We start from the raw sequence: 72,089 nt of genomic DNA on the forward strand, positions 1-72,089 counted from the left end.
TTGCCCGGTCGCGCTGGCTTTTGGTACTCTTCTTCTTTAAGTAGCCTCATTCCTTCCTACTGCATCTTCAGAAGTATAGGAGCTAGTGCTTCAATCTATTCCACTGCAACTTCAGGGAGATAAGACTTACAATCTTCAACCTATCCCACTGCTGTCCAGGGAGATATGATTACTGGCTTCAATGTACTCCACTGTAACCACAGGGAGGTAAAATCCACCATCTTCGATCTACTCCACTACTGCTTAGGGAGATAAGATCTGAAATCTTCAATCTATTCCACTGTTGTCCAGGGAAGTAGAATTACTGGCTTCAATGTACTCCACTGTAACCACAGGGAGGTAAAATCCGCCATCTTCGATCGGCTCCCCTGTCGGCGCAGGAAGGCAATATCTGCTATTTTTTAACCTACTCTGCTGCAACCCAGGGAGGAAAGGCTGGTGTCTTCGATCTGTTTTGCTGTCGGCGCAGGAAGGCAAGATCTGCTATTTTTAACCTACTCCGCTGCAACCCAAGGAGGCAAGGCTGGTGTCTTCGATCTGCTTCGCTGTCGGTGCAGGAAGGCAAGATCTTCTATTTTCATTGATCTGTTCTCTGGGGAACATGACCTGTATAATGAACCTAATTATGCCTAATGATTAGGATGGCATAATCAAAATGCATCAAATGCTCCTAACTAGACATGTGTGAATGGTGTTTACATGAATGCAAAATTTTATTTTTCCGAGAATGATCCCGCTTAGGTTGTCATTACTCGAAGTTTATTAAGGCTTTGTGACTGATGTGCTACAACGCTTTCTTGCTTGACTGGATTTTCTGAAGAAACATTTAGCCAGGTTACCCCCACTGTAAACCTTAAAGTTTAATCCATTAGGGCGCAAAAATCCATACCATTGTTCTCCCACTGTAACCCAAGGGTATATAGCTTTTTCAATCCTCTCCTATCACAATTCAAGGATACAGGATCTAAATTTTTCTGGTCTCTTACACCATTCCCAGGGCATCGTACCAAAGGCTCATGCGCAAATGAAAGCTCTCTTCTCTGAAGTAACCTCTTCCTATTGTCTGGTGATTTAAGCTTTGTCACCAAATTGACATCTTGTTATGTTGTTCAATCAATGCTTTTTGACAACAAAATCCAAAGAGAAAGTCTTAATTTAGACTCTTCCTTCTCAGATTTCCAGCCTTTAAACTTGGTGTTTTCTAAACAATAGTCCTGTTTCAGGTTCCTGTATTATTTAGAAATTTCTAGAGTATTATGCAAAACCTCCCTTGTGAAAGTTTTATTAGTCCATTAATCATTATTTCAATGCAGCATGCTTGCAAAAAGGTCATAACAATGGATAAGAATAAAGTTAGTTCTGAGCATATCTCGAAAGGAATAAATTATCAAAAATAGTAAAGAAGGATAACAAAGAAATTGATTGGGAATGTGTATCTTGGAAAAGAATAAAGTATTCCAAGAACAAAAATTCAATAGTATAAAAATTGGGTGCCCCAAATATCGCAGCTTGAGCTTCTCTATACAAACTTTCTGAAGACCATTCTGATTTTGACATGAGTTTAGGAGATCTACAGCGCTTTGTCGATGCCCTAAGATGTCGCCTACCCTTTCCTATTGGTTCAAGTATAGCAATATCATCATATGCCCCAATCTGATCAAAATTTAAGTTGCTCTGATCACCTCATGCCCCCATTCTGATCAATATTTGAGCCGCCCTTTTTGGGTTTTCAACTAAATCCATCTTTGGTCTCAAGGCGTCCTTTGCGGATTTTCACCTTGACCTCTCCTTTTTTTTTTTTTTGCTATTGTTTTGAAATATTTTTTGATTGAATCTGAACTCATAGGATTAGACATGCCCTTGTTATCCCTTCTAATCAAAATTGACACTTTTCTAAATAAGGCCTTCTATATAAGGTCCTTCCCAGCTTGGGATAAAGTTCTTTTTGCATGGGTAGGGTCTTCTTCAATACCAGGTCCCTCTCGAGGAATTCTCTAAAGCGGACCTTTTTGTGAGCATGCATCATTTGCTTTTGGCGCATTTGACCATGATGGATAACTTTAAACATTCCTCTTTAATCAGAATTAGATCCAAAAACTCAGAGAGAAAGAATCTTGTCTTCAATAGGCAAAACCGCGATGGACCCAAGAGAAAGACATTGCCCCGGTAGATTTTTTTTTGTCATCCCCTTTTTGGCGATATGGCATGAATCATGAACAAACTGCAAACTTTTGATATTGTGCTGTTGTTCAAATTTAGTACATTGTCAGATATGATCCTTTTGGCGTTCCATACTGATTCTTCACGAATTTGCTGACTGTCGACTTTGTGTCATTGACATATGAAGCAGCTTCCACCCTTTTAGTAAAGTAATTGACGACCATAAAGATGAATCGATGATCGTCAGACTCTTTTGGCTAGATTGGCCAAATGACCTTCATGCCCCACATAAGGAGAAGTCATGTATCCCAATGATTCTTTGTAGGGTAAAATCCGTTTCTCGACTTGTTCTACCATCCTTAATAGGTCCGGAAATAGGCTACAATCTATGTCATCTTTAAAGTCATGAGATCCCTCTAAACACATGTCTCGCTCAAAAGGAGATTCTGAGTCTGTAGCAACGTCACTCATGTCGTTGATATCTAGGGACCTATAGTAACTACAAAAGAATATACAAAGAATGTACGAATTTAAGGATGATTATTTGTACAATATAATTATGAATGTGGAAGAAAATCCAAAAGAATGAAAGAATAATTATTTAAAAAGAATAAAATATATTGGCTCAAAAAATGAATGCAAAGATGTATTTTATTAGAATAATGACGTTCAGACATGAGCCTATTTCGCAAAGGCATTTTTATCATTTTTAGGCTAAAAACAACAAAATTGTTCTGAACATTACTCTAAATAAGCTCTAAAAAACTACAGAAATTTCTTCTGCAGTTCAATCACTTAGAATACTTCTAAGTTGATAAGGGCGAATATCTTCAAGGACCCTTGTAAATTGTCTTCAAAAATGGCATTGATGTGAACGCCTCTCAACATTTCTTCATACATCCCATTCACCCCTATTATTAAATGTGATTGGGTAGCGGATTTTCTGCACTAGATGAATCGCCAAATTTGACGACGCCCATACTGATAAGCCTTTCAACCGGTTTTTTAAAGGTAATGAAGTTTTCTATAAAATGCCCCGTAATTCCTGCATGATAATCACATTGTGCACTTGCATCATACCATTTGGGATACGGGGGCTGTTGAGGATTCACATGTAAAGGAGAAACAACATGTGCATTGAATAACCTTTGATACAGCTCTTTGTACGACATTGGAATTGGCGTGAACTGGAGCTTTTCAGTACTTGGCTTCACACCTAATTCTTGTCTTGATGAACTTTATTGATTAGCAATCGATTTGACGTACGTATTCACGCTGTTCACCTCATTTTCCTTCTCTTTTGAGGCTTGCCTTCTGTTATTTCCTCCAGCATCAATCTTTCCGCTCTTTATGGCGCTTTCAATCATTTCACCATTCATGATTATGTCAGAAAAGATTTTTGTTGCACTCCCTAACATATGTGTGATGAATGGGGCCTTCAATGTATTAACGAAAAGCATCGTCATCTCTCTTTCTAGAAGAGATGGCTGAACTTAGACGGTAACCTCCCTCCATCTCTGTGCGTATTTCCTGAAACTTTCACCAGGCTTTGTCTCCATGTTCTGCAGAGTAATTCTATCAGGTACCATGTCAGTCACATGGCTGTACTGTTTTAAGAACGTCTGTTCTAGATCTCTCCATGAATTAATCTGGGTACGGCTCAATTGATTGTACCACTTGGATGTTGCCCCTGCGAGGCTATCCTGGAAACAATGTATCAGCAGTTGGTCATTATTAACATACCCAGTCATTCGCCTACAAAACATGGTAACATGAGCTTCGGGGCTACTAGTTCCATTATACTTCTCAAACTCAGGCATTTTGAATTTATAAGGGAGTACTAAATCCGGAACCAAGCTCAATTCTTTAGCGTCAATTCCATGGTAGCCCTCAGTACTTTCCATCGCTCTAAGTTTTTCCTCCAGCCATTTGTACTTTTCTTCGAGCTGTTTCGGCAATTCACCATTCATTTTCTCAACTGTCTCATCGAAGTCAGGGATAGCGGGATTAGCAAGGTTGTCTCCAGAGTTAAAGCCTGATCTAGCTTGAAAGTTCATTGGTGTTACAGCACCGCCCTGAGGGTTGATGGTAATGGAGGATTTGCGCGGATATACCTCCACTTGTTGAGAGGTAAGTTCTGGGGAATAAACAGGTCCCTCATTGTCTCCTTCTTCAATATTGAGCACAGAGCCTTTTCCTTTATCAGTTCCTTTGTTGAACCATTGAGTTAACTAAGCCATCATACTCCCTTGAGATTCTATCATTTTGTCTATCATTTTTTGCTACTCATTCATTTGCTTTTGAAGCTGCTCCTGTATTTCCTTTTGGGATTGTTCTAGTCTTTCCATCCTTTGATCCATATCCTTAGTTTTCGATCGAGTACCGTAGCGGTGTTTAGTAGGCTGGTTGGTTTCCAGATTAACTGAGCAGTGATTTAAATTAATTAGAATTTTTGAAAAATTTTAATGCTATGATATCATGTAATGCGAATGCATGAAATGAATGCATAAAGAGACGTTGATTCTGATTCAATTCCATTTAGAAAACTTTACTAGAAAACAAATCTCTTTACATAAAATGGATATTTATATGGCCTTGCCCTCATAGGTGGAGATATTCGATCCTCTTCTTCATTCGAGCATTAAGATAAATCTCACGAACTCTTTAAAAAACGTCTCTTCTATCTATCTTTTTGCTTGATCCAGGTCGTAACTTATTGCTCACTCATCTTCGTGATGCTCGTTGGCTTCTCTTTAAGAAGGTTCAGCAGCTCTCAAATAATCTTTGTCATCTTGAATCCTTGGGCAACGGAGCCATAGTCGTGTAGTCTTCCATTAAATTATCATCCTTCTCTTATCACGTGTTCTTGGACCATATTCAGACAACCATATTGTCATCCACTTTATCAAGAAACCCATTTCCTTATGGCAAGCTCTCTATTTAGCAACTGAACGTGAATCAACACCTCATTTTTTATGATGAAATGAAATGTCATGTCATGCAATCAAAATAAAACACAAAAAGTCAGTATCGAATATAAACATAGAATATAATCAAGAAAGAGTAAAACACCTACTAGGATATCTACTAGGGTTTAGTATAGTTCTACCTAAGGTGGATTCCTAAAGTTCACTATATGAAGTTCGGCTTCTAGGGCAAAGGTACCCGAACTAGCAGATTCCTCGATCTTCACCCATTATAGGCTCATATGGACCGAGTTTAGTTCAGGGGAATACATTTCCCTATGACTGCACGGAGATGAAAATCTCACGAAGACATAGGTACGGATGTATCCCGGAAGCAATCCACTACCCTACACGGAGGTGAAAACCTCACGAAGGCATAGCTTCTCACTCCTACTTAAAAGGGTAAAATTGTTCAGCTCATAGAATGTATAATGCAAACAATATTTAAACAAGAAGATAATGAAGGATGTCATGGGTTTTTTTATAAAAAATATTTTCTCGACTATAAGACAAGAATTAATCAACTTTGTGACTCGACTCTCTTAAGTTCCCCAGTGGAGTCGCCAAGCTGTCGAAACCATTTTTTCAAAAACAAAATTTTTAGGTTGTCGACTTTAAAAAATGAAAATTGAGAGTCACCACCAATCTTTTATTGAGGTGTGATTGGATCACCTGAAAAATGGCTTTGGTCTACGAGTTTTTAGAAAAACGGATCCGGGAGTCGGTTACATACGAGGAAGGATTAGCACCCTCGTAACGCCCAAAATTGGTACCTAGTTAATTAATTAATGTCTTAATGTCGAAAATTTGAAAAATATAATCCTTAGCATAAAACTCTTAAACGTTACGTATTAAGACCCTTATCATTTCAGAGAAAGAAAATGCCACACCCAATGCGTTAGGGCACGACATTCTAATTTCCTCAAAAATGAATTAGGCCAGAATACTCGTGTAATAAAAATTTAAAAGAATATCCATTTATTCAAGATTTAAGAAATCGCGGCCCAATACGTTAGGGCACAATTCCTCTAAAATCCCAAACTCGGAATATTTCCTTTATTATTTTTTAGAAAAAATCTTCATTTCGAGAAATCAAAGCGTCACATCCAATACGTTAGGACACAACGTGTTGAATTCCCAATAATGAGGTCTTATTTTTGATTAAAGAGAAATGCTCGATTGTTAGATTTAACGAAGAAAATCGGAACCCAATACGCTAGAGCTCAATTTCCTTGAAAATCCTAAATATGAGCATTATCTCAATTTTGAAAATTTTCTATTTTTAAATTTGAGTAAAAGATGATGTAACGTTATATTATACATACAAATGCTATAATAATAAATACAACAATAATAAATACATCAATGACATAAAAATAATATAAACAAATGAATAAACGAAATAAAAACAATAATCCATGACATGCAAAATATTAAATGTAAATGAATTATACAATGAATGGGGAAAGCAAACAAAATAAATAAAGATCGAAGACATATAATATACACATGAAAATTATGAAGATTAAAATATACATATAATTTACAAATAAATTTTAGGTTATAGAATTTATATATATATATATATATATATATATATATATATATACAATACATAATATATTTATGAAAATAAACAAAAATATATAATTATACGTACATATATAATAATAATAAAATAGGTGTGTTTTAAAAAATAAGTGAGTATTTAATCATTTTAAAAAACATAAATATATACATATAAATATGAAAATATTCATAAAAAATAGGAAAATATTAATTAATATATATATATATATATATATATATACATGTACATATATAAAAATAATAATTATATACATATATATATAGATTATAAGAAAAGATAATTACATATATATATATATATATAAATAATTACATATATTGAAATTAATTAATTAAAAGAATATAACACAAAAAATGAAGAATAATATAAAAAACATACGTATATACATATTTATCAAAGTAAAAAAATTGAAACTAGAATATAAAAGTATATATATATGTACATAAAAGTTAGGAAATAAAAAAAAACCTATGTATAAAATATATACAGGGATTTATAAAAGTTTAAATATATATATTATATAAGAAGGCATATATATATATATATATATATATATATATATATATATATTATATCAAGAAAATGCACGTGTATGAATATAGAAATAATAATAATGATGATAAATATAGTATTAATAGCAATAATCACAGTGATAATATTAACAATAATAATAATAACAATACTAATAATTATATTAAACTAATTAAAATAAATAAATAAATTGTAAAACAAATGAGAAAAAAAAGGATCAAAATGCGAAAATGCGGATTTCATGGGGGTCAAGTAAAGAATACTCCTTCCCCTCAAAACGCAACACTTTTGCAAAGACCAAATTGAATCAAAAAGAAAAATATGCGATTAAATGTGAAAGAAAATAAAACGACAAAAAAAAAAAACCAAATTGTAAAGCGCATGGAAGGAAGAGGGGCTGCATGCGAAATAAACCAAAATACCCAAAACGCGCGGATCCTTCCCCGGGTCGGGTCACCGCGCGGGTCAAGGGCCATAGGGATCAAAACGACGCCGTTTTAAAGCCGTAGAGACCCCCCTAAACGATGTCGTTTCATTTACTTATAAAAACCAAAATTTTCCCTAAAAATTCATTCTTTCCCCCCTTTTGAAACTAAATAGCAGAGAATCCCTCTGCTAGGGTTTCATGTTCATATACCGCCGCCGTTCAAGCCATTCCCATGGCCTCCATCGATGCCTCGATCTCCAATCGCGACGGAGAGGGCACCAACTCGGCAATTCCGACGAAAAGGTAAGTTTTCTCTTACTTTTCTTCTTTTTATTTAGGCAAAAATAAATAAATAAATAAATAAATAGAGAAAATAAAAAAATAATATATATATAAATGAAAAATAAAAGAACGATAATCAACAAGGTAAAACAGAGAGAAAAAAAACACCTTTTCTGTCAAAAAGAAAATTTTGTATTTGTATTTAGTTTTTCTTTCGGTCTCCCCCCCTTTTACAGTATATTCAATGACTCTTATAGCCATAATGAGAAAAATATAAAGAAATAAATTTGTTCTTATTGATTTGATTTTGCAAATCTCTGATTTTGTTTCCTTTTTTGCGTTTGTTCCTTGCAGGTGAAGATCGCGTGGAGATGATTGCGGCGGCTGAAGATTAGAAAACCCTAGGGTTTCTGTCACTATTTTGGGCCACCGGATTTGGGCCTTTGTTTTATTTCAATTTGGGCCTTGTATTTGTAGGCCGGGTAAAATTTCGGTATTACAAATAGCATCAACAATATGCACAACATTGGGTTTTTTCATGACATCATAAAATATTAAATTTAGTATTACTATCAAATTTTTAAGTAAGTGTACCATCGTGCATTATCAATTTTAAGAAAAAAAATCATCTTTCATGCAAGTACATAAAAATTGGTGGGAAAGACCAATCCATTGCTTGCACGACCTATCAATTAATTAAAATATCATACATGCGTTTTAATTATTCAATATTCAAATATGAATAATTATTTTATAAGGATAGCGAACAAATTTGGATCTTCTCTTATGCTTATAATTTCATTCCAACTTTTTCTACTTTTTAAGAAATTTATTATATCGATGTATTTGCTTAATTGCACCAAGTAGAGAAATATTTACCTCATTTTGCAAGAAGTCTCAAGAATTTTCTATTCTTCTTTCTCATTCCTAGGGTATGTTTGTTTCACCAAAACTGATTTCTAAAAATATTTTTTGCATTTTTCTATATTTTATTTCATGGAAAATAACTTGGTTAATATATATATATATATATATATATATATATATATTTTGTAACTTGACTTCCTTTTGAGGAGAGTACATCATTTTTACAAAAGAGTTCCTTTATGAGTAATTTATTTTTATACAAAAATTAATTTGAATCAAGCTCAATATTATTATAGTAAAATGATTTTTAATTTTTAGAACTATTTAAAATATTATATCTAATATTATAATTTTTAATATTATTAAACATACATATTTAATAATTATATTTCTTAATATAATTAATATAATTCAAGGTTCAAAGCTCAAGACTCAAGGTTCATGGTTTAAGATTTCAATTTTTATGATTTTAGGGTTTCAATGTTAAGGGCCCAAAACTTAGGATTCAAATTTCAAGATTTTAAGGTATTATAGTTCAAGGTCTAAGATCTAAGGTTTAAGGCTTAGAGGTTGAGATCAAAATATGAATGTTGTCACATCGAGTTCAACAAGACTAAATTTTAAGGGACAATTTGAAGGCAACGTTGCTCAAACTTTCCATATTTAAGTATATAAAAAAGAATATTTTTGTAATTGAGGATTTATTAAGATTTTGCTTATAAATACTGTAATAAGTCAATTTAGCCTGGGCTCACAAAAAAATAATAAACCCAAAATAATAAAACAAAGTCCAAGTCCAGTCCAAAATTATATCATTTGGCCCGATCGGAATGACTCATTACTTGAAAAGGTTGAAGGTCCATCTACAAGCTTGACACATATGGAAACATAATCTTCAAGGATATGCAATCTTTGATATGATATGCAATCTTAGATAAGATATGCAATCTTAGAAGATAAGACTTTGTAATCTTAGAGATTTAATTTGTAGATACCCTTTAATCTTAGCCGTTGATGTAATTGATCTATACCGTTGGATTTGGGAAGGCTCAACTATAAATAGAGGCATCTTCCTTCATTGTAAAACACTGGAGTTTGAAGCAATAATAATTCTTAAGAGTATTCACTTAAATTTCTCCCTCTCTTGTGTACTTATTTTATGTAGCTTGTTCTTATTTTGTTTTTCGTTCATCTTCGTTTCTTTTTAAGTTGCTTTCATTTGAGTTGGATTTTGGTGGAGGAATTTCGTTGAATCTTCATATTGTGAGAGTTAGGCTGACTTAAGCGTTTTTTTTAACCTTTTTTATTTATCCATTTAATTGTTTAATCATTAATTATTCTTTTACTTTTATTCGTTTATTTATCCATCAACTTTCTTATTTACATATTGTTCATTCATTTAACCATTCTTATCATTCTTTATTTTTTCCATTAATTATATATTTTATTTGTTTTTAATATTATGTCACACATGTTGTTTATTTTTAAAACTCGTGTTATAAATCATCCATTTTAAATTGTTTGATTATTTACTTTAAATTTTTTTCATATATTATCAATTGCAATTTATTTTTATACTATCTATTTTTCCATATTCGACCCTCGGTTTTGTTTTATTCTCATTTTTCCTTTTAATTACATTTTAAATTCAATTTAATCCTCACTAGTTTGATTTAATTTGCTTGTGTTTTATTTATTTAAGTATTGATTATTATGTTTTTTAAATTTTAAATTGCATAAGATTTGAATGTTTAAACTTATTATTATTAAATTTATCATTAATATTATCTAAGATAATTTATTATATATTATTATTTTAGATTTATCACGTTTTATTATTTGTAATTTATCAATATCATTATTTTAAATTCATCGTAACATTATTTTAAATTTATCATGTATATTTATTTTAAAATTTATCATTAATATTTAAAATTTATTATGTACTATTATTTTGGATTTATCACGTATGATTATTCTAGAATTATCATCAAAATTTTTAAATTTTATATGTATTATTATTTCAAATTTATTATATTTTGTAAATTATCCAATTCATTTCAAATTGTAGATATTATTTGTATTAAATTGTACATTCATATATATATTATTTGTTTTAATTCATGTATTGCTTTAAACTTCATCCATATACATACTATTTATTTTGAATTATACACGTTACTTTTTTAATTTTTATTATTTTTCTATATAATGTATATTCTAATTTTTCTTCATACTTTATTTGCTTAAATATTTTTGTATATCGTGTTTTATTAGTTGTTTTAAACAATTTACTAAATGATTTATTTCAATTCATTTCATGTCTTTGTTTTACCTTAAATTGATTTGCATAATAATTTTTAGCCTATTACTTACTTCATGTTGTTTTATTTATGTACCTTTTCTTTGGAATTAAGTTTATTTTATATATTATTTGAGTTCGATAATTATTATGTGTGTTTGGGGTTTGTACGCTTTATATTGTTTAGTACTCTGCCCATGTATATTATTCCATGTTCATACATTTGCTTTTCGATTCTGAACATTACATCATAGTTAAAATTTCCGATTTATTTGCCAAAAGTTGATTATTTCATTTCTTTTCATTTCGAATAAATTGAATTTATATCATTGTTAATATTGCATTAAACCTTCGCTTTGATCCAATTTTGTAAAAAAAGGAAAATGAAGTTTGCAATATGTCGTCTCTGGAACAATGAGAAATCGTGCTCTAACTTACTGGGTTTCAATTTCCTCATCTCATTGAAGCAAGACATTCGACCCAATCTTTTGAAAATAATAAATTTCAATAAAAATTTTTAAAAAGGGGAATCACTTTTCAATCTTTTTTCGTCATTCAACTTTAAGATATTAAACAAATAACCGAATATCCTTTTTAAACTTTAATGCATGAGACAAGTTTAGTTTCGAGGGTTAAAATCTCGTATCCTAACTTACTGGATGTGACATCTTTTTACTTCAGGACAAGGAGGTCTTAACATCAAATTCGATTTATTCAGGTTTTTAAAGAGGATCGTATTTTAAAATCTTTTCAAATTTTCGACATTAGGACGTTAATTAATCAATTAGGTACCATTTTTTGGGCGTTACGAGAGTGGTAATCATTCCTCGTGCGTAACCAACTCCCGAGCCCGTTTTCTCGAATTTTGTAGACCAAAATCATTATTTTAATAAATCAAAATGTTTTATTAAAATGATTAATCTCAAGGTGACCCGATCACACCTCGAAAAAAGATTGGTGGCGACTCTATTTTCGTTTTAAAAGTCGACCCTGTTTTTCAAAATAAAAATGGTTTGGACAAATACCATCTTATGTCAAATATTTAGGTGGCTAGGCTAGAGTAGAAAACTTAAGGTAGATGATTTTTATGTTTTTTTTCTTATTGTTAGAATAGGGTGTTCTTTTTTTTTTTTAATTTAGATTTTTATTTTCATGGTGCGAATCCTTCTTATCTTTTTGCTGAACTTTATACTGGAGATTGCTTGAACCTATATGCTTTATCCGATTTATATATGAGCATTTATTTCCTTATTCTTATTTTTATATATTGTTTATCAAGTGTTTGATAAAATGTGTGTTTGAGAATTTGAATGGGTCATGTGCTAATATTATTCTTATTCCTCTGATTAATTATTTGATTGCTCGATTAAGTTGTTGACTATACCCGATTAGTTTTTTTTTATTCGATTATACCAAATTGTCCAATATACTAAAATTGACGCTTCTAGTAGAACACTTAGGCAAATGAGACCAAATAGGGAGTTTTCCGTGTAATATTTTGGTATAGTTTTGCCGAGCAGAGAGATTGAAAGGAGAACCGCTTGCCTTAGTGAAACCGAGAAGAGTGCTTGGGTGGTAACTTTTAATTAGGTGGAGGCCGAAAGGGTGATCCGAGGTAAGAGTGATAATTATTTATTTTAGCTCGATTAATTAAAAAAATTTTGCCAAGATTGGGGGTGAATTGGCTTTTAAAAAAAACTTGGTGGAAGCAAGGAAACAATATTAAACAATGAACACAAAGATTTAGAGTGGTTCGACTCCAATTGCCTACTCCATTACCTTACCTTTCCACAACCAAGGATTTCCCCAAATTCACTAATTTGTTCAACCTTTGAGGACAATGTTTAACCTTACGACTCTCTTAAGATTTCTACTCCAAATCTTAAGATAAACCCTCTCAAAGAATTACAAAGAAGCAAACTAAGAAATAATCCTAACAAGATCAGAATATTTACAAATTAAGCACAAATCGTCAAGAATACATTTGAGCAAAAGAAAGACAATAAGAGCTCACAAGTGTGTATAAGAGAATTTTGGAAGTATTGAGTACAAAGGTGGTTTGATTGATGATTTTTGCTTGAAAATATTTTCTTGTTCTTGTAGGAACTTTAGAAACTGGTATTTATACCCCTAATTGATTTCTAACCGTTGAGGTTGTTGTGGTAATTAATAGAGCCGTTGGGGATGTGAAAACCAGAGCATTTAATACACCTGCAACAGTGAGTATCGATACCAGATAAAAAAGTATCGATAATTTTTGTAATAAATGCTAAATTCAGTGACCGTTGGATTTTAACTATCGGTACTAAAATAATTTTTATTGATACTTTATGAAAATGTATCGATACCGTATCAATACTTTGTAGGTTTTGTGAAAAATAAAATGTCATTTTGGTATCAATTTTCCAAGGGGTATCGATATTTTCAAAATTATCGATACTTGGCCAAAAAGGTATCGATACTTTTTGGCATGGAGCAATTCTGACTTGTTTGAAAAGTATGTTGACTTGATAAAATGATAAAAGACTTTCTTACTAAGTTAAAATCATTTTAACTTGATTTTAAAACTGTTATAAAATTTTTCTAAGAATTCAAAATAGATATTCAAAATTTTATATCTTAGATTTCAAATTGAAAAATCATTTTGTCAATTTTGTTCAATTTTAACTTTTATTCAAAAATATTTCAATTTGTTATATCAAAATCTTTTATCAAAAAGCTTGGTTTAACAATTTCAATAAAAATAATTGCAATAACTTAATTAACAATTAGCAAGTTAATCGACTTTTAATTTTAGAGCTTGCATCTTTTTAGCAAAAAGTAGAAAGTTAGTTTTATGTTGATTAGTTGTTACTTTAGTAGTAGTTTATTTTGATATTATATTTGGATGCAGCAATAGTTTATAAATTGATTAGACTATTAATTATGTTGTAATAGTTAATAATAATATTTATCAATTAACAATCTCTTGAGTTTGATCTTCGAAATACTTTTATATTACAACTCGACATTGTATGCTTGCAATTAAAAATTGCTTTTATATTGTTTTGTAAAATTGTTTATATTTTGCGCATGCACCATGTGGTCAATAACTTTTCAAGATGATAAAAAATCACAAAACTTCTAGTAAGCAAAAGGGCCAATTATACATGCAAGTAGCCACAACTTGCAAATTAGAGCATTGGGGTTTATTATTTATGTTTCTTCCAACAAGTAAAACAAAATAGGGAGAAAAGGAATGAACCACTATGGTGGCATCATGTAAAACTAAAGTAATTATCCATTCAACTTTGTCCTGCAAAAGGACTACAAATTAATAAAAGAAAAACATAATTCAATAGTCAAAGTCTCGAGAAAAAGAAGAAAAATGAAGAATAGAGATGAAGGAATCATGGTTTAAAAGAGAGAGAGGTAACGAAGGCAACGAGCGAAACTTAAGTTAGAGTTGATGGTTGGATCATGGTAAATATTTTCATTCCTTAGCTTTTCCTTGTATATTTCTCTTGTCCTCATTCTTCCAATCTACAAAACCCTCTTCTTTTCCACTCCCATAATTTGATTTCTTCTCCGAATGAACACAAAATTCAAGAACCCCACAACGTAACAACACTCTTTCAATCTTTCTTTTTTTTTTTTTTTTTGCATCTTAAAACAAGATTTGGGCCAAACCTATTTATGTAGAGTAGTGTTTTGGGCCAAACCTATTTATGTAGAGTAGTGTTTTTTTGGGTTCCTTGGGCTAGTTACTTTATCATCAAATCGGGTTAAAATTTTGAAAAAGAAAAAATTATCCTACTTGATTCTATTACTACTACTTCCTTGAAGAATAAACTAGAGAAAGCGTGGAAGAAGGGAATAGTAAACTAGATTCAAGTTTTGGAGGCAACATTGTTGGGGAGCCACTACGAACTTCGAAAATAATAGCCTCTATAGCCCATAAAATGGATATAGAAAATACTTTTGTTTTTTTTTTTAAAAAAAAGAAGGGAAATGGCTATATGGTTTTAGGGCAAATTAGAATAACATAAATTGATTAATGTCAATCTTCCATTTCAACTCAAAAGAGGGTTAGTTTAGTGCAATTTGTAGGGAAAAAAGGTTTAAATATGTGCATTTCCTTGTATTATTTGAACTTTTTAATTTAGTCTTGTTACTTTTATTTTGAAAATTTAATCTTTTTACTTGTCTAATTTAAAACTAAAGTCTAATAATATTGTTGGTATATTTTCATAAAATTTGAATATATGACATTTTAATATTCTAAGTTTTGATTTAGAAAATAAAATTCAATCAACAACACATTCAAATTTAACATAACCCAATAATAGAACTCTATTAATTGAACATTAATTTTATATCAAATAAGTAAAGAGACTAAATTCCTACAATTAAAAGGAAAAATTAGACTCAAAAGTTTAAAGAGTATAGGAACTAGGAGTATGATTGGATAGAAAATATATTAGGAAAGCATAATTGAAAAAAAAAAAGAGGTGAAAATGTGATCTAATAAATTACTCGTCTAAATGACAACAATGTTATAAATATTTTATTATTATAAAGTGAATGTCCGTTAGGATAAGAACTTTGATGTATTTTAGGACTCTAATGTCCATTAGTAGTAGAATTTTATATAATTTATACTTCTTCTTGTTATAAATATAGATTTTGGAGAAATATTGTAATTTTATTGATGAATAAAATACATTTTTTATTTTGTTCTCCTATTTCTCTTTTCTTTACTCTCTTTATTCTTTATTTTTATAACATGTTATCAGCATGATACTTGATTTTCGATAACTCCTTCTAAATTTTTCGCCTAAACTTTTTTAAGCTTTCTATTAAACAAGATTACATTAGGTAAGGTTGAAAACAAAAATTTTGAAAAAAAAATCTCAAAAGAAGAAAAAGACGATACCCCTCTAAACCTAAGGTTTGAACTAGTGCCTCCATTATTCTTTCAAAATTCCTTATCCGCTCACATAATTTTAGAAGCTAGTGGATTGATTCAAACCTACACCTCATGCATTTCCAGCATTGAGTTTAACCGCTCGACTACTCTAAGATTTCTAAGTCTCAAACACAACGAAATATATAAAATTGATCGCCGCTAGAGAGAAGAAAATAAATCCCAAATTGCCAGAAGAAAATAAAGGGTTTCCACGTAAAAATCTATGTGTTCTTTATTTTTATTTCTCTTTTCTTTGCGATATATTATTTTTACCGGCGTTCTATTTTTACAAATTGGTATCCAATCTTCCGAGTTGTTCATCTCGATCACGGTAATGACATCTTTGAAGTATGAAATTCCGCTGTTGGATCGCAACACCAAATTTACGTTGTGGCAGATTAAGATGCAAGCAGTTCTTGCGTAGAAGGATCTGGAGGATGCCTTGCTAGGGATACATAAGATGCCTTCGACATTAATAGATGAAGATAAAAAGCGTAAGGATCGAAAGGCGTTAACTCAATTACATCTGTATTTTTCTAACGAAGTTTTACAGGATATAATGAAGGAGAAGACCGTCGTTGCATTATGGAAGAGGCTGGAACAAATATGTAGGTCGAAAACTCTAACCAGCAAGTTGCATATAAAACAACGTTTTTATGCTCATCGTTTGGAGGAAGGTGCGTCTGTGCACGAACACTTAACAGTGTTTAAAGAAATTTTCTCAAACTTGGAGGCCATGGAGGTTCAGTATGATAAGGAAGATCTAGGGTTGATTCTACTTTATTCATTGCCTCCATTTTGTATAGTTGCGAGTCTCTCATAATTGATGAGGTTTATGATTCTTTAACCTCGTATGATAAGATAAAGCATCTTGTGGTTAAACCCGACTCTAAGGGAGAGAGTCTCATCGTTTGTGGGAGACAAGAACGGAATGCTGATGATGATCGTGGAAGGACACAGGAACAAAATTCTCACGGTAAATCTAAGGGTAGATCGAAGTCTTCAAACAGAGGTAAAACTTGTAACTTCTGCAAGAAGAAAGGGCACATTAAATCTGAGTGCTATAAGCTACAAAACAAGATCAAAAGGGAGGATACAAACCAAAAGGGAAAATAACCAGAAAATTTCGGTGAGGCTGAAGTTGTAGAAGACTACAGTGATGGTGAACTTCTAGTCACTTCTGTCAACAATTCTAAAGTGAGCGAGGAGTGGATCCTTCATTCGGGCTGCACCTTCCACATGAGTCCCAATTGAGATTGGTTTACAACTTACGAAATAGTGTATGAAGGTATTTTTTTATGAGAAATAATGCTTCGTGTAAAATTGCAAGTATTGGAACGATTAAAGTTAAGATGTTTGACGGAGTTGTCAGAACACTTAATGACGTGCGACATGTTCCAGAATTGAAGAGAAATTTAATTTCATTGAGTACTCTTGATTCAAAAGGGTACAGATACACAACTGAAAATGGGGTTGGAAGATTTCCAAAGGTTCCCTCGTTGTGATGAAAGGGCAGAGAAAGACTACCAAGTTATATGTTTTGTAGGGTTCTATTGTTACTGGTGATGCAGCTGTCACTTCCTCTTCCTTGTCAGATGATGATATTACTAAACTTTGGCATATGCGCTTAGGGCATATGAGTGAGAATGGCATGGCAGAATTGATCAAAAGAGGACTTCTTGATGGGCAATGAATTTGCAAACTAAAGTTCTGTGAACACTGCGTTTTTGGGAAGAAAAAGAGAGTTCGATTCACTAAAGAAATCCATAACATGAAAGGAACGTTGGAATATATTCATTCTGATTTGTGGGGGCCATCCAGAGTGCCTTCGAGAGGTGGAGCTAATTATATGCTAACTTTTATTAATGATTTTTCTAGAAAAGTTTAGGCGTTCTTCCTGAAGTAGAAAAATGATGTGTTTTTCATATTTAAGTCTTGAAAAACTATGATTGAAAAACAGACGGGAAAGTAAATAAAATACCTCCGCACAGACAATGGCTTAGAGTTCTGTTCTGATGAGTTTAATAAACTGTGCAAGTTAGAAGGGATCGTGAGACACTTGATAGTTCGTTATACTCCACAGCAAAACGGCGTTGCAGAACGAATGAATAGAACGATCATGGAGAAGGCTCGATGTATGTTGTTAATGCCAATTTACCAAAGTCGTTTTGGGCCAAAGCAGCCTCTACTGCATGTTTTTTGATCAACTGATCTCTATCCGTTGTCATTGAGAAAAAAGCTCCACAAGAGGTATGGTCCGGTAATCCTGTTGACTATTCTGATTTAAAGATATTTGGGTGTCCTGCTTATGCTCATGTTGATAATGGAAAATGGAACCGAGATCCATTAAATGCGTTTTTCTTGGTTATAAAGCTGGTGTAAAAGGGTATAAGTTATGGTGTCCTAAAAATAGAAAAATTGTGATTAACAAAGATGTTATTTTTTTATGAAACTGCTATGCTACCTAACTTATCTCTTAAAGACTCTTCCAATAAAGAAAATCAAAAGCATGTGGAGTATCAGAATAGAGTTGCTTCTTTACCACAATACTCTATCGCCAAAAGTAGAACTAGAAGAGAAATTAAACCTCCAAAGAAGTATGTCGAGGCTGATTTAGTTGTTTATGCTTTAAATGTGGCTGAAGATATAGATACAAACCAAAAGCCATCTAATTATTCTGAGGCGGTTAGCTGTGAAGACTCAGAAAAATGGATGTTTGCTATGCAAGAGGAGATGAAATCACTATACAAAAGCAGAACACGGGATCTTGTGAAACTTCCTAAAGGTAAAAAGGTTGTCCATTGTAAATGGGTGTTTAAAAAGAAAGAAAAGACTCCAAGAGTTGAAGAACTCAAATATAAAGCAAGGCTTGTTGCAAAGGGTTACAGTCAAATTCCAAGAGTAGACTTCACATATGTGTTCTCTTCAGTTGTGAAGCATAGTTTGATTCGAGCTTTGCTTGGTATTGTAGCCATGCATGATTTGGAGCTTGAGCAGTTAGATGTAAAAATTTCATTTTTTCATGGAGAACTTGAGAAAGATATTTACAGGCAATAACCAGAGGGTTTACAATCTCAGAAAAAGAGGATTCTGTTTGCTTGCTGAAAAAGTCCATTTACGGTTTGAAATAGTCACCAAGACAATGGTACAAAAGGTTTGATTCATTTATGAATTCTCATAATTTCAAAAGAAATAGTTTTGACAGTTGTGTTTACTTTAAGAAACACAGTGATGGTTTTTTTGTGTATCTACTCATTTGTGTTGATGACGTGTTGATAGTAACAAAAGATACAAGAGAGATAAGAAAGGTCAAAGCCCAACTAAGTGAAGAATTTGAGATAAAAGATTTGGGACCAGCAAAGAAGATACTTGGTATAGAGATTTTCAAAGATGGAAAAACAAGTAAATTGTACCTAAGTCAGAAGGGGTACATTGAGAAAGTTCTTTGTAGGTTCAATATGCATAGTGTTAAGCCTGTTAGTACTCCTTTAGTAGCCCATTTCAGACTTTCATCGGTTTTGTCTCCACAATCAGACGATGAGATTGAGTACATGTCACATGTTCCATACTCTAGTGCAGTGGGATCTCTCATGTATGCTATGGTTTGTTCACGTCTAGATTTATCATATGCAGTTAATGCAGTTAGCAGATACATAGTGAATCCCGGTAAAGAACATTAAAAAGCAATTCAGTAGATTTTAAGATACTTACGAGGTATTACTGATGTTTGCTTACAGTTTGAAAAAACTAGAGATAGAGTCATTGGGTACGTTGATGCTGATTTTACTGGAGACCTTGATTGAAGAAGATCTCTCACAGGTTATATCTTTACAATCGGAGGTTGTGCAATCAGTTGAAAAGTCACTTTGTAAACTATAGTCTCTTTGTCTACCACTGAAGCTGAGTACATGGCGATTACTGAGGCTTGTAAAAAAGGTATTTGGTTGAAGGGACTCTTTAGTGAACTCAATGAAGACCTTAAAATTAGTACAGTATTTTGTGACAGTCAGAGCGTCATCTTCTTTACAAAAGATCAAATGTTTCATGAGAGAACAAAACACATTGATGTTCGGTATCATTTTGTTCGTGATATTATTGCTCGTGGTGATATTGTTGTGAGCAAAATTAGTACTCATGAAAATCCTACAGATATGATGACTATGTCACTTCCTATAACCAAGTTTGAGCATTGCTTAGACTTAGTTGGTGTTCATTGTTGAAGTTAAACCCTTAAGGGGTTTTATGGAAGAGGTGAAAAACTTGTTCATTGAGAATTCATGTCAAAGTGGAGATTGTTAGAGTTGTGTGACCCAAATTCTAAGAGATTGCTTGTAAGTCAAGTTAAACAAAATATATCTTCTTTCAAGAAGATTTAATATTTATGAGTATAATATATTTAGCATTTATTAGCATAATATATTTGACTTTGATTTGAATTAAGTTTTTTCAACCTATAAATAGATGTAGTTGAAACTTCTCTTGTCATAATTTGAGTTTGACATAGTGAATTTTCTTCTCTTCTGCCCGTGGTTTTTTTCTCGAAAGAGTTTCCACGTAAAAATCTGTGTGTTCTTTATTTTTATTTCTCTTTTCTTTGCGATATATTATTATTATTGACATTCTATTTTTGCAGTAGAAAAATGGCATGCGTACCTTGTGGGAAGGAGGTTCCATATTCGAACAGACCATCAAAGTCTGAAGTTTTTGACTGAACAACAGGCTATTACACCATTTCAGCAAAAATGGGTAGCGAAGATGCTCGATTACGACTTTGTGGTCAACTACAAGAAAGGGGCTCACAACATTGTGGTCGATGCTTTGTCTCGAAGGCTATAATCAGATGAAGGCTAGCTACAGCAAATTACAGTAAGCACCCATAGGTCGGATTTGTGGGTTCGATTTGTTGATTCTTGAAAAATTGATTCCATGTGAGGCAGCTATGTGAGAAAGTGCTACAGCAACCACAAGCACATTCCAAGTATGGATGGGATGGCAAGATCTTGAGTAGAAAAGGAAAGGTGGTGGTGGGCGACCTTGGTTCTTTGAGGAAAGATTTGTTCAGTCATTTCCATGAAGGGGCATTAGGGGGTCATTCCGGTATTCATTCTACGAGGCATCGCATTGGAGGGTTGTTTTATTGGAAGGGACTCTCCAATGATATTTGGAAATGGGTCAAGAAATTTGTTACGTGTCAACAATGTAAGGGAGATAATGTTGCCCATCCTAGATTATTGGAACCACTCCCCATATTTGATCGTGCATAGTCAGCAATTACCATGGATTTCATCGAAGGATTGCCGACTTCGAAGGGGTACAACACGATCTTGGTGGTTGTAGACCGTTTGACTAAATACGATCACTTAATTCCCCTATCTCACCCATTCACGACTTTGACAGTAGCTCAAGCCTATTTATCTCAAGTCTACAAGCTTCATGGTGCTCCCAAGACCATAGTTTCTGACAGAGATAAAATATTTATCAGTAAATTTTGGCAACTTTTCAGCAAGTTGGGTACACGACTTCACCTTTCAACGGCCTACCACCCGGAGGCTAATAGCTAATCGGAAGTGTTCAACTATTGTTTGGAGAGATACTTGAGGTGCATGAGCAGCGAACGACCTAGTGACTGGTCACTCTGACTTCCATTAGTGGAGTGGTGGTACAACACTTCTCACCATTCGACTATTGACACAACTCCATATGAGGCTCTATACGGACAAGTTCCCCTGAATCATTTACCGTATGTAGCTGGATATTCTCTTGTGAAAGTGGTAGATCGTAGTCTGCAGCAATGTGAAGCAGCTCGACAGCTTCTGAAATTCTATTTGAAATGGACTCAAGATCGGACGAAGTAAGTTGCAGATAAAAGGCGAAGTGAAAGGGCTTTTGAGGTGGGGGATCTCATATACCTGAAGATCCAGCCTTATCGCTAGCATACTTTCAGGCGAACTTTGAACCAAAAATTATCCCCTCGATTCTATGGACCATATCCGGTGGAAGCCAAGATTGGAAAGGTAGCCTATCGGTTGAAGTTGCCTGCTGGAGCACAAATTCACCAAACGTTCCACGTCTCGTTGCTCAAGAAACATATCGGTAAGTCTTCTAGCTAGCTGGACATACCTCAAATGGATCTTGATGCGACTCTACCAAAAGGAACCAGTCCGAGTTATTGACCAGAGGATTGTTAAGAGGGGTTCACGAGTTGTGACACAGATATTAATCCAATGGACAAAAACATTTCCTGAAGATTCAATTTAGGAGGACCTATCAGATGTGCAACAGCGTTTTCCAACTTTCAATCCTTGAGGACAAGGATCTTATTTTGATAGGGGGTAGTTGATACGGAACGTTTTATTCAACAGCTATTTTAGGTTATGAGTTTTGTTATTTCTGGCTTATTTTTAATTATGTTATTTGTGTTACTTAAACGATGTGTTTCATCTAGTTGTTTTAACGAAATGATGCATAAATGAGTTGGCATAATAGCCCGCTATTACAAGGAAAAACCCTGTGATTTTACAAGGAATTACTAAGTTTTTACCGGAAAAAAAAAAGAGTTTTTACATTGAATTGCATTATGGGTGAAAAACTTAGGTTTCATCTCAAGAGCTAAATAATTCAGTTCCCTATACTGGGCGACTAAAACGAGCTTACGTCATATTAATAGCTGATGACTAAAATAATAAAAATATGTAACGAAAATTACTAAAATGATTTTCCGTAACAATGCTCATATTGCAAACATTTTATTTTCGGTACCCAAAATGAAAATTTATAAAAGTTGTGTAATCAACTGTGCAATTTACCTTAACCTCAACTCTAGAGCGGCCACTCTAATCAACTGTGAAAGTACCCAAACAGATCTTGTATTGTGGCTGAATCCAACCACAAGCATGATCTTATGGAGAAAACGAAGTAATGCAGGATCCTCAACCCAAGATTGCTTTGGATACTGGTTTCTTGGTTTTGGGCTTGGCAACTGGAGGTTTATAGGTGCGACTGGATGATTAATGTTTGCCTTATCAATGTTAAGCGAGGAAATGGGTTGTAGATGTTGGTCATAAAGGTGGTAATTCTACCAGGATAGGGGTTACGGAGGTCACAGACAAGGGAAGGGTTAATAATGTTTTTATAAGGGCTGCTCAGAAGATCATCAAGCACTTTCCAGCCCTGCTCAAATCTAGCTTAGAAGCCTGGCCCATCTTGATTTCTTTCTTCACCAAAATCCCTCTGCAATCCTGTTGTAACACCACTTGCCATCGCCGAGGACAATTGTAAGCTCTAATACTAGTGATGCTGGTCATAGATTAACAATCAAACAACACTACAACAGCAGGAAGAACAGAGATAGAAGAGGAAGCATGACAGAAAAGGGAAAGAAAATAGTCTTAATATAATCCATAGAGAAGTTTGTTTAATTCTTCATTCCAGTATGTTCCCATTCTCTGCTTCACAGGTCATATAGGCATAACAAAACAAAAGATAACTCAGCAAATTTGTTTCTGCTACAACCATAATTAACCATTACTTAAAAGACCTGAAGAAAACTAGTGGGCTGGTATGGCTTAATGTTTCAGATTGCAGCATTCGGCCATTCACAAGTGAAGCTAATCTATTTCAGCAAACCACAAACCAACGGGCCACAGCTGTAGACAGCCTTAAGTTCACTACTTATATAGCCAGCTAGCATTTTCCAGTTCAGTAATTTAGGCAGATATAAACTCTTCGATCTTGCATTATGCATAAAATGCCTTACTAAGAAAAACATGACATTCAACAAAGAAACCAAGACATCAAAATCAAGATTAACTAAGACTCATATATAATCCTTAAACAACATTCTGATCGCAACATTACAGATCACAAGGTCATTCCAGTTGGAGCTCAGGTCTATGGTTTGGACCAAAATATTATGCCTACTTTAGCACTTAATATTATATTTCATCAATGAACTCAAGAAGATCATCAACTTCTTGCCTCAGTGCTGTAAGTTTCTGTTGCTGCAAAGCCACCCGGTTCTCAATATCACGGGCCCCCAACTTCTTCTCATAGCCGTCCACCACTGTAGAGTGCTTCACCATTACTTTTTCCTGTAATTCTCTCTCCTTAGCCACCAGCTCCTCCACCTACACAGATAAAAAAATTATCACTTACACGAATATTCCATATAGAGCAAAATAAAATCATAAATGCTATTGGCATCCAGAGCAAACAGAATATTTCTGTCATGCATAGTCAAGTTACAACAAGAATACTGTTGCATGCTAAGGTTTAAAATTTACCAAAACAAGATGTTGCAACAAATGAACAATTGACAAACATGAAAGGCAACAAATCCATATCTAATTGATCTAGAAAAGTTGAGTAACACCACCAAACAGTAAAAGACAGGTGAACCTTGGGTAATACTTGAGCAGCTGATGGAGAAGATTGCAAGAAGGTCAGCAAGGGTTTCAATTCTTTGGACAGCTCTTTTAACAAACCATCAGCTGCTTTTCGAGCAGCTTTACAAGCTTGAATGTTCCCAGTCCTAGAAAGATCACGTAGTGATGCTTCCAGGTTATCATGTGTTGTCAAGCATCTACTTATGATATTCTGAACCTGCTGAATCACTGCCTGAACCTGAAATTACAGAGAAAATTCTCAAAACAATTCACTTGTACATGGTGATTTGGGTGAGCAAAGTAGATTGCATAGTAACATCCTACTAACCTCTTCCCACTGCTGTTTAGCCAAATAAGAAGCAGAAGACTTGGAGATTGATATGTCTGCATGCATATAAACAATGCAAGCAACAAAAAAGAAGAAAAACCCTGAAATTAACATCAGTGGCTCCCTGAGCATCGATAGTTGACTGAAATGGTAATAGACCTGAAAGGTAAACAAACAGCAAACCATTAACCCTGTAAATATAGGATTATGAAAACCTGATGTCCAATATTCTGTGTTTGGAGGTAGCAGAATGGTGGCATTACACTAGTATGCTAGAAGCAGTGTGCATATTCAGACTGAAAATTGAGAAAGAAGAATACCTGAAAAAATTGATTGTGCTCAGGCACAACATTAGTTTTTTTGAGCACAACTACTGGTCTACCATCAATATCCAAGTGGGAGATCTTGGTCTGCATACAACCATAAACACATTAGATATAAAAAACCAAAGCCTTCAGACTCAAAGTTCAACACAAATACGACCCTATGTTATACAACATAAGTTCCAATAGAAGAGAAATAATAAGCCTGCTAATACCTCTTGCCACTGCTCCACAGGAAATGGAGCTGCTACAGATATGTCACTAGAACCCTCAGGCAAAACAACCTGCAACCGAAGTACCAGATCAATAAGAGGATGCTAAGAAAACAACACTCTTATCATTCACCAGACTGCAATTATACCACACAAGCACATATCTTAGTCCTAAGCTCATAATAAGACAGCAGCATTAGTGCCCATTTTATTACTTGGTGACATGTTTTAATCATAACAAATAAGTAGTGTAACTATGTCTATTTAGTAAGAGTTGAAATATGTACTTATACAAGTTTTAGGCAAGCTCGGGAAGGAAGTGATACAAACCTTCACAATGAGTGCATCAATAACCAACTCAACCATTGGGCTACTAAAAGTGATATTAAGAAAGCGCTTCCCGTCTGACTCAAACAAAAAGTCCTGAAGCGGCAAGCCATATCCAATGGTAAACGCAGTTCTCCAGCCACCAAACATCGGGTACCTAGGTTCAATCAATAGTTCCGTCTACAAAGACAAATGGTACTTCAATAAGAATAAACTACCAAATGATAGATGCTCTTAAATCCTACTCAGCAATATAACCTTTTTGGAGTCACCCCTCAGATGAGACGTTGATATATTGCCAATTTCATCCCTGTAATAAACAGAATGTGCCCTTGGTGGCAAGTTTGCAACAAGATACCTAAAGGCCGATGCACCACGAACGTTGGGTCTGGCCTGGAAATCAAGCCTGTAGTGTCAAAGTAATAATTCAGAAACAAACTTCCAACCCGGCATGGTGCTCACCATAATCCATAAAAAGGTAAAGATATGAAGTAACCTGGAAAATTCACCCTTGCTCTGGGCACCACCATGTATGAGCTTGTAATGCTCAGTGACTTGCACATTACCCCAATGGGAAATTTCTATCTCTCTCACCAATTCATGAGCAACAGCAAAGGGTAAATTGCTTTCAAAATGAACTGCTATGGGTGAGTACGAGAATGAAGGAATATTCTCATAAGGACCATATTTGATTTCTGAACCATGAATCTTTGTGTTCTCCAGTTTTGTATAGGATTCAATTCTAGAATCAGGCAATTTAACACTTAGAGACTGAACCTTCACAGCATAAGGAGATAGATAGTGTGCACTATCCTGGTATAGTACAAGCTGAATATCAGCCTGAGTGATTTGCTCAGGAATAGGTCGCAAGGCATGGGTAAATACGGCCAAGACATCAAAAGTGAAGCTATCACCCTCAGCTAATCCCTTAGGCAAAGATACTGAATAGAGTGTCAAAGCAGCAGGCATGTCTTTTGGGTTGGCAGCCTCAACAGGGAGAGCAACAACAGGGTTTTTTCCTTTCCCTTTCCCTTCATGTGGAGTAGCAATCAAATATGCCATATTTTTGGCTTGTTGCTCAGGAAAAGCCAGCAAAACCTTGGACTCCTTTTCGGAACCTGCATTCTCCACCTAAAGGACAATATAACAGCACATTAAAGAATAAAGCCGAAAAGAGATAATAGAGTTGAAAGCATTAGCAATTTGAGAATGAAAAGAAAAGTGAGTGTTACTGAAGCACCTTCATAGTTGAAGAAATCCGAACAATATGTGATGTCAAATATATCTGCAACACATAGGGACGCTTTTAACATAAAAACTTTACAGATACAACTATTGTAGCAGTTCAGATCAACCCAAGAGATGATGTTTCAGATGGATAAAATCTTCAGACGCAGCCGTGAACCAATCAGAGAAATGAACTCGCAAGGAATACTATCAATAATATAAAACCCTAGAAAGCTTGAAAATTTGAATAGAGAAGGATAAAAACTTACGCGTCGATCGACTTTGGAAAGGACCAGATCGGAAAGTGCGGGTGATGCCAAAATTGCGATTGTAAGCATAAGGAAACAAAACCGGAAACTCTCCATTGTCGGGAAACTGAATCTCTACTGCACTTGACCCCTAGTTGACTCCTTTTGTTTCTGGTTCCTGTAGTGAACGGAGGGCTCTTTTGGTAATCTATTGTTACTTTGTAGGCTAAATTACATTGCTATTCCCTCAATTACTAGTTTCCTTTTTTTTCAAATGAAAAATTATAAAATAGTCGTTATATATATTTTTTTATCACCCATCAATTAAAGATTAATGAAAAATAAGGTATCAGCTTTTAAAACCGACATAGTAATAATTTTAATTTTTAGACATTTATACATTATGTTAATTTAGAATTTATTTTAAAAATATAATCATCAACATTTACATATTATGTAATTTAATATTTTTGTATTTTGTGACTTTCTCACTTGAAAAACTAAAAAATATTAACTAAATTTGATCAAAAGTATACTAAAAATAGAAATACAAAAAAACCCAATATCATCATTTTTACTTTTTCTCATCCTTTAATTTTGATACTCTAATTCTCTATCGTTAGATTGAATACTAGTAGTTGAGATGACTCAATCATAGTCAGTTCACTCTTCACAAATTTCATAAAATCCGTACTGATTCATTTGAAGTCAATTCAACTGAGTTGCTCTTGTTATTGTCATCATTAGTTTTAATGTCTCCAACGAACATAGAGAGTCTTGCTACTCGTTCAATTAACCCAGTATATAAAAGAAAATAAAAGTGCTTTTGAATCATCAACTTCCAAAAGTTGAAGTTGCAATAAACTTAATTGAGTCTAGTGAGTGGATAAATTGAAAGGTTTACATAGCCATGAGTAAACTTGCATTATCGATAGCCAAAGCTGACATCAAGCGATGAATTTCACTAGTAAATATGAGCATTTAGAGTGTTCTCACTTCCTCCCTTTGTGGCATTGCCCCTACATTTAACTCAATGGAAAAATGAAGAACAACAACAAGAAACAAAGTTACCTAAAATTTGTAAACTAGCCAATTCAATTCATTGAAAATAAAAAGTATCCATTTCATTAATTCAACCTAATTTGAAGTCTAACAACTTAAAGAAAAAAAACCTTCGATTTGCTTCATCAATGGCAACCAACTCAAACAAACAAAAAAATGAATTAATTGTCATCGAGAGATATCAAGTTCTCAACCATTTAAAGTATAACGAAATCAATGTATTTGAGAATTATCTAATTTAATAAAATTTAAAAATATATTTTAATTTTCTCATCATGTATTGAATTATATTTTCATGTAAAGCAGGATAAATTTAGGTAATGTGTAAACATTAAGACCTATTTTTAAAGAATTAAGATTAAATTGATAGAATATATAAACATTTAGGGTTGAACTTGTTACCATACCAATTTTAAAAGATGTCATGTCATCTTTCCATTAGCCATCTAACAACTAGTGACTAAAAAAGGAAAAATCGAATAGTTGAGTGATCATTTTATAATTTTTCATAGTTGAATGGTAAAAAAAAGTACTAATAGTTAATGATTACTAGTGTAGTTTACCCAACTTTGTATAGCGGGATTGAAAATTGGACATTCAATGAGCTGAGTTTGAACCATAAAGGTAGGCTTGCATGCCTAGATTGGGTTAATCCAAAAATTTCTTTTTCTTTAAAAATATGCTTTTAAGTCCCTATATTCTTCTTATATTTAAAAATTAGTTTATTTACTTTTATTTTCAGGAATTTAGTCCATTTGTTAGATTTCAAATTTTTAGGTCCAATTGTTAACATTATTAAAATTCTTCTATTAAATTTGTTGGCATGACATTTTGAAATAAAAAAACACTCACTTGGCAGATTGATCAACAACGATCTAGGTTGTTATTTAAGTGTTTATTTGTGTTTTTAAATTCAAAGTAGTAATTTATGTTTTTCTATAGTTTTTTTAACATTTTGATATTTAATAAGGTTACGTGGTTATGCAAGTTGATTTGGGAGCTAAAGATGTAACTTCGAGCTAGAACTGCTGCCAATGTCACGACAACGAAGTATGGAAATTATGACATAAAAAATAAATTAAAAATAGCATCGAGAACGAAGTTGGAGCCAGTATCACGACATCGGGCTACGGGATTCATGACACCAAAGACAAACATGAGGAAGGGCTACAACATAGTTGACATTGCAATGTGGGAGCACTTGACGTCGTGACAACGTGACGTTTTCCTGAATTATCTCAGCCATGTTTTCAAAGGCTAGGTGTTCTTTTCCCAATCGAACACTAATTATTACAAAGTTATTTTAGGCACTTTAGTTTTTCAATGTTAGCCTATATAAAGGGAAATTGTAACTTGAATTAGAGGGATTTTGGGGCAGCCAAACACTATTCTTCAGATTTTTATTCAACTTTTCATTTTTACTTAATTATTTATATGTCTGCTTAATTGAAAGATATAATTCAAAAGTGAGACTATCATGAGCATAGAATGTTTCAAAAATGTGCCATTACATCGATTACTCAATAAGCATTCTCTATCTATTTTCTTATTCTATTATTTATATTTCTTTCTTTAACTTTGTTAATTGAATGTCTGTGTAAATATTAGAATAAATTTGTGCTTTATATATATCTAGTATGATTTAATTGTTTAACCTGATTAATTGATTGAGAAGATAATAACCTAAAATTAAGTATTTATTTAAGAGAACTTAGTATACTAGGATTGACGAACCTAGTAAAATATCTAGACGAATGTGTAACGCCCCAAAATTTTAATTTTGGGTATTGTGAATGTGTGACACAAAATATCTATCTGCTTTAGTGGTTATCTGTTCTGGATGTGTTTGGGAGGTCCCAAGTTCAAGCCAGGACTTGGGCAAATTTTGATATCCTATCTTTGGTCAGTAGGGTTTTAAGTAAAAGTTGGCAAATAATTAGCAAAATGGGCCTGCTGGTCTGGTGGATAAGTGGAGTGTTGGTGTGAAGGTCCTGTGTTTGAATCTTGGCGTGGACATTATTTTTGCTCGTGCATCCAGGAGAGTTTAAGGTGGAATAAAAATCTGAGTAGTGAATTTAGTGGGGAGTTTGATGGAAAGAAATAAGAGATTGGGGTGGTTATCAAATATTCTATTCATCTTTTTTTTCCCTTTTTTACTTTCCCCAAAATTTCTCAACCCTCTTGCCGTTTTTCTCTTCATTGCTGTCGAATTTCTGCTCTTTTTCACCCTTCATCTTCTTGATTTTTCTTTTCCCACTCTGCCTCGTGTCGCTCCACGTTTGTCTGCGATCATTCAATAAATTTTAGATAAGTGATTTGTCTCCATTTGTTAACTTTCTTCTGAAGTGTTTTGTTTATGCCAATTAGGGGAGGATTCAAGGGCTCGTAATCACCAATCAGAGTCTTAGTTTGTGTGAGAATTACTGTTCATCGGTTGAAGGTAAGGTTTAGTTGCTTATGGGTTAAAACCTCGATACGAGTTTGATTTGGGATCATGTTATGTGATATTAAATTAGTGTTATTTGTTTAGTTATAGGCTTTGAAGTGCTCGAGGACTATTTTAGCATCAAACAAAACCAGGTGTGTACCCAAAACGCAGAAAATGAGATTCGATGAAAAGCCGAAATTGCTTGCTGTTTGGACAGCAGTAGTAGGCTAACTTTGAAAAATCACCATAAGTTTTTGAAATCGAATTAGAGGATGAAAAAAATATGGAATTAAAGCTTATTGAGTCTAGTTTCTCATAGAAGAAACGGTGTAAGTAATTGAATTGTAAATCGTGAGATATAATAAGTTTTGTGAGACAAGGTCAGAATGAATTCGGGTTCCCCTATTCTGACTTTGGAAAAATCATCAAAAATTAGAGAAAAATAATTAGGGGTTAAAATTTACATGTTTAAATTATTAATAAGTCTATTTTCAATGAAAACAAATAGTAACATCATCCAAATTTTTTACTAAGAGAATTAATTTTTAGCAAAAAAAGGTTGAAGCTGTCAAATAGCAGAACAAAGGTAAGATTGAAGATTTTAATGTACTTATTCGCTGAACGAAAAATTTTGAAATTTTTATGGTAGGAAGGTATTTGAGTCTAGTTTCAAAGACAGCAAGCGGACCTTAATTTGGAATTCTGTAGCTCAAGATATAAATAATTTAGTAACAGTGACTCAAGTGGACAACTTTGATGGAACATATAAGTAAACAGTAAAAACATATATGAATATTTAGCTAGCATGTGTTACATTAAAAATAGGTCATGCGGCCAAGGCCAATTTGGGCTGAGTGGGCCACACGGACGTGTGGGCCTACACAGGCAGACCACATGGGCGTGTGAGCTCATTTTCTTAAAAAGTTTTGTAAGGTTGCATGGGTCGCCCAGGTCGACTGTGGACCTATTGTAGGGTCGGTAAGCTTTACTTAGACCCTTATATGTGTGATCTGTCTGTCTGATTTCTATACCGAGCATGACTTATGATATCTGAATGTATGTACTATTAATTGCATAATGGCATGACATATTTTGCATGTTGCATTGCATCGGGGTGGGTTGATATTTGGAGGAAGTGTCTGAAAAGCTATTAAGCCTGTTATCTGGCAGCTTAGCTGCAACCTTCTGATTATGTGTCGCATTTCGGTACAGCATGATGTGTAGGGATGGGTGGGTTGATTTAATCCCCACATGGTGTGTAGGGTTGGACGGAGATGGTGTGTAGAGGCTGGTGGGTAGGATTCTAATTTACTGTATCTGCATTTTGTATCTGATATGGGCCAAGGCCCTAATGTATTTCTCAGACTGTATCTGAACGGGCTAAGGCCCAAACTGTTTCTGTGATGGGCCTAGGCCCCCCCGACTGTATCTAACTGAATGCTGTTAAATATCTGTATGCATGTTTTCTGCGGAGATTACACACTGAGTTTGCAAAAACTCACCATTTTTCTATTTAATCTGTACAGGTAATCCCCAGACTTGACGGGTCAGTGCAGCGGAGGACTTGACGGTGGCCACACGTAAATTTTAGACTATTTTCCATTAATGTCTAGAATTTATTACTTATTTGGGGTTTTTGATGTAACTTTTGGACTATAGACTGGTTGGCATTAAATTTGGGACTTTATACTATTTTTATGGATTTTTTTTAAACTGCAACTCAACAAAACATGGTTTTTCTAAAAACTAAGATTTTCATAAATAGAAACGATTTTGTCTAAATTAATTGGTTACAAAAGCTTCCACTAAGAGACAAATTTTAAAGCAAATCAACTAGTACTTATTTTTTTTGAATTAAATAAAAGCTAACTAATTGAAACATTTTTAACTCAACAATCTTATCTTCAAATCTCATTCCATGTGACATCGCCAGATTTGGGCATAATATCTAGGCCGGGTTTGGGGTGTTACATTTAGTGGTATCACAGCTAGGTTGCAAAACTCGACTGTGGATTATAGGTTTTATATTCAAAAAATTGATTGATTTCCAAATGATTTGAAATGTTTTTACTGAGTAGGTGGTACACCGAGTCTTCGGCGTCGATCCTGTAAGTATTCTGAACTATGATTTGTTTTAAACTGAAACTGTTATAGATAGTATATTCTGAAACTACTATAGGTAGTTAACTGTACTGAAAACACTTTAGTTAGTGTATACTGAAAATTGTAGAGAAACTGGAAACTGTAGTGAGACTGCTATTTACGAAAATGAACTCTGAATAACCGATATTGTTTTACATAAAACATTTGTTAATAAACACTAGAACTGTAACTGATCCATAAAACTTATAATACCAGATAAAACTTGTAATAAACACAAGCACATGAGGTATCCGCGAATGAGGTACTAGAGGCCAAGGTAAAAGCCGTAGAGAGGCTCAAGTTGAGTCTTCGTTATCGAGCAGCCTGCCAAATTTGGATACGAGTGAGACGCCAGTGTCACCCGCTATTGAGATTGGGTCTCAAGATCGTATGGCTGGGGACGATGTATTGTTCCAGGCTATGCTAAAGACTTTGGAGAGGGTTGTTGGGCCCAATACTAGATTTAGGGGCCGAGGGTCGGTTACGGAACGACTCCGGTCCAATGGAGCTGAGCTCTTCAGGGGTGTCACTAGGGTCACCCATAATGTGGCCGAGTACTGGATTGAGGCCACGGAAAGGATCATGGATGATTTAGATTGCACCCCTAAGCAAAAATCAAAGGGTGTAGTCTCATTTCATGGATGAGGCTTATCGATGAGTGGTATTTGTTAAGGAGGGCATTCACCAACATCGACTGAGAGTTCTTTAAGACCGCCTTCTAGGGGAAATATGTCGGAGCTAGTTATATGGATACACATAGGAGGGAGTTTTTGAATCTTACACAAAGGGATCGATCATTGGTCGAGTATGAGGCCGGGTTTCTGAGACTGAGCCGCTATGCTCGAGGTATGGTGGCATCTGAGTATGAGTGATGTGTCCGCTTTGAGGATGGTGTCAGAGACAATTTGAGAGTTCTGATAGCCCCGCAGAGGGAGTGAGATCTTTCTGCCCTGGTCGAGAAGGCGAAAATTGCCGAGGAGGATATGGAAGTAGTCATGATTGTAGAACGTTGAAACTACTTATGTAATGTGATCTTTGTACTGGTGACAGAGAAGTTGGTTCGTAAGGGATGTGAGGCATTCTTGGCCTATGTAAGTGTTTCAGATTTTGGGGACTCTACAGTTAAGGATATCAGAACAGTAAAGGATGTTCCGGACGTTTTTCCTGAGGAGCTACCGAGTTTACCTCTGAATCGTGAAGTGGAGTTTGAGATAAAGCTCCTTCTTCGTACAGCTCCGGTGTCTATCACCCCCTACTGAATGGCCCTAAATGAGCTTACAGAGCTGAAGGCTTAGATTTAGGAGTTATTGGATCGTGAGTTCATCTACCCTAGTATGTCTCCGTGGTGAGCACCGGTATTGTTTGTAAAAAAGAATGATGGATCCATGCGGATGTGCATCGACTACCGGTAACTGAACAAGATGACCATTAAGAACAAGTACCCCCTACCGAGGATAGATGATCTGTTTGACCAGTTTTGAGGAGCTTTGGTTTTTTCCAAGATTAACCTCCGATCTGGATATCATCAATTAAGGGTTGAGGAGGTTGATGTTTATAAGACGGTGTTTAGGACTCGTTATGGTCACTATGAGTTCCTAGTGATGCCATTTGGACTGACTAATACACCAGTAGCTTTCACGGATTCAATGAATCGAGTGTTCCAACCTTATTTGGATCAGTTTGTGGTAGTATTCATCGACGATATACTTGTTTACTCGAGAATTGAGGATGAGCATGATGAGCACCTTCGAGTTGTTCTTTAGACTTTGAGGGAAAAATAACTCTATGCTAAGTTTAGTAAGTGTGAGTTATGGCTGTGTGAGGAGACATTTCTTGGTCATGTAGTTTCGGCTGAGGGGATTCAAGTTGGTCCTCGAAAGATTGAGGTTGTGTTGGAGTGAACGTGTCTGAGATTCGCAGTTTTCTGGGACTGGCGGGATATTATCGACGATTTGTAGAGGGTTTTTCATTGATTGCAGCACCCTTGACTAAGCTGCTACATAACGTGTACCGCTTAAGCGGGTGATCTTGCAAAGAAGAGAGCTTTGAGAAGCTCAAGATCTTGGACCGAGGCCCCTTACGATATGGTGAACCTAGAAAGGAGTTCACTGTTTAGAGTGATGCATCACATGTTGGTTTGGGATGTGAATTGATATAGGATGGTAAGGTGGTAGCCTATGCGTCTCGTTAGCTTAAGACCCATGAGGCGAATTATCCGACGCATGACTTGGAGTTGGCTGCTGTGGTATTCACACTAAAAATCTGGAGGCATTATTTGTGTGGTGAGAAGTGTATCATCTACACTGATCATAAGAGCCTCAAGTATCTCCTCACTCAGAAGAAACTTAATCTTAGGCAACGCAGGTGGATTGAGCTTCTTAAAGACTATGACTGCACCATTGAGTACCACCCTGGGAAGGCCAATGTGGTGGCTGATGCACTGAGTCGTAGGGCTATGACTGATTTGAGGGTGATATTTTTCGCCTAAGTTTATTTGATGATGGTAGTTTATTAGCTGAGCTTTAGGTTAAGTCGTCATGGATTGAGTAGATTAAGGGTAAGTAGTTAAAAGATGAGTCGTTGGGTCTTCGATTCCGGCAGATTGAGGGTGGTAGTACTATGGATTTTGGACTAAACAGTGATAGGGTACTCTATTTTCGTGGGAGAATCTGTGTTCTGAATGATACTGATTTGAGACAGACCTTAGGATAGAAAGTTAATAAAAATAAGTATTTCATTTTTTAATCAATTTGGGATATTGTATTTCATTTTCAATAATTAGGCCTTAGGATAGAAAGTTAATAATAATAAGAATTTTTAACACATGTTGTAGGTGCTGTGACCCAATAGGTCTCCATTGGCCTTAGGTTATGCTAATTGGTTTAATTAAGTGTGTAGGATGGAGATATAAAGGAAAAATTGATGTGGAAGCAAATGTTGAGTGATACATAAGTTTCATGGGACGTCAAGGCATAGAATGAATGACACAAGGTAGGAATTTGGTGTCATGTCGTGCCACACCCCTTGCATGGGGTGACATAAGGTCGACATGTTGCCCAAGTTCACCGGGGATATTTTCATCTGCGCAATCAAACTTATATGAAGACCTAGGATGCTCCAAAGATCTAATTTGAGCTACCAACACCTATATAAATAAGACATTAGGGGATTGATGTAACTAAATCCTCCTAGATGCCTTCAAAAACCCTCATAGTTTAGAATTAGTTTTAGTTTATTTTCTTTTTGGCTTTTTAAATACTTTCTTTTTTTCTTTTTGAATTAGTTTTAATTCAAGGATTTGCTTATTTAATTAAAGTATTTACTCCATATTTTCCTTTGCATTTGTTTTATTTCATTATTCCAATCTAGATATTTGTTATTTCATTCCCCATTGATATTCAACCCACAATTATTCAAATTTTTTTCTTCTCCGAATCGGTTGTGTTTCTCATATGGTTTATTCAGTTGAAGATGAGATTATGAATAACATGAGTGGCTAAATCCCTTAAAGAAGATTAACGAGTGGATGAGGATGTGATTAATGGAGGATTTAGGATTTCTCGAGATGAATTAATTGGTATAAATTATGTTTTCTTAAACTGTCAGCCTTAACAACCCTAATAATGTTGGAAAAACGGGTTTGGAAAATGCAATAGAAAATAAATTTAGGGAAAAAAAAGTTTTAAATTTTTTTCCAAAACAAGATCTTGGTTGTGATATCTAAAGTAATAAACACTTAATCAAAATATTACCTTTTTTATTCAGCTAGGATGAGCGCTTTGACCGAGTAGTCTTCTTTGCTATCCTCAAGCTCACGTCTACCGAGTGTAGGATTGCTTCGAATTATAAATTTTTCACAAAAATTAATAGTGGGGTAATTTCATAATTTCTCTAAACTTTTGGGTCAAGTTGTAAATCAGAAAAATATCTTTAGAAATTCTCTGAAATAATCTTTTCATAGAATTTGCTCTCTACAACATTCTCTTAAATTCAAGTGTGTGTAAAATAATTACCCAGGACTCTCTTTATTGAGGGACAGTTTAGAGAGTTCAACTATGATTAAACTTAATCACTTTAATATTAAATTTAATCTAATATTATATTAATTTAATATAAAATATTATATTAATTTAATATTAAATATTATTAAAATAATATTATTTTTAGAAGAGTTAATCTAAAATCAAATTCTTTGGTAGAGTCCCAGTAGGAATGTAACTCTTCCACTATTCAACCACCGAAGACCAACTGCCACTAGCCACCGAGACATCGCAGTAGCAACCGCTGGCACCGCCATGTCCGGTGATGTACGTGAGATACCCTTACAGCATCTCGAGTCGATTTGGCTACTATCGATTCTGTTCGGGTCAATGACGACCTGACCGGTCCGGTCTAGCCATCGATTGGACCGTTGGTCCAATTTCACATACCGGACCCGATTTGACCAGTTTTTTGGGTCTTGATCTCGATTTTGGGCTCTCAGGCCCAATTTACAATCTCAAGTCCAATTTTCAAGTTCAATTACCCATTGGGCCAATTTATGACTTGGAAATTAATTTCCAAAAATATCATATTAATTTTTAATTAATTTAATTTTACTTGATCAAAACTAGTTTTTCCAAAAATTACTTAGATTTTCCAAATTAGTTTTTCAATAAAATTCTTTAATCAAATTCTCTAGTTGAACAATTCTCACGATCACCTAATTTAATTTCACATCGAATAAATTGACTCAATTAAATTATTTCCAAAGTTGTAAAATTTTCTTCTAATTCAAATGCAGTCTGATTAAGTTTTTGTTGAGCTAGCGGAGGAACAAATGAGACATATATAATTAGGCTCTAGTAATTGCAATTATGTTCAGAATCATCGTTCCGAGAATTCACAATTACTTAATCATGAAGTTTGTGTAAAACAAGTACCATTATTGAAAACTCCTTATTGTATACTCTTTACGAAAGCAATTCATCCAACTGCTTTGTCCAATGACCTCGTCATATTTGTGGTACCCTCAAATGATATCCTTGATTCCTTTGAGTTAAATCCGTTCACTCAATACAATTATCTCACTGTCACCATTGTGTCTTCTTAATGATTAATATGATCACTATCAACAAATAAATGTGATAAATTGCTCATTCGAGAGAGAAGCAACCTGTGGCCACGTTCCATATTTATCAATCCACACAATGCCAATGAGAGAACCTCATTAACTCTTTAATTGAGTTATGAATTCCACTATTGCTAGTAAAGCCATGCCATACACAAGTCATGTACCCAACATACCGGCTATGAGCACGATCATCTTTAGAGCATAAGCCTCCACTTATATCAAAGCACATGAGTTGCATACACATGGTCAGTGACTAACTCATGATTTAGATAAATCATACCATGAATGTCACAAGTGAATTTATTCACAAACGGATTTAGAATTAATTCATCTTGGGTCTAGTTCAATGTATCGTTCTACTAATGAATACATATATGTTTGTACTTGTGGAGTCAACTACTTCGATAGCCAAAACTAGCCATCTCCCAAATTGGAATTGTTGACGACATAATAACCCTTCTCAGTATTTGAATCAAATGCTCACTTTGATTCTTTTACAGATTACGGACTTATTTAGATTATCTACTGAAGTAAGTTATCTTTCTTGCAATGTAAACATTCTTACAATGCCACTTATCTTTAGTGTGAACTTAGACAATCAATAAGCTAATATTTGCTTGTCACAATTTCGCTATGCATGCAAAATATAAAAAACATAAATACAAAAGACATAATAGTGAAATGTGAAATTAACTTTATTTATTTATTCATCGTTCAAATAAATAGAAAATAGTTACATGTTTATTACAATATGGGCACATTTCCCAATAATCTCTCACTTGCCCTAGTGAAGTAAATGTGTCATGTTTTGCATTCTCATATCTTTTCGTGTTTGATAAAACTCCTAGTTAGAAGAGTCTTAGTAAATGGATCCGAAAGGTTATCTTCAAAAGCTACTTTCATCACATCTACAATTCATTCGACTATTGTCTCTTGTATCAAGTGATACTTCCAATAAATGTGTTTCATCTTCTTGTGACTTCTCATTTCTTGGTATTAGCTATTACAACACTATTATTACAATACAGTGTTATACCTTTTTCTATACCAGGAATGACTTCAAGATCGATTAAGAAATTTCGAAGCCATATTGTTTCTTTCATTGCCTTAGAAACAGTCACATACTCGGCCTCCATAGTAGAGTTAGCAATGCAAGTTTGTTTTATTGCTCTATACTATGGCTCTACAGCCTAAAATGAATAAACTTCCCGACGTCGATTTCCTTGAATCTTTACAAGTTTGGAAGTCTGAGTCTGTGTATCCAATAGGAGTAAGGTTCTCCCTAGAATACACAAGCATATGATCCCTAGTCCATTAAAGATACCTTAATATACGCTTTACAACTTGCCAATGCCTGATACCTAAATTCGAGTGATATTGAATAACCATTCCTACCCCGAAACAAATATCTGGATGTGTGTAAAGCATCACATACATAAGGATTCCAACTGTTAAAGTATATGGAACCTTACTCATATGCTCTCTTTCTATTGCTGTCTTAGGACAGTCAATTAAAGAAAGATGAAAACTTGATGCGGTCAGCTGAACGCTTGGCTTTGCATCGGTCATTGCAAAATGTTCTAGTACCTTATCGATGTATGAAACTTGAGATAGAGATGTTATTTTATTCTTTCGATCTCTAAGGATTCGAATTCCAAGAATATAACTAACTTTACCTAAGTCTTTCATGCTAAATTGTTGAGCTAACCACAATTTAATTTATGACAATTCTCTTACATCGTTTTTGATAAGTAGAATATCATTGACATACAATATGAGGAAGACCACCTTTTTGTCCTTTATATGTTTATAAACACAATGTTTATCAGCATTTTTTCTCAAATCCAAAAGTCTTGATCGTTTGATCAAATCTTTTATTCCATGAGCGGGACACCTGCTTAAGTCCATAAATAGATCATAGCAGTTTGTAAACTTTCCACTCCTTTCCTTTGACAACATAGCTAGTGGGTTGAGCCATGTAAATGGTCTCATCAAGATAGCCATTCAAGAATGTTTTCTTGACATCCATTTGCTAGATCTCGTGGGAGAGTTGTAACAGCCCAATTTTGACCCTAATCAGAATAGTGGTTTCGGGACCACAAATCTGAGTCTGAAAAATATTTTAATATTATTTTGTGTGTATGATGTGTGAATTTAAATGTGTGAAAGTTTCGTGAATTAATTTTGTTTTTTTATGTGTTTAATTTGACAAAAGTATCAAATTGCATAAAATGTGAAGTTTGATTATTAAGGTGTAAAGTGTTTATTTAATGGTGGCTTTTAAATATGAGGTTCTTAAAGGGCAATTAGCCCATCTTAAAAGATAGTGGACGACAATGATAGCTAATATATAGTTTTTATATATTAAATATAAAAGTTATAATAGTAATAGTATAATATTATATTATTATATCATTAAAACATAAAATAAATAAGTTTTTTTCTTCATTGTTTGTATCACCGAAAACAAAAGAAAGAAACTTTGTTCTTCAAGCTTTAGCATTAGGCCATCTTAGGGATTTCAATTCAAGGTTAGTTTGATTTTAGTTTTTGATAATTTTTACGTTTTTGTGATCGTTGCTTTGAATACTTCACAACCCATGTCTTAATTTTGTGAATTGTTGATGATTTGAGAAATGCCATTGATGAATGCTTGAGCTTGTGATAGTTGATGATGAAATATGAAAGATATGTGAAAGATTAACATGCTTTGTCCTTGAATTTTTGATGAATTTGAGTAATTAGGGTTAAGTTGTAAAAACAAAATTTTTGAGGGACTAAAATGTGAAATAAATGAAATGTGTGGGTTTGTATAGACACTAGGAATATTCGGCCCTTAAGGAGTGTAGTCAAATTTTGTGTATTTTGTGTTTTGAGCAAAAATGATTAAATTGTGAAAATGTGAAATATTGGGGGTAAAAATGTAATTTGCCCATTTATATGTTCTTAGACTAAATTGAATGAAAATATGTTTAAATGAGATTTATTTGAATATGTTTAGATCAAGAAACCAAGAAATCGGATTTAGATCGGGGGAAATCAAAGGTAGTTGAGTAGTCGATCTATTAGTCGACGATATCCGAGGTAAGTTATTAAGCATACATATTTGTGTCGTTTTAAATTATCTTAACATCTAGGTAATTATGCTGAATTGAATTGATATATATATATATATATGTAATGATAAAATTTTTGAAATATGACGAATTGAGTTGTCAACTTCCAACACTAAGTGTGCGAGTATGAAAATATACGATAATGAGATTAGCACAAAGTGTGCGAGTTTAATTGAAATGCACTAAGTGTGCGAGTATAAGTGTAAAGCATTAAGTGTGCGAGTTTGATTATTAAGCACTAAGTGTGCGTACTTATTAAATATTTTCGAAAGATTATTAATATCGAGTATTTGATTTATCGAGAAATCATGAGTAATAAAGTGAGTAATAATTATTTTGGTGGTATTTAAGTTTTGTAAGTATTAAACCTAGGTGGTGATTATAATTGGAATCATATTTATTTAAGATGATTCTTTATATTTTATGATAATAAAATGCATAATGTACTTGGCCTTGTACTTAAATTTGAAGAAATGCTTATAGTTGTGTTATTATATTGTTTTTTTTTTGTAAATCATAGTATGAATTGAATAATTATATTATGCTATGGTAAGCTAAAGGTAAGATGATTTAGAAGTATGAATTGGTTAAATATTATTCTAGATGTCAAGTTAAATTGTAGAGTTTATTTGCTTGTAACTTACTAAGCTAAATTAGCTTACAATGTGTTGGATTATTGTTTTGATGTATAGATTTTGGTGATCGCTACGTGTTCGGGTGTCGTCAGCTAAGCTCATCACACTATCGGTGTCTCCTTTTAGTATTTTGCTAAATTGTTTTCAAATATATGGCATGTATAGCATAGTTAAAAATGTTGATTTTGAAACCAATGTGTTTGTGTAATTAAAAGCCATGCGAAAATGGCTTATCTCTTTTTGTTTGAATTTGATTTTGATACATATAGTTTAATGGACAATTTAGGGTATATGCTTATGTATCATGTGCATGATTAATTAGATTTAGATAATGTATATATTTGGCTTAGATATAAGTTCAATAATTTTTTTTCTTTTTAAGGATGTGATGACCGATTGTGTGGTGTAGGTTTGATTTAGTGTATGCATATTAAGCATGTAAATTGGGTATAAAATTAGAGGTTAATAGTGTATAATATGGTTCAAGCTGTCAAGGTCATATGCGCACAAAATGGTAGTGAGAAAATAGGTACATTTTTGTGTTATAATTTGATGTATAATGTTGTCCATTTTGAGTATATTGATGTCATCCATTTTAATGTATAATCTTGTCCAATTTTGAGTGTATTGATGTTGTCCATTTTAATGTATAATCTTGTCCAATTTTAAGTATATTGATCTTGCCCATTTTAATGTATAATCTGTCCAATTTTGAGTGTATTGATCTTTGTCAAATTTTAAGTATATTGATCTTGCCCATTTTAATGTATAATGTTGTCAAATTTTGAGTGTATTGATGTTGTCCATTTTAATGTATAATCTTGTCCGATTTTAAGTATATTGATCTTTGTCTAATTTGATGTATAATGTTGTCCATTTTGAGCATATTATCATTGTCCAATTTCTTTGAATAATCATTGTCTAAAACAGGTTGGTTCCTTATGTACGTAGTATGTTATATAGTTAATCATTTATTAATGAAATAAATATATGCAAATAGTAGTTTTAATATTGGCTCAAGATAGGATATGTATTGATAAATGTAAATTTTAAAATGTTTTAAGTACATTATTAATATTTGGTGTGAATTGTTAATGACTTATATTTTTGGCGAATAAATTGTTTTTGATAATTAAGTGAAATAAATTAGGATTTTAAATATATATATTTACATATTCAAGACACATATTTATATACAGCTTGATATTTGGTTCATTCTGTTAAGTGTAATATTTCAATATTTAGTATCACTCCTTAATCCTAATCCGGCGACGGATATGGGTTAGGGGTGTTACATTATTTGGTATCAGAGCTACGGTTTAGTCGATTCTAGGACTAACGTAGAACGTATGAGTCTAGCTATACATGCCGTATTTTATATTGAGATAGTGTGATGACTTCTGACATATACAAATGCGTTTTCGTATAGTAATGGATCCCGATCGAACTGTAGCGGATGATGTCGAGAGTGTAGCCCCTGCTCCCGTGCAAGGGACGGAGCCGGTTGATTCTCAACCGAATACGAGTAACCATGGTGATGAGACTAAACAAGCCTTTTATAGTATGATGAATGAATGGTTTACTCAATATATCCAGACAAATCCGGCTGTTCAACAACCTCCGACCCCGATTAACCCGTTTCCAATGCCTGTGTTACCTTCGACTATCGATCCTATGAGATTGAATAAACCTCCTGTTGATAAAATAAGAAAATATGGAGCTGAGGAATTTAGGGCCATATCTAGTGATGATCTTTGAGCAAATTTGAATTTTGGCTCGATAATACCATTCGTGTCTTCGATGAATTATCCTATGCGCCTGATGAGTGCCTGAAATGTGCGATATCTTTGTTACGGGATTCAGCTTACTATTGGTGGAACACTTTAGTTTCGATTATTCCGAAAGAGCGTGTCACTTGGGATTTCTTTCGATGTAATTTCGCAAAAGTATATCGGTCAATGATTCATTGATCGAACGCAAAGAATTTCTCGAGCTAAAGGAGGGTCGTATGACCGAGATCTCGATTATGAGCTGAGTTTGTGAGACTCAACCGATATGCCCGAGAGTGTGTTGCGTAACCGAGACCGCTATGTGTAAAAGATTCGAGGAAGGGTGAATGAAGACATAAAATTGCTTGTCGGCATACTCAAAATAAAAGAGTTCGTAGTACTCGTCGAAAGCGAGCTTAGAAGGTGAAGAACTCAAAGAAAGAGAAAAGAAAAGTGAGTTTGAAGCTAGTGATTTTCGCAAGAGATCGTGAGTAAAACTTTCGAACGGCAACAAAGAAGTTCGGAGATGTTAGTAGCCGATCTAAGGCTCTACTTTGGGCTTTCTATATAAGAACGACCACCAATGAGTTCAAGAGCCACCTCGGTTGCTAGTGTTGGTAATACCTGATTGAATAAACCTGAGTGTCAGCAGTGTGGTAGGAGACATGTTGGTGAGTGTTGGGGCAAGTACAACAATCGAGTTTGCTATAAATATGGATCGAAAGATCATTTTATTCGGGAGTGCCCAGAGTTTGCGGATCGAAATTTGACTCAGAATACGAGATCGGGCAACACAGAATCGGGGTAGACCACCCGAAACATGGGTAATGTGAGTGCGGTCGAGAGGTACTAAAGATACAAGCTGTTAGATCTCGAGACTCGCGCCGCCGAGCCTATGCCATTCGTGCACGTGAGGAGGCTTCATCCCGACGTTATCACCGGTACTTTCACTCTATAATACTAATGTTATTGCAATCGATTGATCTGGTTCGACTCATTCATATGTGTGTGAAACTTTAGCATTCAAGAAGACTTTGCTGCTGAGTCTCTGAATTTGTGATTAGAGTATCAAACCCCCTAGGCCGGTGTGTGTTGGTTGACAAAGTGTGTAAGAATTGTCCGTTGATGATTCGAGATTTGTGTTTGTGGTGATTTGATGTTGTTGCCATTTGACGAGTTTGATATAATTTTGGGTATGGGTGGTTGACTTTACGATCTGTCGTGGTTAGCGCAAAAGGAAGATTATTGATTTAAGATGCCTGAATGACGAGATTATTCGGATTGAATCTAATGATCTGAATGGTTTATCGGCGATGATGTCCTCTATGTTGGCTCAGAAGTATGTGAGAAAAGGTTGTGAAGCTTATCTTGCATATGTTCTTGATAGTAAAGTGATAGAAAAGAAGATTGAATCAGTACCTATTGTATGTGAGTATCCAGATCTGTTCCCTGAAGAATTATCGGGTTTACCACCTATTCGAGAAGTAGAGTTTGGTATTGAGTTAGTACCGGGGACGGCTCTAATTTCGATAGCTCCATACTGTATGGCACCGACCGAATTAAAAGAACTGAAAGCACAGTTGCAAGAGTTGACTGATAAAGGTTTTGCACGACCGAGTTTCTCTCCTTGGGGTGCACCAGTTCTATTTGTGGGAAAGAAAGACAGAAAAATGAGAATGTGCATTGATTACCGACAGCTCAATAAGGTGACTATAAAGAATAAGTATCCGTTACCACGGATTGATGATTTGTTCGATCAGTTGAAAGGGGCTACTGTGTTTTCGAAGATAGATCTGAGATCAGGCTACTATCAATTGCGAGTTAAAGACTCTGATGTGCCAAAGACTGCTTTCCGAATGAGGTATGGACATTATGAGTTTCTGGTTATGCCTTTTGGACTTACTAATGCACCTGCTATTTTCATGGACTTGATGAATCGGATCTTTAGACAGTATCTAGATCAGTTTGTAGTGGTATTCATAGATGATATTCTTATATACTCCCGTGATGAGGTAGAGCATGTCGAACATTTGAGACTTGTGTTACAGACTTTAGGAGATAAACAGTTGTATGCAAAATTCAGTAAATGTGAGTTTTGGTTGCGTGAAGTCAGTTTCTTGGGCCATGTTATATCGGCATCAGGTATTCGGGTTGATTCGAGTAAGATTTCGGCTATACTTGATTGGAAACCTCCGAGAAATGTTTCGGAAGTTCGAAGTTTTCTGGGACTTACCGGTTATTATAGACGGTTCGTAAAAGGATTCTCTATGATTGCGACCCCGATGACAAAGCTACTACAGAAAGACGTTAAGTTTGACTGGTCAGAAAAGTGCCAGAAAAGTTTCAATCAGTTGAAAGCTCTTTTGACCGAAGCTCCAGTATTAGTTCAGCCAGAATCGGGTAAAGAGTTTGTTATCTATAGTGATGCATCTTTAAATGGTTCGGGCTGTGTTTTGATGCAGGAAGGCAAAGTTGTAGCCTATGCCTCAAGACAATTAAAGCCGCACGAAAAGAACTATCCGACGCACGATTTGGAATTGGCCGCTATTGTATTTGCGTTGAAAATATGGCGCCACTATCTGTTTGGCGAAAAATGTCATGTTTATTCCGATCACAAAAGCCTGAAGTACTTAATGACTCAGAAAGATCTAAATTTGAGACAGCGTCGATGGTTAGAATTGTTAAAAGATTACGAGCTTGTGATTGACTATCATCCGAGAAAGGCTAATGTTGTTGCTGATGCCCTAAGTCGAAAATCACTGTTTGCTTTGCGTGCAATGAACGCACATATGGCTATATCTGATGATGGTGCGATAGTAGCTGAATTGAAAGCAAAACCGTTACTTGTTCAACAGATTTGTGAAGCTCAAAAAGCTGATGATGATTTAATTGCAAAACGAGCTTAGTGTGGCTTAAATGTTGATTCAGAGTTTCTAGTTGATGCTGAGGATTGTTTGAGATTCAGAAATCGATTATGTGTTTCGAGAAATTCAAAGTTAATTCAGGTGATTTTGAATGAAGCTCATAATAGTCGATTTTCTGTTCATCCGGGTAGTACAAAAATGTATAACGACCTGAAACAGCACTATTGGTGGCATGGTATGAAACGAGACATTTTTGACTTTGTTTCGAAATGTTTAATTTGTCAGCAAGTTAAAGCCGAGCATCAGGTACCATCTGGGTTGCTTGATAGATCATGATACCGAATGGAAATGGGATCGAGTCACTATGGATTTCAGATCCGGCCACCGCTGACACCGAGCAAGAAAGATGCAATCTGGGTTATTGTTGATAGATTAACAAAATCGACACACTTTATTCCGATTCGCACAGATTTTTCGCTCGATAAACTCGCAGAATTGTATGTTTCACAAATTGTGAGGTTGCATGGTGTACCTATTTCTATTGTTTCGGACAGAGACCCGAGATTTACATCGCGGTTTTGGAAGAAATTACAAGATGCTTTAGGTACGAAACTACATTTTAGCATAGCTTTCCATCCGCAAACAGATGGTCAATCTGAGCGAATCATTCAGATACTTGAGGATATGTTGAGATGTTGCATTCTTGAGTTTGAAGGTACGTGGGAACGATATTTACCTTTGATTGAATTTGCTTATAATAATAGCTTTCAATCTAGTATCAAAATGGCACCTTACGAGGCTTTGTACGATCAGTAAATGTCGTACTCCCTTTGTATTTGATCGAGCTCGATGAAAATAAGATACACGGGTCGATTTGATTAAAGATATTGATGAGAAAGTGAAAGTGATCCGGACGATCCAAATCAAGATCGGATCGTCGTAAATCTTATCTGATTTAAAAAGAAAGGATATAGAATTTCAGATCGGGGGCAAAGTGTTTTTGAAAGTCTCACCGTGGAAGAAAATACTCAGATTTGGTCGCAAGGGCAAATTAAGTCCGAGATTCATTGGACCGTATGAGATTACAGAGCGTATCGGCCCGGTTGCTTATAGATTGTTGTTGCCACGTGAGTTGGAAAAGATTCACAATGTATTCCATGTTTCGATGCTTCGTAGATACAGATCCGATCCTTCATATGTGATTAGTCCGACCGAGATTGAAATTAACTCTGATATGTCATAAGAAGAAGAACCGATTCGCGTTCTGGCTCGCAAAGTTAAAGAACTACGAAATAAGAAAATCCCGTTAGTGAAAGTGATGTGGCATAAACACGGAGTTGAAGAGGCAACTTGGGAGCTAGAAGGCGCAATGAAAGAACGCTATCCGAACCTATTCACTGGTAATATTTTCGGGGACGAAAATTTTTAAAAGGGGGGAGAGTTGTAACAGCCCAATTTTGACCCTAATCGGAATAGTGGTTTCGGGACCACAAATCTGAGTCTAAAAAATATTTTAATATTATTTTGTGTGCATGATGTGTGAATTTAAATGTGTGAAAGTTTCGTGAATTAATTTTGTTTTTTTATGTGTTTAATTGACAAAAGTATCAAATTGCATAAAATGTGAAGTTTGATTATTAAGGTGTAAAGTGTTTATTTAATGGTGGCTTTTAAATATGAGGTTCTTAAAGGGCAATTAGCCCATTTTAAAAGATAGTGGACGGCAATGATAGTTAATATATAGTTTTTATATATTAAATATAAAAGTTACAATAGTAATAGTATAATATTATATTATCATATCATTAAAACATAAAATAAATAAGTTTTTTTTCTTCATTGTTTGTATCACCGAAAACAAAAGAAAGAAACTTTGTTCTTCAAGCTTTAGCATTTGGCCATCTTAGGGATTTCAATTCAAGGTTAGTTTGATTTTAGTTTTTGATAATTTTTACGTTTTTGTGATCGTTGCTTTGAATACTTCAAAACCCATGTCTTAATTTTGTGAATTGTTGATGATTTGAGAAATGCCATTGATGAATGCTTGAGCTTGTGATAGTTGATGATGAAATATGAAAGATATGTGAAAGATTAACATGCTTTGTCTTTGAATTTTTGATGAATTTGAGTAATTAGGGTTAAGTTGTAAAAATAAAATTTTGAGGGACTAAAATGTGAAATAAATGAAATGTGTGGGTTTGTATAGACACTAGGAATATCGGCCCTTAAGGAGTGTAGTCAAATTTTGTGTATTTTGTGTTTTGAGCAAAAATGATTAAATTGTGAAAATGTGAAATATTGGGGGTAAAAATGTAATTTGCCCATTTATATGTTCTTAGACTAAATTGAATGAAAATATGTTTAAATGAGATTTATTTGAATATGTTTAGATCAAGAAACCAAGAAATCAGATTTAGATCGGGGGAAATCAAAGGTAGTTGAGTAGTTGATCTATTAGTCGACGATATCCGAGGTAAGTTATTAAGCATACATATTTGTGTCGTTTTAAATTATCTTAAGATCTAGGTAATTATGCTGAATTGAATTGATATATATATGTAGTGATAAAATTTTTGAAATATGACGAATTGAGTTGTCAACTTCCAACACTAAGTGTGCTAGTATGAAAATATACGATAATGAGATTAGCACTAAGTGTGCGAGTTTAATTGAAATGCACTAAGTGTGCGAGTTTGATTATTAAGCACTAAGTGTGCATACTTATTAAATATTTTCGAAAGATTATTAATATCGAGTATTTGATTTATCGAGAAATCATGAGTAATAAAGTGAGTAATAATTATTTTGGTGGTATTCAAGATTAAGTTTTGTAAGTATTAAACCTAGGTGGTGATTATAATTGGAATCATATTTATTTAAGATGATTCTTTATATTTTATGATAATAAAATGCATAATGTACTTGGTCTTGTACTTAAATTTGAAGAAATGCTTATAGTTGTGTTATTATATTGTTTTTTTTGTAAATCATAGTATAAATTGAATAATTATATTATGCTATGGTAAGCTAAAGGTAAGATGATTTAGAAGTATGAATTGGTTAAATATTATTCTAGATGTCAAGTTAAATTGTAGAGTTTATTTGCTTGTAACTTACTAAGCTAAATTAGCTTACAATGTGTTGGATTATTGTTTTGATGTATAGATTTTGGTGATCGCACACGTGTTGGGTGTCGTCACTAAGCTCATCACACTATCGGTGTCTCCTTTTAGTATTTTGCTAAATTGTTTTCAAATATATGGCATGTATAGCATAGTTAAAAATGTTGATTTTGAAACCAATGTGTTTGTGTAATTAAAAGCCATGCGAAAATGGCTTATCTTTTTTTGTTTGAATTTGATTTTGATACATATAGTTTAATGGACAATTTGGGGTATATGCTTATGTATCATGTGCATGATTAATTAGATTTAGATAATGTATATATTTGGCTTAGATATAAGTTCAATAATTTTTTTTCTTTTTAAGGATGTGATGACCGATTGTGTGGTGTAGGTTTGATTTAGTGTATGCATATTAAGCATGTAAATTGGGTATAAAATTAGAGGTTAATAGTGTATAATATGGTTCAAGCTGTCAAGGTCATATGCGCACAAAATGGTAGTGAGAAAATAGGTACATTTTGTGTTATAATTTGATGTATAATCTCGTCCATTTTGAGTATATTGATGTTGTCCATTTTAATGTATAATGTTGTCCAATTTTGAGTGTATTGATGTTGTCCATTTTAATGTATAATGCTGTCCAATTTTAAGTATATTGATCTTGCCCATTTTAATGTATAATCTTGTCCAATTTTGAGTGTATTGATGTTGTCCAATTTTAAGTATATTGATCTTGCCCATTTTAATGTATAATGTCAAATTTTGAGTGTATTGATCTTGTCCATTTTAATGTATAATGATGTCCAATTTTAAGTATATTGATGTTGTCTAATTTGATGTATAATCTGTCCATTTTGAGCATATTATCATTGTCCAAAATAGGGTTGGTTCCTTATGTCGTAGTATGTTACATAGCTAATCATTTATTAATGAAATAATTGTATGCAAATAGTAGTTTTAATATTGGCTCAAGCATAGGATATGTATTGATAAATGTAAATTTTAAAATGTTTTAAGTACATGATTGATATTTGGTGTGAATTGTTAATGACTTATATTTTTGGCGAATAAATTGTTTTTGATAATTAAGTGAAATAAATTAGGATTTTAAATATATATATATATATATATTTACATATTCAAGACACATATTTATATACAGCTTGATATTTGGTTCATTCTGTTAAGTGTAATATTTCAATATTTATTATCACTCCTTAATCCTAATCCGGCGACGGATATGAGTTAGGGGTGTTACATCGAGAGTGGTGACAATGGATAAGAGTATGCAGATAGACTTGAGCATGGTTATCGGAGAGAAGGTCTTATCGTAATCGATGCCTTCTTTTTATGTGTAACCTTTCCCTACAAGTCTAGCTTTGTGTGGTTCCACTTTCCCTTTCTCATTTCTCTTCTTCTTGTAGATCCACTTGCACTCTATTGGTTGAAGCCCAACCAATAAGTCTAGAAGTTCCCACATCGTATTGGATTTCATAGAATCCATCTCGGCATCCATGACTTGTTTCCAGAGCTTGGAATTAATGTCCTGCATAGCCTCCTCGTAAGTGAGTCTCCGAATACAACAAATTCCCCTATGTTGTTGACCTTTTAAAGGTCTTTCTACAACTTTCTCGAGAATTGAACTTGGTGATTGTTCTACTACTCCTGAAAGTTCCTCGAGTACTACTTTACTTCAAGGCTTAAAGTTATCCATGTAGATTTTTTCGAGGAAAGTAGTATGAGTAGAAAATTTAATCATATTATCTTTTGGATTGTAGAATAATCCTCCCTTTGTTCTTTTTGGATATCCTGCAAATGTGCACAATTTTGTCCGTGCATCCAACTTTTTTGCATCTTTATCCAGAATGTCTGCTGGACAACCTTATATTCTAAATTGATTTAAAGTGGATTTCCTTCCATACCACAGTTCATAAGGTGTCTTACAAGTAGACTTAACAAACCATTTGTATCACAGATCCCCAGAAGGAAGTAAGAAGTCATGAATAACTTAACATTGAACGAACCATGTCAAGCGAGGTTCTATTCCTTCTCTCAGTTACGCCATTCTGCTGTGGAGAGCCTAATGCAGTCAATTGGGATAAAATCCCATCCTCTATGAGGTATCCTAAGAACTCATTGGACAAGTTTTCCCCATCTCGATCAAACCGAAGATTTTTTATGGATAAACCTAATTGTTTTTCCACTTCCATACAAAACTCTCAAAATTTATCAAAGGTTTTGCTTTTTCTATGCATTCGATACACATATACGTATCGAGAATAGTTGTCAATAAAAGTCACGTAATAATCGTAACTTCCTTGGGCATTGATCCTCATAAGACCATATACATCGGTGTGCACAAGTTCTAAAGGTTGGTTGGCCCCCGTACCTTTCACATTAAAAGACCTCTTAGTCATTTAACCTTCCAAGCAAGATTCACATTGTGGAAGATTAGCTTCCTTAAACATACTTAAGGGACCATCTCTTACGAGTCTAGTGATTCTTTCTTCGTTAATATGACTAAGTCTTAAGTGCCATAGGTACCCCTTATTAGAGTAAGAAGTTTTAAGCTTTTTTTCACTATTTTAGTTTGAAGCATCGAGTAGTTATTTGGTTTGATAAAGTAGAGATTGTTTTCTATCCATCAATTACAGATTAAAGAACGATTTCTATGAATAGCAATTCCTCTTAAAATGAGGTACATAAAATACGTTCTTTAAAATAATCTTCCTAAAATTATCAAAGTGTAAATTAAATTCTCTCACTGATTCGGTTGAAACATAGCTCCCATATTCGGTTAGCAAAGAGAGGCTCTTGTCACGTAGACTTCTCATTTCACTGAACCCTTGTAAAGAAAAACATACATGGTTAGTGGCTTCAAAATCAATAACCTAGTTGTCAATTGATTCTTTCACTAAGCAAGCTTCAACCACAGAGAGTTTCATACCTTTCCCTTTTCGGATAGGTAATCCAAATACTCCTTACAGTCTGATCTGAAATTACCTTTCCTGTTGCAGAAGAAACATTTGATCTTTTTAGGATTTTTTAACTTCTTAGCCTTCTTCCTATCACACGAGGTAGAACCGAAGACTTTGTTGATTTTTTCTTTCCCTTAGCTTTCTACTTCCGGTTAGAGGACAAGGGGCCCACAGCTAAGTTTGTTCAAGTTTCTCTTGAACTGACTTACCACCATTCAACATCAACTCATAGGATTGTAATTCTTTCATAAGCTGAGTTAAGGTAAGCGCCTTATTCCTTAAGTTGTAAGCGACCCTAAAACTAGCAAACTCCTTAGTTAAGGATTTGAACACTATTTCAATTTGAGTGTTCACGTCTAGTTCAGCCCGCTGTCCTCTACTTCTGCAAAGAATCCCAAAAAATTAAGAATATGTTCTTTGATTGGAGTGTCGATTTTTTGTTGAGAATTCATCAAATTTGTAATAGCAGATTGTCGAGCCAATGCGACTTGGCCTCCAAACAAATCCTCCAAACTTGTCATGATCTCTCTAGTAGTACGAAAATTCTCGTGTTACATTTGCAACACACTAATCATGCTCGCTAACATATAACATTGAGCAATCAAGTCAGAATCTCTTCAGCAATTTCTCGCTTTGGGTTGAGCTTTAAGAGGGCACGTTTTGTCAAGAACGAATTTGTGTTTCTCACAGCTGAGAACTATCAGCAAATTTTGTTTCCATTCTCGAAAGTGATCCCCATATAATCTATTCTCTGTAAGAATGCTAATAAAAGGAGTAGGAGACATATTTGAACTGAAAAAAATAAATATTCACTAATTACTATATTTGTATTAAGCAAATATTTTTCATTTCAACAACATATCAAGAATGCAGTATATTGCATGCGTCTTATTAAAACCTTAAAAAAATATTTTTTCGTTGCTACAATTATTCTCACACCCACCAACCATGTCACATTAAGGTCCTTTGATTAACTAGCAAGAACATGGATTACATCCAATCAGTTCATGAATATTAATTCTCAAGACTCCACATGAGCTAACGTTTGTTTAACATTTGGCAATCATTTCTAACTTAAATATCGTTTCTTGGGAAACTGTTTAATAAGAGATGATCTTGAGTGTGTAACCATTGACTCAACACCTATCATGAACTTGCTCTCATTTGTGAGTCATCTGGAGACAATCTCTCTGAAAGTCATCTTGGGACAATCTCTCTGAAAGTCATGCATGACTAGTTGTTCTTAAAAGGAAATCCCATTTAGTGAACCCACAGGACAAATTTTACCTTGGGGTGTGGCTAGGGTAGCAATTGGCTCGAAAATTTATCATGTTATCACTTAGGGACCATCAATGGAGGTCATAGGTCTTGTTCAAGGACCTTTCCTCACTTAATATTTTAAAAAACATGCAAGGTTTTTTATCCCAAATTTCAAAAATGATCATACAATAGTCCTAGTGGCATTCTTACCTAATCTAAATGACATGCTTCCAATATATGCATGGCATGCTATGACAATTTTATAATATTCACATTCATTCATAAGAATTAATCAATCATAAAAACAAACAATTTTGATTCTCCACAGTTTTTCTTTTAAGGGAAAAATCGAAGAAGTGAAGGTGAACCGTGCACTAGTTAGGGTCCTAGGAAAGGAAGGTGAGTCAAATTTGACCGCTTAAAAACCAAGCCTTTCTTATCCAGAGCTATCCTAGACATGCACCTTCTCATTACCATACTTCTCATAGTTATCGAATAACCTAAAACAGTGAATGGAACAATACAACACATGTATTTTCTCATTACCACACTTATTATTTTTTAAACGATCAACTGTGGATCATCTCATATATATATATCACAATTATAACATAATATAAATATTATAAACAATTATAAAACATATATATAATGAGATATGTAATTAAAATAAAATTGGCAGTCAAGGTTTTCATGGTTCTATTTCTAGAAAATAAAATTACATCAATTTTCGCCATAAGACATTCCTTGAGTCTTCAATTTCCATTACATCTTTTCCTCGTCATGGACTCATTTTAGAAAAATTACTTTTAATTCATATGTATGTTTTCAGCTCACAAGAATTCTATGAATTTAAAAAAAAAAATAGGCCTACGTGGAGAAGATAGTCCACGGTCTATTTCCTAAGAATCACAACCTCAGCAATAAAATATATAATATCACATCCATTCCCATATATAACTCAAAACATGCATAAGATCTAAAGAATGTCACTTTCTATGTAATCAAATAATTCAAGAAGTTTGATTATATGTTTATACTTATAGATAGAACACAACCTGACTCATGATACCAATTGTTAGAAAAACGAGTTTGGAAAACACAACGAAAAATAAATTTAGGGAAAAAAAAGATTTACAAATTTTCCAAAATAAGATATTGGTTGTGATATCTAAAGTAATAAATAATTAATCAAAATTTTACCTTTTTTATTCATTTAGGATGAGCGCTTTGATCGAGTAGTCTTCCCCGCTATCCTCAAGCTCACGTTTGCCGAGTGTGGGCTCGCTTTGAATCAGAAATTTTTTCACAAAAATTACCAATGGGATAATTTCTCTAAAATTTTGGGTCAAATTGTAAATTAGAAAAATATCTCTAGAAATTTTCAGAAATAATCTCTTTAAAGAAATTTCTCTCTACGACTTTCTCTTGAATTCAAGTGTGTGTAAAATAATGACCCAATGCTCTTTTTATATAGGGAGAGTTTAGAGAATTCAACTATGATTAAACGTAATTACTTTAATATTAAATTAATATAATAAATACTATATTAATTTATTATTAAATCTTATTAAATAATAGAATGTTTATCTACAAGATAAACATTAAATTTAATATTAAAATAATCACTTTAATATTAAATTAATAAAATACTACTAAGATAAATATTAAAATTAAATTAAATATTAAAATATTAAAAATAATATTATTTTTGAAATAGTTAATCTGAAATGCAAATTCTTTAGTAGAGTCCCAATAGGAGTGTAACTCTTCTACTACTCAACCACCGAAGACCAACTGTTGTCGGCAATCGGGACGCCGTCGTCACAGCTACGAGCACCGCCTTGTTTGGAGATGTAGCTGCAACACCCTTACGACACCTTGAGCCGATTCAGCTATTGCTGGTTCGGTCCATTTTAGTGACGACCAGACCAGTCTGGTCTAGCCACCGCGATTGGACAGTTAGCCCAATTTCACATACCGGGTTCAATTCAATCATTTTTTGGGTCTTGATCTCAATTTTGGGCTCCCAGGCCCAATTTACGATCTCAAGCTCAATTTACGATATTAGGTCCAATTACCCATTGGGCCAATTGTCTTACTTGAAAATTATTTTTCAAAAATATGATATTAGTTTTAATTAATTTGATTAATTTAATTTTGCTTGATCAAAAATGATTTTCCAAAAATCACTTAGATTTTCCAAATTAATTTTTCAAGAAAATTATTTAATCAAATTCTCTAGTTGAAAAATTCTCACAACCACCTAATTTAATTCCAAATCGAATAAATTGACTCAATTAAATTATTTCCAAAGTCGTAGAATTTTCTTTTGATTCAAATGCAATCTGATCGAGCTTTTGTTGAGCTAGCGAAGAGACCAATCAGACATATACAATTAGGCTCTAGTTATTGCAATTATGTCTAGAAACATTGTTCCAAGAATTCGCAATTACTTAATTATGGAGTCTATACACAACAAGTACCATTACTGAAAACTCCTTATTGTATACTCTTTACGAAATCAATTCATCCAACTACTTTGTTCGATGACCTCGTCATGTGTGTGTTACCCTCATATGATATCCTTGATTCTTTTGAGTTAAATCTGCTCATTCAATACAATCCTATTTTATCTCATTGACACCATTATGTCTTCTTAATGATTAATATAATCACTGCCAGCAAATGAATGTGATAAATTGCTCATTCGAGAACAAGAAACCCTTGGCCACATTCCATATTTATCAATCCACACAATGCTAATGAGAGGATATCATTAACTCTTTAATTGAACTATAAATTCCACTGTTACTAGTAAAGCCATGCCATACACAAGTAATGTACCCGACAAACCGGATATGGGCTCGATCATCTTTAGAGCATAAGCCTCCACTTATATCAAAGCACATGAGTTGCATAAGCATGGTCAGTGACTAACTCAAGATTTAGGTAAATTACACCATGAACATCACAAGTGAATTAATTGAAAACGGATTCAAAATTAATTCATTTTAGATCCAGTCCAATGTATTATTCTACTAATGAATACATATATGTCTCTACTCGTGGAGTCAACTGCACTGATACTCAAGACTAGCCATTTCCCAAATTGGAATTGTAAATGACATAATAACCCTTCTAAGTATTTGAATCAAATACTCACTTTGATTCTTAATTCTTAATTCTTATATTTTTGGTTTTATATTTATTTTATAAATGATAAGTTGTTTATAGGTGATCACTAACACAGAGCTTCAACCATTAAAAGGTTGAGAATTTGCGAATTCATGAAGAAGAGTGTAATGAAAGGTGTCCGGTTGCTTATGGAGGCTTGGAGGGTGCATCATTTGATAAGGACAATATATCAAAGCAGTCCAGGGCTTGACTTACAGTTCAACTTGGGGAATATCTCTGAAGATCACTTTGAACCAAGAATAGAAAGTTGGCGAAATTGGCCTGCGTGTCATGCTGAAAGAAGGTCTGGCACAACACGACGTGAGTTCATTCCCTTATGTTTGTTTCATAGTGTGTATGTCACGCCATAGAATGTGTATGGCGTGACACAACCTTACTTGCACTTCTTCCACGTGTGTCGGAGTTTTTCGATTGTTCGTACTTGAACCTAAATTGCTTCTAACTCCTCCATTGCTTTGGAAATTTATTTTCTTCCAATTTTAACATAAAAAAAAATCTAAATCCTAAAATCTAACAAAAAATAAAAACAACAAAAAAACAAATTTTAAATTAAATGAAATTTAAAAGTGAAGTCCTTTTTTGGAGTCGGGACGATCCGTAATGCCTAAAAAGAACTTTCAGCTAGTTCTCGAGATTTTGATTCGTCATTTGTTCATCCGTTAAATGATATAAACTAGAATCCTTGGTCGATTCCAATGATGTCGCTTTATCTTCAACTGGTGAGACATCCATATCATGAGCCACTTGGTGTCAAATCCGAGCCAACCACAAATTATCTTTCTAGTTATTATTACGTCGAGCCACATCACCTCTATGTCGCACAAGGTTTGGCCAACCCGAGCTTTATATTCTTCATCAAACGAGAATGAGATGATCTCATTGATTTCTTCAATTGGCAACTCCTCAGTTATGGCTAGAAAGTGTACTAGCTTGTCTACACTTTCATTTGTAATCGGTTGTAGCTCCTCTACCTCTAAATCTACATCTACATCTATGTTAGTTGGATCAGAGATTTCCTCGGTCCTATTCAATTCAATATCATTTTCAAATCCAAAATCTTGTTGATTTTCATGATTTAATTCCAATTGGTTTTTGATGATACATTGGTCTTTCGAATCAAAATTGAAGACGTCATGTACGACCTCTTCCAATGGTGTACTTGCTTGAGATTTTTGCCGAAAGACTTCGTTTAATTGATTCAATTTCTTCAATTTAGCTTGAAGTTCTCGTTTACGGCTTTCTTATTCAGACGTATCGTTATACAAATTGTGAGGGGTTTTGGTTAGCTATTCAGATGTTCCTAAATGTTGTTTAAGTATCTCTTTTGATGGAATCTCTACTTCTATTTACTTTTGGCAAGATTTTGCCAATTGGTCCACCCATTTTAAAATTTCTACGAATTTAAGATCGCAGAGAATGACTTATATAGATTCGACCTAGAAGGGAGTTTGGATGAACAATTGTAGTCTCCAATCCTGCAATCATAACTTCACTGATTTGTTGGATCTCCACCCCTCTCAGATGTATACTTGTTTGGCTTAGGTTAGAGTTCGTCCGAACACTCAAAATTCTTATCTTTGTAATCTCCACTCCATTAGTTTTTTGAATCTCTGTACAACCAACTCAATTTGTAGTGTTCGCATGCTGACCTATAAAAATCAAGATTCATAATTAAATCGATAACCAACAAGGAAATTAAAATATTAAAATAAAATATTTACTTAACTACAAAATTCAAAAATTTAATTTTTTTCAAATACTAAAAATAAAATAAATTAAATTAAAAAAAGTTAGAACACTATCTAGATCGTTCATCTTTTGATTAATATTATTTTACAGTAATCAATCTAATAAAAATTTAACCATCCCAATCCCCAGTAACGATGACAACAACTTGTCTGCCTATAAATGTGTTATCGTTTATAGTTAAATATCACACCAAATATATATAAATTAAATCAGTGGTGTTCGCAAGCGTACGAGTCAAATTGTAATATAGTTTAGTTACAACGAAACACTTGGAAGTGTTTCGAGGATCGTATCCAAGGGATTACAGATTGGAGAAATTAATATTAAATTAATTACAGAAAATAATTACTAATCTGATTGAGTCCCTGATAAGTGCTAAAAGCAACATATTTTAACCTCATTCTTAATGAGTTTTTAGGTGATTATTCGATGTAAATTGTGAATTTTATGCTCCTAATCTTTTAAATTCATGTTTTTATACTTAGACGAGCATTTAGGAGCAAAAAATGAGTGAAAATCAGAAAATCAGAGCAAGCTACAAAAGCCACATGAGTTGACCCCTTCCACACAGTTGTGTGAGCCATAAGGGCTACCAAATAGCCATGTGGTAGGTCGAGATTTGACCGCGAATTGGCATCAATTAAATAACATTTGTATAACGAATGTATTAGATTATGCGAATTGGCACTCTGAATTGCGGGAAAACATGATTTTTAGGTCTTTCGGGCATTCTAAGATGTATATATGACAAAAATAAGAAGATAGGAGAGCGATGTCATAGAATATTCATGAAAACAACTCGAGAAACACCATTGAAGCTGATTTTGAAGCAGATTTCCGTCAAATGAAACTAGTTTTTGCACTAAAAGAGCTTGAATACAAGTACTTTTATTATGTTTTAGTCGAGTTGTTATAGTTTAGTTTACATTTAATAAAAAGTGTATTTTGAGTCTTTTATTGACCTTACGGGCCGAATGAGGCTTAAATGCAAACTAACATATTTAGTGAGTGTGCAGGAGACCATACAAGGGAATAGGAACTCAATAATGGTCGCTGTGTTGCAACATAGGGAATTTGAGGTTGAAATATAGGGAGCAGAATGTAAGGATTGCCATAATTTCCTTTGGTGTCGCGACATAGCCATGGGATGTCGCGACACACCCCTAAAGCTACCCTGAACTTGAGCATACCATCTTCGATGTCACGACATAGGCACTAGGGTGTCGCAACATTAACATCATACGAAAAATATTTATGAGCAAGGGGCGTTTTGGTCTGCACAATCAAAAGTTAAACACAAGAGCGTTAGTTGACCTAGGTTTGAGGATGATGACAACCCTAACTCTATAAATAGGCTCTTAAACCACTTTTTAATGATGACTTTCAATATTCTAATTTTTCTTTGTACCTTTAGTTTTCAATGTTTCCTTTTTTTAGGTTTAGGTTTATTTCAGTTATTGTTATTCATGTTATTCGGAGAAGCTAATTTGTAGATTCGATCCAAATCTTGTGGATTTTGTGCTTACATCAATCAATACAATTTAGGATTCTCTAAACCTTACTCTTGATTTATTCTTTATGTATATATTATTTGTCAAATTTATTGTGTTTATGAGATCCATGAGGAACTAATCCTCTTATGGGGGATTAGCGAGTGGAGGTGTGACTAACTGATTACTATGTAGGGTTTTCTTAACGGATGAACTGTTTGAGAGAGGAATAACTTAAAACCTAGGCTTGACGACCCTAGGAAATCATTTACTTGGGAATTAACCTAAAATTGGCATGGCTTATCTGTGAACACCTTATCCCCAAATTGGTTTGGACTGTCAGGTCGAGAAATGAATAGTTCTTACTGACTCATTAGTTTAGTGGAAGGTCGAGAGATCCTTCTAGGTTAAGAACTATTTGATTGAATAGAAACCCAAAATAGAAATTAATTATGACCACAAAAGCAAGCTAATCACCTATAGCTAGATTTGATAAAGTTTATAAATTAGTTTTCTGAAGTTCTTTTTATTTATGTTATTTTGTTCCTTTATTTATAAACCCCCCCAAAAAATCTTGCTTTAGTTCATTTGTAATAAATTTATTTAAAGTACTAATTAGATCTATTTGTGTTTAGGTCAGGACTAATTTAGTACTCACCTCCCTTGAGTACGATCCTCGGAGTACTTACCTATTTCTTTGTAACTATATTACAACCTGACCCGTATACTTGCAAACACTATTTTATTTCATATATTTTGTGTAGTATTTTTACTCAAGACATTAGTACGTCCAGAGGAAGTCACCAATCCTATCCCCAAAAATAAGTAATTTCACAATAATTTCAAATAGAGATATTCAAGTCAAGTAATCTAGGTACTATGAAAATCTAGGTCCAAGGGTTACGTTACCCTAGTCCCGAGTATTGACAATTTAGGTCTGAGTGTTATAAAACCTAGGCTCTTATACTACCAAATGTATCACCCATCACTAGGTTCGGTCGTTGGACCCGAGTTACAGGTTGCTACAACAACTATCAGAACTTATACACATGCATACACAGATTCAAATAAGAGCAATGACTACCACTATCAACATTTAGAGATGTAATCATGATTAATTAAACATTTAAATAAATATTAGAAATAGAATTATTTGAGAAATAATTAACCTTTTGAAAATTTTTGAAATCCAGTGTGAGTATCGATACTTTTACCTAGAATGCTAAAATTTCACAAGTTAAAACTTTTTTCAAGCTCAAAACATATTCCTACTCAACATACAAATAATATCTATTTTAACCAAGCATACTATCATCTTTTAACCATGCTACATGCCATATTAACACGTATTGATACTTTTACCCAGAATGCTAAAATTTCACAAGTTAAAACGTTTTTCATGCTCAAAACATATTCCTACTCAACATACAAATAATGCCAAATTAAACCAAGCATACTATCATCTTTTAACCATTCTACATGCCTTATTAACACGTATTTATTAAGCAACTATAGAATGCATTACTAATATCAATCTTAAGTATCAAAATTTTCCACATCCAAAGTCCAAAAACCATATTAACAGTTCATAAGCATAATCCCAAAATAATGATAATAATAATTGTAACTATAAACTATAACCCACATTGCCTTTATTCAGTCTATTCAAAAGAATCGCAAATCCACCTACTCAAAAGTTATGCCTTGCTTAAATCACTTTCTTTGCCGCTCCACTTGCACCGAAAGTGCTATTTATCTGCAAAATTTTAGTGTGGAGTGTGTGAGCTTAAATTAGCTCAGTGAATGTTCAAAATTACCACAAAGCATACACAACAACATAAGTTAAGCAAGAGCATACTAACGCAGATTCACAACCATATTTTCATCACGTCAAAATAACATATTCATGCTTCATTATCTCACATGTCTAGCTTATTTACTCACATGCATTTACACACAACATATCTCATACAAAAATCAATTAATGATAATTTGGCATCTTGAGATTATGAAACATAAAAGTGGACTCTATCACCAAACATTGGATAAACAGATCTCCATCACACCAATGGCTCAGTGAGTCTAACATGTCCCATAAGTGTAGCATTAAGCTAAACACTCTCCAACACACCAACATGTCCCGATAAATGGAACTTAGCTCGACATTCCCTTATCTCTCTAACTTGTCCCAGGGACTCAATGCCCAAAACACAAGACATAAAGGTAAGTACTCACAATCCTATGACATGTCAACTATATCCAACGGTTTCAAGAGACTACAAGGCCATAATATCCAGAATTACACATATTTAATTACTGTTTTAATACACATAATCTTTGTTCATATTCATTAATTCACATCACAAACTCATATACAATGCATATTATCATATTCACATTTAATTACACTTTAAGTGCCACAATAATGCTCATGAGTCATCATATATCAGACCACATATGTGTGCATTACAACCAATATATCATATATCATATTCATGTAATATCATATATTACCTACTGCAATAGCATCACATATCACAACTCATCTTACTTAGGTATAATTTAGCAACAAGGAAAAAAGTATAGAAAAGGCTTACTCTTGGAACTTAAGATAGGGGTTTAGGCACATCCTAAGATCCCAATTAATAATATGAATCATACATACCAGCAACAACTCCTAACGCTCACCGATCACGCTTTCATTTACTAGCTGAAAGTTCAACAAGCTTTCTTTGCTTTTAGACTTGCTCGTAGTGGCTCCCGATTGATCCGAAACTTTATACACATAAAAAACATGTTCCAAAATCATCAAAAAAAAAATCTTGAACACAACCAAAAAACAAGGAAAACACAATTCAAACCTCTCCTTTCTCACTACCGAAAATTAGCTAGTTTTGCCAAAATTGAAGTTTTGACATTCTAATATTGTTTTAAATCCTCAATTTTGATTTCAAACATCTTAAATATCATTTAATTTCATATCTAAACCATTAATTTCACCTAAATTAATGGTTCTAAAGTTTCCAAAAAAATTCAAGCTTTCAAGAACATGTAAAAGGGGAAAATGCTTGATTCTTAAAAATTCGATTATGAACTATCAAATTAAAGTGAAATACCTTATAATTAGGTTAGAATGAATAAAAAATTACTTTGAAATCACAAGTTTACTCAAGATTTTGAGATTTTCCATTTTTTAATCCAAGCTTGCTTTAAAAACATCAAATTTAAATAAATCTTCATATAATCGTTTACAGCTCAAATTGAATTAACAACAATATTTGTTTAACCCTAAAAAGTAAGAATATTACCTTAATTTGATGAAAATGAAGATCTACAACTCTAATTCGGGATTTGAACTCAAGAAGAATAATGACGAATTTGGGGAAGAAAATGCGATTTTTGTTTGAAATTGGGGGTTAGTTTCATGTTTGAGAGGTTAATAAATTTGAAGAAATAAATTAATTTTGAAAAAACTCTCTAATTTTTGGTTTTGGAAAAATTTTGAATGATTTGGGGGGTTTTTGAGAAGAAGGGATAGACAGTGGGTGTTCTCATTGTAGGAGACTAATTTCAAAAATTGGACAATTTGTCCTTTTGGTCACTCCTTATTTCTCACCTTTTTCAGTTAGGTCCTCACTCAATTAGAATTTTTATTTATTTAATATTAGACCTCAAAATTATATTTTGTTTTAAGCTAGTTAATAAAATAAAAACCCAACTACGTTACTTTAATACTTTAATTACTCACTTACTGCCCTAATTTCTGGTATCTAACTCAAACCCTCAATTTAATGAGCCGATCATACTAACTCAAAACTAGTAGACCGGGTTTTGAGATGTGACAAGACATTTAAAGAATGTTTGGCATAAATTCTTCGAGATCAAACATAATATTTTCCTAAATTTTATCTCTCAATATGTTATTTGAATTAATCCATGATCACAATTCAAATTCGTTTTGAACACACATGAACCAAGAACCAAAAGAGAATAGAAGAAGAAAAAAATCTTGAAGAGAATTAAATGTGATTTTTCAAAATTAATTATTGTATGAAATGGATGTGTATTATGGGGTGTTAGAAACCCCATTTTAGGAATAGACATGTATGTCTATGGTGAAGAAGCATAACTTTTGGAATGAAAGTGCATGTCTCAACAAGTTTATTTGTTGAATCCTAGATGAAGGATCCAAATCATCAAATAAAGAGAGTCAGATACCAATGGCAAAAGACAAAACTGTAATATAGACAACATACAAATTTTCAAATCTTAATTTTCAAAAAAAATGCAAACTAAAAGATTTCAAATCTTTTGAATAATTAAGAACACTTCACAACAAATTCATTTTGGTAATATAGACAACATACAAAGGATATATATTTGTAAATGGTCCATAGTCCATCACAACATATGAGTTGAGATTACTATGCTCAATTCCATGATGAAAATATTTTTTCTTTGTCTATACCCAATCATCTTATAACAAAACAAAAAGATTAACAACTGAACGTGTTTCTACTATTTGAGGTCAGGATGGATATTCAGATTAACATTTACAAGTCACTTAGATGTTGTCATGTGACGTCTAGTCTATGACATTTAAATGATTTGATGCAATATATGCAAATTGTAAAATAATAATCGAGATTTGTTAAAAAAAATCTATGCACCTCCTATGATTTGAAAAACACCCACTTACTTTCCAAAGTTTAATGAAAATTAAATTAACTCTGTAAGTTTTATTGTCAATATAGGAGGACGAGGATTCAAGTGTGTTAAAATATATTTATCCTCCTATTTAAGGGTTAGATAGGGTTATGAGTAGTTCAATACATTTTATCAAAAATATTTATTAAATAAATTTTAAATAAAAGGAAAACTTTATCATTTATTTATTAATTATTATTCTATTTAGGGAGGATCCACTTATCTTTGTGTAAAACTTAAGTTGTTTTACACCCTTCTATAACTTTTATACGATTAATATTTTAATAATCCAACTGTTGAACTTATTAATATATTTGTACCGCCATGCATTTAAAATTTTGAATCGATTCGATATCTCTATCATATTAATCTAAAATATTGTTTATATTAATAAATATTTAATAGTTGAAAGTTTTTTTACATAAAACAAATAGTAAAAAAAATTTTATTTATTCCAAACTTGACATGCATGATCTACATGAATGGAGCATGAAATATGAAAATATTAATCGTATAAACTGTTAGAAAACGGTACACCAACAGGGGGATGTCGCGACTACGAAGACAATTTCCCCAAATTTTTACATCATTGGCCCAAACCTGCTAAGTACCAAAACCAAATGGTCAATGTGACTGTAACATCCTTTACACGACCCTACCACCTGGTCCAGGTACCAAGTTTCACAATTAAATTGAGTTACAAAATCTTCATTTTGAACTTAATTTAAATATAAGTTTAGACAACAATGAATTGTGGACCCACATTTACCAAACAATTTAGACGAAATCGAATGTATTTAACTTAAAAAATCCAAAATCCAGTATCTTACAAGAGCTTTTCAGGAATTCTTACTTATCTTTCCTTTAATTTACGGTTATAGACAGACTTAGGAGTTTACTAGCTTACTAGATTCTCTACTTTCCAAACTCGAGTCTCACATTTACCACCCCATGCAAAGCATTCATTAACTTTCTCTTCTTCGGAACAATCAAAGAAGACAATGCAGATAACAAGAAAATATAAATAAAACAAGGAAGAATTTGTCCTCTATTGAATAAGGTTTCTCATAACTCTTGAAACGAGTTATATTTCGAACCTCTAAGCTTGATTTAATACTTGTACTTAAGTAGATATATATGCATTTTTAGTTTATTTTAGAACATTGCATAATAACGCTTGGATTGAACCTTAAATGTCATTTCATGTTACTTTTACTATTGGGAATAAGGGAATTGGTTGTTGTATGCAGCAAGTGCAAGAAGGATGAAAAAAAGGAGAAGAACAAAAAAGAGAATGAAGGAAATGAAATATTTCCATGGCAAAAGGTTGGATGGATTGCCAACACAAATGTCATAGCAATTCTAGGAAAAAGCTGACGCAACACTCAGTCCTCATCACTTTCAACTAGCTAGATGTGTACCAGATAAATCCACTTGAAAGGGAGGGAGAAAAGTGTGATGAGAGAGGGGGACCTACCCTACAAAAGAGGAAAGAGAAAAGAAAGAAAAGTAAAGAAGATTTTGGACGGGGATTTTACATGAGGATTTTTGAGGGAATTGGGAGAGCATATTTCTCTCCAGAAAACTCGTGAGAAATTCCAGAGAGAATGTGAGGGTAGCAGCTTATGAGGAGAGTAAAGACACAAGGAAAGGAACGAGCAATTAACCTTGGGTCTTGCACGATTCAGCAGCATTAAAGTGAAAACTGGAGTGGCGAAAGCTTCCCACAGTTCTACCTTCATTCTGTTGATTAATTTCTGTAATTTCTAAACTGTTAATGATGATGTTGAATGTTATTCTAATTTTGGATTTTAAATCCCAACCCATGAGCTAATTTCATTTGAGTTGGAATTACTGGATTTATCTTGATACATTTATGTTCATGGTGATATTTTGAGTAGATCTACTGTTTTATTCGGTTTAGATTATTTTAAATTTATGCATGCAAACTTTAGACATAGATGAATACGTGGTATATCCTTAGACTTGATTTAATTTTGAAAAGGTTAAATAAGTTGGCTTGTAATCGAATGATACGAGTGAGTACTTGAGCGAATACTCGTAACACTCTAGACATAGAGTTGTGATATGTACAGAGTAAGAAAGAATATTGTTAGGTATTGTTCTTGAGACTTATAGAAGTAAAAAGATTGAGAATGATAGCTTTAATTCTAGATCTTGAAAGAAGCAGAATACAATAGTTATTCTCTAAATAGTAATTTGGTCAGGATTTTGCCATGATATTATTATGTTATTAAGATATAATCCAAGTAATTCCAACCTTCCCATTCAGCAACATCAATTCTCTCAACTTTTTCTCGTAGAATTGCCACAACATTTTATTCATTATTTGATTTTTTTTATTTCAAACATTAATACTTCACTTCAACTCATTATTTTGTTACTTTACCATAAGCCTAATTAGTATAGTTTATAGTGATAACTCAACCATCTTTTTACCTATTCCGATCCTTGTGGAAATGAAATCACTAATCGCTTTATTACTTGATTCGAAGTGTATTCTTACACATTTGCATTATATATTCACACGTGACAAGTTTTTGGCGTCGTTGCCGGGGATCGGCAAAAATCATGAATTGTTGTTCGTTGTTATCTATTTAATTTTGTTAGTTTAAGCTTACTTAGTTGTTTTTGATTCTTTTTTAGGTTTTTTTTCTAGTTTATGAGTAGAGGTATTCTTGAGAACGAAGAATATTATTTTGATCCTGAAATTGAGAAAACCTTGAGAAGGAGAAAAGAATTGCGAAAGATGGAAAGGATTGGAAATGATCCAAGTAGAGAAGATCCATTATATCCGAACGGTAGGGATGTTGATATTCCTCATGTGTAGATGATAGCGATAGATCCATCAGAGAACATGTAGTACCAATCATGGATGATTTGAATCCAGGGATTGTCAAGCCATATATTCAAGCTTAGCATTTTAAGTTGAAACCAGTGATGTTTCAAATGCTACAAACAGTAGGACAGTTCAGTGGATTACCTACTGAAGATCCGCAGCTGCATTGAAGACATTTTTTAGAGGTCTGTGATTCATTCAGGCAACAGGGTGTTCCTGAATATGCCCTGAGGCTCAAGCTATTTCCTTATTCATTGTGAGATCGTGCCAGAGCATGGTTGAATATTTTACCGTCAGGAACAGTGGCATCTTGGAATGAACTTTGTTAAAGGTTTTTGTTGCGATACAATCCTTCAAACATGAATGCCAAATTGAGGAACGATATTACATCTTTTCGGTAATCTGAAGATGATACATTGTATGAAGCTTGGAAGTAATTCAAGGAATTGGTTAGAAAATGCTTGATGTATGGTTTCCAACATTGGACGTAAATAGAGTTATTTTATAATAGACTAAACACACATACACGGATGGTAGTTGATACATCTACACATGAGACTTTGCTAGATAAATCGTATAACGAGGCATATGAAATTTTGGAAATGATAGCTAACAATAATTATAAATATCCAACTAAAAGAGTGGGTACTGGCAGAAGAGTTGCTAGAGCTATAAAGCTTGATCCGATCACTTCATTAACAGCTCAGGTATCATCATTAATTAATATGATTAAAACATTGAAGAGACTAGCTGTAGTGTAGGAAATGAAAGCACCAAAGTTGACATGTGTTTATTGTAGGGAAGATCATGTTTTTGATGAATACCCATTGAACCCAACTTCAGTATGTTACATGGGAAATTTCAATCGAAACAATAACCCATATTCCTATACATACAATCTAGGATGGAAACAACATCCTAATTTCAGTTAGAGTAATCAATGAGTGGGAAATTCCAGTAATGTTGTTTGACAACCAACCTATGTCATGGCAAAATGTTCAGAAAATTTCATCATCATCATCTATGGAAGCTCTATTGAAGGAATACATAGCCAAAAATGATGTTGTAATACATATTCAAGCTGCATCTTTAAGGGCTTTAGAAAACCAAGTAGGACAAATGCCAATGCATTAAGCTCAAGATCGCAAGGAGCATTACCGAGTGATACTGAAAATTCAAGATCTCAATGGAAAAACATTGCAAGGCTATTACACTTAGAAGTGATACTCAACTAGCTGGAGTTATTAATGATGCCACTATTGAAGAAGATAGCTAAGATTTCACACATAAGGTGAATTCAGAACCAATAGTGGAGAAATCTACAATTAAGAAGAGCAAACAAAAAAATGTTGAAGCAAAATCAGCTTGTGTTGCCAATAAAAATGCCACGGCAAAACAACCTCAACAAGTTGAATGAAGGCCACCGCCACCTTTTCCTCAGCGATTTCAGGAGTCTAAGCAAGATTTTCAATTCAAAAAATTATTGGATGTCCTGAAGCAACTTCATATCAACATACCATTGGTGGAAGCATTGGAGCAAATTTCTAATTATGTAAAGTTCAGGAAGGGCATATTGTCAAAGAAGCACAGACTAGAGGAATTTGAAACTGTTGCTCTAGCTGAAAGGTGCACAACAATGTTGATGAACAAATTTTCACCAAAATTAAAGGACCCAGAGAGTTTTACTATTCCTTTCTCAATTAGAAATCATTATGTAGGTAAGACATTATGTGATTTAGCTACAAGTATAAATTTAATGCCTATGTCTATTTTCAAGAAATTGGGAATTGGAAAGGCGAGACCTATAATTGTCACGCTGTAGCTAGTTGATCATTCTTATGCACATCTGGGAGGTAAAATTGAAGATGTGTTGGTAAGAGTTGACAAATTTATTTTTCGGTAGATTTTATTATTCTGGAATGTGAAGCTGATAAAGAGGTACCAATTATTCTTGGAAGACCTTTTCTAGACACTAGTAGAATATTAATTGATGTACAGAAAGGTGAATTAACAATGAGAGTTAATGACCAGCAGATAACCTTTAATGTTTTTGATGCCATGAAGTGTGCAGATATAGATGAAAATTGTCATGCCATTAGGATTATTGACACAACAGTGAAGGAAGAATTGGCAGAATTTTGTTACAACAATTCTGATGATGAAACAGACTTAGTTGAGTTGAATAAAGTGGAACTGATTGAAGAACTTAGTGAATTGATAGAGGCTAAACAACTTGAAAATGGAGCAAAGAGGATTTTTAAATCTTTAAATTTATCAGAGCATTCTTTTAAACCTCATCGACCTTCTATAGAGGACCTTCCTACTTTGGAGTTGAAGCCTTTGCCATTACATTTGAAGTATACCTACTTGGGAGACAATAGCACGTTGCTAGTAGTTATCTCTGAAGAATTAACATTTGATCAAGAGGCTCAATTGTAGAAGTTTTGAAGAAATCTAAGAAGGCGCTGGAGTGGACAATCGCTGATATCAAGGGAATCAGTCCAGCCATCTACATGAATAAGATTTTATTAGAGGATTGCCAATGCAATTCTATCGAGCAACAGAGAAGATTGAAACCCATTATGAAAGAAGTCACTAAAAATGAGATTATCAAATGGCTTGATGCTGGAATAATCTATCTTATTTTTGATAGTTCGTAGGTAAGTTTTGTTCAATGTGTACCCAAGAAAGGGGTGTTACTGTGGTTCGCAATGACAACAATGAACTCATTCCAACTCGTACTATCACAGGATGTAAAGTTTGCATGGACTACTAAAATCTCAACAAAGCAACCTAGAAGGACCATTTTCCTTTTCCATTCATCGATCAAATGTTAGATAGATCAGTGGGAAAAGCTTTTTATTACTTTTTGGATGGTTATTCAGGGTATAACAAGATTGCCATAGCTCCTACTAACCAAGAAAAAACTACATTCACATGTCCTTATGGAACCTTCACTTTCAAACGAATGTCGTTTGGATTGTGTAATACCCTTACAATATTTCAACGTTGCATGATGGCAATATTTTCGAACACAGTGGAGAAATTATTGAAAGTTTTATGGATAACTTTTCTGTGTTTGGTGAAACTTTTGAAGGTTGTTTAAAAAACCTGGAGCTAGTTCTTTGTCAGTGTGAATATATTAAACTTGTTCTAAATTGGGAAAAATGTCATTTCATGGTCTGTAAAGGCATTGTTCTGGGACATGAAATTTCACAGCAAGGGATTGCCGTAGACAAAGCGAAGATTGAGGTTATTGAGAAATTGCCACCACCTACTACATTTAAAGATATTCAAAGTTTCCTTGGCCATGCAGGATTTTATCGATGAATTATTAAGGATTTTTTGAAAATATCCAAACCCTTGTTTGCATTGTTAAAGCATAATAGAACTTTTAAGTTTGATGAGCCTTGTGTGAAAGCATTTGAGGAATTAAAAAAGCAACTGGTAACAGCACCGATTGTCATAGCATCGGACTGGACATTACCTTTTAAACTTATGTGTGATGCCAATGATTTAGCTGTAGAAGCAGTGCTTGGGAAAAAAAAGGATAAAATGTTTCATGCCATTTACTATGCAAGCCGAATGCTGACAGATACGCAGTTGAGCTGCACCACTACTAAGAAGGAACTATTGGATGTGGTATTTGCATTTGACAAATTCAGATTCTATTTAGTTGGCACTAAAGTTACAGTTTATACGGATCATTCTACGATTAAGTATTTGGCGCCCAAGAAAGACACCAAGCCAAGATTATTTCGATGGATATTGCTGCTATAGGAATTTAATCTAGAAATTCGAGATAGAAAGGCATAGAGAATCATGTGGCTGATAACTTGTTGAGACTTGAAGCAGGAAATGAAGACAATAATATTCAACGCATTAAGGAGGATTTTTCAGATGAGCAACTGCTAGTAGCCATGACATTACCTTGGTATGCCGATATTCTCAATTTCTTAGTAAGTGGATTGCTGCCACTTGAGCTCAACAATCAAAGACGAAGAAAATTTGTCCATGATGCTAAGCGATATTATTGGGATGAGCCATTTTGATTCAAATATTGTGCAAATCAAATAATTTGGAGGTATGTTCTGGATGACGAGATTCAGATTATTTTACACCTTGTCACTTAGTACCATAAAGCAGACATTTTGTGGGAATGCAAACTATTGCAAAAGTTCTTCAATCTTGCTTTTATTGGCCAAACATGTTTAAAGATGCACATGAATTTTGTAAAGTTTGAGATCATTGTCAACGAACTTGGAACTTATCAAAGAGGTATGAAATGTCATTGCAAAACATTTTAGAATTTGAATTGTTTGATGTGTGGGGAATCGACTTTATGAGTCCATTTCCACCCTCTTGGGGCAATATATACATCATTGTAGCTGTAGATTAAGTTCCTGCATAAGAATATTTTTACCAAGTTTGGTACTCCTCGTGCTTTCATTAGTGATGAAGCTTCTCATT

At 33.7% G+C, this 72,089-nt stretch overlaps 1 protein-coding gene across 1 annotated transcript; it reads right to left on the reverse strand.

The window, feature by feature from the left end:
- Positions 1–23,867: 23,867 nt before the first annotated feature.
- LOC105793864 (dolichyl-diphosphooligosaccharide--protein glycosyltransferase subunit 1A) lies at positions 23,868–27,372 on the reverse strand. The gene is made up of 10 exons (XM_012622726.2): positions 27,145–27,372; positions 26,889–26,933; positions 26,145–26,779; positions 25,907–26,054; positions 25,652–25,828; positions 25,325–25,393; positions 25,107–25,196; positions 24,787–24,945; positions 24,472–24,696; positions 23,868–24,200 (listed from the first exon to the last, which is right to left on the reverse strand). The coding sequence occupies exons 1-10, from the start codon at positions 27,238–27,240 to the stop codon at positions 24,009–24,011; spliced, it is 1,836 nt and encodes a 611-aa protein (XP_012478180.1). The 5' UTR covers positions 27,241–27,372; the 3' UTR covers positions 23,868–24,008.
- Positions 27,373–72,089: the final 44,717 nt, after the last annotated feature.

The sequence above is a fragment of the Gossypium raimondii genome, chromosome 3 (genome assembly GCF_025698545.1).
Source record: "Gossypium raimondii isolate GPD5lz chromosome 3, ASM2569854v1, whole genome shotgun sequence".
In the NCBI taxonomy this organism is placed as follows: Eukaryota; Viridiplantae; Streptophyta; class Magnoliopsida; order Malvales; family Malvaceae; genus Gossypium; species Gossypium raimondii.

What these genes read in the sequence shown, in the direction of transcription:
- LOC105793864 (XM_012622726.2), bottom strand. Translation starts at nt 27,240, where the DNA reads ATGGAGAGTTTCCGGTTTTGTTTCCTTATGCTTACAATCGCAATTTTG. An exon ending in TTTCCAAAGTCGATCGACGC is followed by an intron (nt 26,934 to 27,144) that starts GTAAGTTTTTAT and finishes TATGTGTTGCAG; the next exon opens with ATATATTTGACATCACATAT. An exon ending in TGAGGGGTGACTCCAAAAAG is followed by an intron (nt 25,829 to 25,906) that starts GTTATATTGCTG and finishes TTGTCTTTGTAG; the next exon opens with ACGGAACTATTGATTGAACC.